This window comes from Chlamydotis macqueenii, chromosome 2, assembly GCF_036417535.1.
Source record: "Chlamydotis macqueenii isolate bChlMac1 chromosome 2, bChlMac1.mat, whole genome shotgun sequence".
Taxonomy (NCBI): domain Eukaryota; kingdom Metazoa; phylum Chordata; class Aves; order Otidiformes; family Otididae; genus Chlamydotis; species Chlamydotis macqueenii.
The window spans coordinates 138,522,600-138,594,688 of record NC_141557.1 but is presented as its reverse complement, the minus strand read 5'-3'; the positions used below and the strand labels follow the sequence as shown (position 1 = coordinate 138,594,688).

The 72,089-nt window shown below is 42.5% G+C and overlaps 1 protein-coding gene across 3 annotated transcripts; it reads right to left on the bottom strand.

Annotated features, from left to right (window-relative positions):
- Positions 1-53,950: 53,950 nt before the first annotated feature.
- PDP1 (pyruvate dehydrogenase phosphatase catalytic subunit 1) lies at positions 53,951-61,737 on the bottom strand. Of its 3 annotated transcripts, none has more exons than XM_086741018.1 (2): positions 61,612-61,737; positions 53,951-57,930 (listed from the first exon to the last, which is right to left on the bottom strand). In XM_086741018.1, the coding sequence occupies exon 2, from the start codon at positions 57,884-57,886 to the stop codon at positions 56,279-56,281; it is 1,608 nt and encodes a 535-aa protein (XP_086597144.1). In that variant the 5' UTR covers positions 57,887-57,930; positions 61,612-61,737; the 3' UTR covers positions 53,951-56,278. The 3 variants fall into 3 exon arrangements, with proteins under 3 accessions (XP_086597144.1, XP_086597145.1, XP_010121378.2); XM_086741019.1 differs by lacking the exon at positions 61,612-61,737 and adding an exon at positions 61,312-61,429; XM_010123076.2 differs by lacking the exon at positions 61,612-61,737 and adding an exon at positions 61,148-61,244.
- Positions 61,738-72,089: the final 10,352 nt, after the last annotated feature.

Sequence of the window (72,089 nt, the reverse complement as noted above, 5' to 3'; positions counted from 1 at the left end):
ACCCCACCAGAGGAGACACCTCGCTGCGGGCAATGGGAGGACCCCAGTGGGAGCAGGCAGGCTCTGGTCCTCAACAAGCACGGTATGTCTTGTTACACTGCAGGTTTGCTCTCCTGTTCCCTCAGCCACCTCGGAGGTCACTAATTTTGAGTAAGTCCTGATCTCTGACATTTAAAGGAGTTCTGCGTGCAAGCACTACTGATAACACAGGCCTGAGGAGGGTGCTGGCGTTTATGATTTAACTGCTCCTGCACCAGGTGAAGAGGATTTCTAGGAACAGCCAAGGTGACTGAGTATAAGCTCTGCACACAGGTATGTCAAGGAAAAGAGGTGTTGCACATAGTAAGTCTTGGTTTCCAGCGCTCTGAGTGCATCATTTATTCCACACCATCCCAAGACAGGTGAGTTCACAGCTCCAGCAGCACTGGTGCAGAGCCCGACATAGATTTATTGCTGTTACTTGAGTTTGTTAACAGAGCACTTAGGCACCAATGGAGGACGAGACCGTTCCAGTAAATGCAGTAGAAAAATCATCCACAGCACAGAGCCACGTGCGTCCCGAGGAGCCAAGTGAGGGAGGAGGGAGTGTGCCAGCCCTGTGCCCTCGTGTGACCGGTGAACCATCTTCAACTCCACATTAAAAACAAGTGCTTGTTTTAAAATGTCTGTTGCAGGAAAGTTAAACACAGCTCAACATCACTCAGAGCCCAGCTACCACTTGGCTTCAGGTTATGATGACATTAAGAGAGGGGTCAGAATTGGGGTGGGATGTCTCACCACCGTACCCAGCTCAGCCTGGTAAGCTGTCCCGTGAACTGCCCCAGCTCCAGCATGGGATGAACAGTGAGTGACTGCCCTGACAAGAGGGCTGCTCTCCAGTGCCAGCAAGGAGCAGCAAACTGTAAATCTCACTGAGTGAAAAGAGCAAACACTGTGATGTAGCTCCTCGCTGGAGCGTAAACGCTGCCCTCACAAACCTTTGTGGAACTGCTGCTGGTACAAGACCAGGGGCTGGGACTGCTGTGGAGATGACAAGCCTTGGCAGAAATATTTATGGATCTGTAGCTGCTTAAAAAAAAGCTGTTCAGAAATTGACGTGTGGATCTATCTAAAAAAATGTGAGCAGAAGAGTCTCTTATCCCTCAAATATTTTAAAATTAGCAGGTTCTATATTTAACAAAAGAAATCTTTAAAGCTTTGTAATATTTATTCCTCGTAATTTCAGTCTTTGATGTGGCATCTGTCCTTGAGTCCATTTTTTGAAGGTAAATCTAAGAAACATGTTTGAATAAAGGAAAACTTCATAAAACACCATATCATGCCAAGCAGTGTCACCACTCAAGGACCAATGTCATGCCACACACACTCCTCTGGGGCAGTGCTGTCTCTCCTCCAAGCACTCCAGGTACCATTCCAACCAGAGCTTTTGATTTCTGCAGGGCTCCCAGGGTCACATGCCCTGAAAGTGTCCCTGGTCTGTACCCCGGGGATGGTACAACCCAACTAGAGTGAGATCTTTGTCACCAATGGCCTCCTCCAAGAAGTGCTGGGAACCTGCTCTGTGGGAAGGGGCTCAGTAGTTTTCCTTAACCATTCTTGAGATGGGGAAGGAGGAAAAGTTGTTAGGACTTAAACGTGGCTACTTCAGAGGTAGTACTCCTCCAGCTCCTGATAGGCAATAAACATCACCCATGGAAGAGACAACATCAACCCCAGGGAGGCATAGATCAAGATGTTACAGACTGACAGGGAGCCCTCAGCAGAAAATGCTGGGCTTTAGTGTCTGAACCCAATTCCAAGTCTGAACCACGTGTGTCTGTCCCCATCACTTGCAATGACAGCACCAAGGTAAAGTCTGTGGGGTTTCTCTGCGATCAGAGCTGCTGCCACAGGAGTGTTCAGCAGAGGAGTGGCAAGAAGCCTGCTCTGCAAATCCTTCTCTTTAAACAAGTGTTTCTCTCCTTGTGTCAATGTTCATCACCGTTTATACTGCACTGGACGGCAACAGCAGCAAAGTCAGAAGTCTCTTTTGTTTATAATCTCTGCTGAGCAGACATTGCTGTGCATCATCAGATTGTTTCTGTTTTATAACACCTGCTCATTTCACTACAAAAATCCAGCCTTGAGTGGAGTAAATTAATTTGTCTTTTTCTTGTCCTCACATTCCTTTTGATATTTGGAATGTGATTTCAGAAATACTGATCTCTGCCTGGGGCTAGCTAACACCAGGCCATAGGCTGTGTCCGGCACAGCACTTTCTGGGCAGCAGCCACCATTTTGTAGATGGGCTTCTCTGAAACAGACCCCTCTTAGTTATCCAGTTCACATCCTGTCATCACTGACTTCTTGTTCCATTCTCTTGCAAAAGCAAAATAGTTCTGGAAAGTTTACTAAGCCCAATCTTGTCTAACGTCAAGTCTAAAGCTTGCCTGGCCTTTTCTTGTGAGTTCACCTGGGTACACCCTACCCAAACTACACTACAATCTTCATCGGCTCAGGCAGCTCAGCATCTGCCTTCAAATCAGGAGACGACTGCGTCTCAGTGTTCACAGTACAAAAATCTCAAGTGGATGCACTAAAATGAAAAGCATGTGTAGTTATCCATTGTATTGTCTAACCATTCCAACCCCAAAAAGAGCAAAGAAGCTCAGGACCACCAAGATCAACAGGGATCCTCCCCAGACTTCACAATGATGCTGAAACTGTACCCGTCCACCATGTGTGCAATATGTACAGTGGAAAGTATTCTCTGTAGGAGCTCCGAATAAAGGGAAACTGCAGCTGGGATAAACCAAATGAATATAAAATAGCTCATCCTCTGGTCTCAGTCTTCTAAGATACCACACTGCAATATCTACTGTCTTTCTAGTCTGCTTTTTTATTCATGGAACTTCTTGTATCAGCTGTGAAGTTCTTTGGCTCGGGGTAGCAGTAAGAAGTAATCCTCAACACGCAGCTGGTGGAAAAGTAACAGTGGTAATGATGGCCTGGCCAGAACCACAGTGTTGTAAAGCTAAACAGAACACAGCCAGTGGGACAGAAAACTTCACTGGTGCCCAAACACACATACTGATACTGGGACTAAGACTGTATTTGTGCCTCTGCTCTGAGCTCCCAGGGACTAACATGGATCACTGCGTGTGCTCCTGTGACGCTGGTGCATGCAGGTTATTGCAGTACATCTCCCTCCCATCCAGGCCTCCCTCTGACCCATCACCCAGGCATCATCATGAGTGATGACCTATCACCCAAGCAACAGCATGAAAGGGCAAAAAGGACCATGGTGAGCTACACTGCACCAGTTTTAGGGAAAACTCCTAACTGTCGGCGCAGCACTGAAGCTGGACACTTTGAGTACTGATTTCTGTGAGTGTAACACACACAGGAGAAGAAGTATCTTCCAGCTGCTTCCCCATCAACTGGAATGTCCTGTGTCATCTACCAGGTCTGGGCTTCTTTGGGACTGATGGAGAGAGCTTTCTGCTACCACAAGCTTCTGCAAGGCAGTTCAACTCCCTGGCCAGCCCGATGCCCTCTGTTCACAGGGCATATCAGAGTACAGAGGTTTGCTTGCTGTTCCTCAGCCAGAGCTGGGTCTCTACATTTTTCCATTAAAGAGGAAAAAATATTTTGAGTGTGGCTGAATTCTAACAGAGAAAACAAAACCCCAATAAAATGTTGTATGTAAAGACCTCTGTAAACAAAATGTGTTTTGAAGTTTAATTGTGGTTTTGCATGCACATACTAATGTCAGCCTTAATTTATTGTGCGTCGTTGCTTGAAAAAGCAGGGGAGAAGCATCTTCCTGCATGTTAGCTATTATTTTAAAAAGGAGACTCTTTTATAAGGCATTGAATCTCAGGTCATTGCAGGCCAGGAGAAGATAAACCCCTTCACCTGTGTGTCTCTATTTTTCTTCCTACCTCTGCAGGTCTATTTAAAGCAGGAGTTCCTGGCTCAGGCAGTGCCTAACTGTGTTTGTACAGTGCCTGTTGTGATGGGGGTGCTGCTGTACGTGTTTTATGATAACTTCTTTGATAACTCTATACATTTCAGAAGGAACAATCAAGGTTGCTGAAATAATCTTTATGATTCAGCCACTGCTTTATCATCATTAGCCAAAGTCACACCTACCCCTGCACCAGACTGTGGTGGAATAGGAAAAAGAAATTTTTTTCCCCTGGCTCTCCAGGACCATGGTGGGGCTGTAGGAAGCAGAGAGCTCCTCCTTTCCTTTGTCTCAGTCAGCAGAAGACATTCAGCTTGGGAAGTGGTGTGTCCTTCTGGATCCCACAACTGGGTGCCAGCACCCATCAGCTGGAAGACCTTTCACATTGTTTGAGGGGAAGTCTTGACCGTGCGTTGCAAGAAATCAAAAGCCAATCTAGCAATGTCAGACAACACAAGTCACCTTTGCCTCTCTCTAGAACTTCATACCACAGTGTGCCTCCAAGGAAAGAGCAGAAGGGCAGTCAGGTCAGCAAAAGACTTTGTCTTCCATCTCAGAGACTAACACACATCTCTGAAATACAAACCAGTTTATGCATTATCCCAAAGCCAAAAACTTTAGGAAAAATAAATCTCTAAATATATTGAGCTGTGCGGCCAGCTCGCTGCTGTTGAGGATTCTTTACTGGGCTTGTTCCATTCCCGTGTCCCACTGGGCTCCCTCGGCCCAGGTCATGCCTTGTCCCACAGTAGATCACACAGAGCTCCCTCATGCCTTGTGTCTGGGACGTGTCCCACCACTTCCGTTGGACCTGCCCAGCATGGGTCGTGCTAACGAAAGTGCTGCCTGTGGCCTTAGCCGCTGCAGTAACTCTTTTTGTGCTTTTCCCCATCTCAGTCTCTTTTTATTTAGCAACTACTTTCTCGGAGGCTGGTAGGGAAGCCCAGGCCAGCAGCCTTCTCTGGGCAGCTGCCCTCCTGCCTGCTGCCCTCAGTGCCTCCCCAGCCCCACTGGCACACCACCGCTCCCTTCCCTTTCACCTGGGGGACATGCTGTGGCTGAGGTGAAAAGTACGAGCAAACTCTTTGTTAATATTTTGGGAGTACATTACTGTACGTGTTTGTACATAAACTCTTGGAGACTCACCGAGTTAACTCATCGTCCTGATGAATACAACCACTTCTGGAACTATCACTTAGTTTCACAGATAAGATCACTATTTGCTAGTGAGTCTTCTTCTGATTTGTTTTTTGTTACTTGTTCTTATTCTGGATCAGTTTGTAATGTTGCTTTATTTTCCTTGTCAAGGGGTAAACACAGGCTACAAGCTCCAATTCTGTGTTTCCCAGCCTACAGCTCAGGGACACTGTCGTAAGTGATAACTCAACTCTGAGGCAGATCAGAAACCAAAGCTCCGGATTTTGAGATTGCTCAACCACACAGATTAGGCAGTGTGTTTTGGGAAGAGATCCCTTTTCTTAAGTCAGTAAATACCATCAAACATAAGTATTGAAAAAATACAAAAACGTGTGCCTGTGACCTCTGTGAACTGCAGCAAAGCACTATCTCCCATGGAGAGAAGAACCTCACAGGATCTCCACATCTACCTGAATGTGTGGGAAGTACAATAGCAAGAGGATTACTGAAAAAGCAGGCACCAGCAAGCACATTCTGCTTGATTTTGTGCTTTTGCCAATCAAACTGGTAAGTTCTTCAGTCATTTCTCATCTCTTCACATAGGGCAATAAGGAGACAATGGTTTCTCAGCCTAATCAGAAAATTTTGTCTAATAAAGCATGTAGCATGCTCTGTCTTCAAAGGAGAGGTTTTCCGTCATTCAGATCTCCTTGGCCATATAAAGGAAATATTTGCCAGTGTACACTGTAATACTGATTGGATGCTATCATCCAGCTGTTGTGATGTCTAACGCAAATCCATAGTTCTCACCACTATCAGTTACCCATCTCATTTAAAATGTTTGGCCACTCTAGACAGAACAGAAACCCAGCAGGAGGTATATCTTCTCAAATATAATGCTTTCAGGCTCTACTAACTAAGAGGTAAAGTCTGAAGTGCTGTGGGAAAGAGGCAGGAGCAGCCCTGAAATGCTGAGCTCTCCCTACTATATTAGGTAACATGGAAGTGGAGAAAGCTGTGCAGGATTACGAGTAGGATGAAGAATGGTATGTTTCTCTCTCGCCCTCTTCGCTAAATTTCTGTGTTGTACATATCTCAAGAAATTTATGGCTAAGTTTTAAATTCTGTTTGGAAAGTGATGGTTAGCTCAAGGCTGGTGACAAGATATAACACATCGGACTTCCACATCATTGCTTCTCTTACAGCTCAGGCTGATGTTGAACAGGTGTTGACCTCTGATCACTGCCCAGAGGAATTAGTGAACTGGGATGTGGCACCCTGAATCTAGTTTTTAGAAAACAGATGTCTACAGCTTGAAATCACTGCCCCCCTCAAAGCCAGCATACCTGAAGGAAGAGATGCCAAAAAATAAATGAAGATGGGGAATGAATTATCCTCTAACCCTTAGAAATTAATCTTGCTTCAAACAATTTACAGTACAGGTAAAGATGGATGTACCACAGCACCCAGATATGCCTGCAAAGAATCATGACTGGATCTTCTTGCTGTCAGCCTTATCCTTATCCTGTAATCTTCCTGAAATCAGCTTCTCATCAGCACCATAGCAGCTATGAGAAGTAGTGTGGTAGTATTTTAGTCATCATCATTTTCAGTAGTGATTTAACAGTTGATGTGGAGTTTGGGTTGGAAGAGACCTTTGAAGGTCATCTAGTCCAACCCCCCTGCAAGGAGCAAGGACATCTCCAACCAGATCAGGTTGCTCAGAGTCCTGTCCAGCCTGGCCTTGAATGTTTCCAAGGATGGGGCATCCACCACCTCTCTGGGCAACCTGTTCCAGTATCTCATGCCCTGTCATGTACATAGTCATTCATGTGTGCTGACATCCCAAAAGTGCTCAGGGATGACTAAACGGACAGAAGCATTGCTCTAGCAATCATAGGTTGGTTTCAGTTCCCTTAACACAAGCTTGATTGAGGTGAGTTCATATTTTCCTCCTTGTTGAGTTATACACACAATGCTGCTCAGATGCCTGCTGAATTACAATTACAAAGCCCCTTAAAATGTTATTCTCAACACAGACTCACAAACTAACATGAAAAGTCTTCTCTTTATCAGTCTCTCCTTCCTTCTGATGTTACCAAAACAAAGAGTATGCTACCCATATCTCTAGACTATGGCAGTGTTGCAATGGAAAAACACTGGGAGGAAACATAGATCGTCTATCTTCTCATACAGTAGGGCACTTTTCAAATGAATTATATTTTCCTGAGGCCCCTATGTTTGAAAAAATAATTATTTTTGCCTACATACAACATTTAAAATAAGTGGTAATATTCTCAAGAAAGCAACAGCACCAAAGCTTGCAAGTTGTGATTTTGAAATTATCATTTATCTTACTTGTCCCATTAATTGTGTTGTGTGGATCTCTCTAGCAAGACATTTAACTTCTAAACTTGTTCATACATTAGATATTTAAATAAAGCAACTTATTTAACATATATCAAGCTGTGATATAGTTATTTCATTAACACAATTTGTTTAATGGTATCATTTGTTGTTTCAATAGCAAATTAATAGCAAAACTACTAAAAGTATACACAGAATCCTCATTACAAAATGTCAGAACTGGCAGTAAACATCTAAGCAGTTGGATGAAGAAAATATTGCGATAGGGCAGGGTAATCCAAAATAGCTTTTTCCTAGATAAGAAGTGTTACGTCAAATTTTAGGAGATCATCGTGTGTTGTCTTGTTCACTGCTTTTATGTATTAAAGGACTTTTTCCAATGTGCTACACAATTGTCAAGTGTTTGAGGTTATTAAATTCTAATTTTAAGGGGCTATTGTGTACTGCAGATTTGGAGCTGGACTCAAAAGCATCTGGTTACAGTGGTAGCTTTTGTAAAGATCTTTTAGGTCAGTAACATTAACTTTCCAAAATACAGAATGCGAACAAAACAGGCAAGCACTCCAGAAGTGGCTTGGCTTTCACACAGTCCTAATAGGCAGAATTCCCTGTAATTCCATGAAATTTCCACTGTAGAAATGAAGACAATGAGAAGTTTGAGCGAAATGGGACCATGGGATGTGGAGCATCATAATTAGAGAGACAAAAACCTCTTGGCATTTGATCATGTCTTTCATCTACCTATGTTTTTCTAAAATGATGAAAAACACCAAGTAGTACGCAACATTTCATAGGCAGGTTATCTGAAATGCAAATACCTTTTTCTAGCAATCAGCACTGATTTTTAAATTCTACTTTCTTAGTTATAGCTCGATCTGCAAAAGTAGAACCAAATAATCACAGGTTACAGATATAACATTGAATTCTGTTAACACATTTCAGTAACAGGTTCAGTGGCTTTATAAATTCTTCTAACATCCATGAGTGACATTTTTTTAGCTAAAATTGTGTATTTGAGGAAAACGTTGTGAATAGTCAGCATATATCCAGCTGTGCATGAGTTATCAAGGATATATTATTATATATATATATTTTTAATATATATATAAAATATAATGAGGATATAATATATTATTATATGCTCCTGTATTAAGCATATTGTCACCAAAGCTATGCAGGTAGATATCTTTGACATTCTCTCCTGTTTTAATGCCCTTGAGTTTACAAACATTACATTAGCAATCTTTCCTGGATGTGCCTAAAGTTAAGTGTTGTCCAAGACTTAGAGTTTCTATGATCTAATGATAAAGGAGTCTACATTACCTTGCAAAAATATTGAGCGGTCTAAAAAACAGTAACACTTTCAAAATACTGAATTTTCTCAGAGCAAGAGCAAGCATGAATATAGCCTTTTTGTGAGTTATTTTTAGCACAAGTATTTTGTAACTGCTAGGCTTTAAAGGAAATTTCTGTTAGGAAAAAAAAAGGAATTTCCAAGGAGCAGACATTTGACCCATCCTCGTGTTTGTAAATATAAAGATTACCATAAAATGTTCTTGTTTATCAAACAATCACATCTTCCTGAGAGCTGTTTGACTTGCTTTTAATTCTGCAATGGCTCAGAGTTCACTAGCTTGGAAGCGTTTACTCCCATCTCTTCTGCTTTACAGAACCCAAGGAGCCAAATTGCGTCAGGCAGTGACAGAAACCTTCTCCAGACCTCCTCGCACAAATGACATCCATCTAGCTCCCTCACTTCTAACTCTTCATTTTCCACATTGTGTAGAGCTGTAACAGGGAATATGAAAACAAGAAACAATGTCAAATCCCCATCCCCAACCTTGCTGCCTGAAGAGGAATTTTTCCAAACCACCAGCCACACCTACTGCAGATTCACCTGGCCCTGGTAGGCCTGCACCCCTGTACCATCCACAGCGCCAGTCAATTAGTTTTGTTGGTAAAATCCTCAGGTGGCTACAGTGTCCCTGACCTGTGCTTCCATAAGGTGCACACCACAGCCGTGACCTACCTGGTGAGCTCCCCAATGCTGTTGGAAAAGCCACCCCCATCCTCCTTCCACCACACCATGCTCAAGTGGGTTCAACTGTATAAAAGCTCCTTCTTCTTTGTGCCTGTTTCTAGTCACCTGGAAGCCAGAATGTGTTGCCTATATGTAGTGGAAAACTAAAACTGTCCTCATTGTGCTCCATTTAAAGCCTGTGGAGAGCTTTGCTGCTGATTTGAATGCGGAAAGGATGGTGCCGCTTCTTTCTCCCTGAGCTGTAGCTGCGACTGCTGCACTGCTGCCCTTGAAGCCCCAGCACTAAGTCAAAGCCTTTAAATCAGAGGGCTCTGTGCACTAGCAGAGAAATGTCAATGGGCACTAAAGGAAACACTTCTGGGAAGTCACAAGGTCAAGGAAAATAAAAATAATACTGCAAAGGAAAGAGAAGATGTTGTCATGCTCCTGGGGTGGTTTTTGGTGCCAATTTATATTTAACCTACTTAAATAAACTGCAATGGCTGTTGTGTGAATGCAAAAATGGATTGAAAATTTCCATTTGATTAAATAAGGAGAAGAAATTACCCTGTGGCTAATCTGCACATTCACTGATCAACAACGAAATCTCAATGGAAACTAGTGACCTGCCACTGTCGGCACACAACCAATTTGAACCAAGCTCGAAGTGGGCAGTCATGCAAGCACCACTTTGGACGTTTATTTAACACTACTTTAAAGCACAGCTCTCTGTCCAACTCACACTATTTTTCACACTATTTTCCATATAGTGTTGGGTGAGACATGTTGGCTCTGGCTACAGGCGTAGATTAAACAGGACCAGGTTACGGCTGAAAGGTGACTACAACACTGTCGTACAGCTGGGCGGCTGCCACGTGCCCTGGGGCTTGGATGAGTGATCCTCCCAGGGGACCCCAGGCAGACTGGGATCAGGTGTGGCCAGCAGCCATTCCCATGGTCAGGAAACCTGGATGCTGGAGAAAAAAGGGGTTGGTAGTGTGCACACCAACCACTCTGGGCTAGTGGGCTCCAGTACGGGACAGCAGCCTGAGGAACGTGTTGTCTGGGCACAAACACTCACAACCACACTGCGAGACAAAGCCCAGCTCCCCCATGGCCTTCAGCACCATCTCAGCACCAGCCATGTGAGAAAGACTCCTTCCCACAGCCACCTCCTCCTGGCTGCCGTCCTCGTTCAAAACTGCTCATCTCTTTTTTTCTTGACCATGCAGCCAAGGAAACATGAAGCTGGCTGCACTTCAGTCAGCTTGGGAAGTCCCAGGGGCCTTCCGTGTCTACCGGTGGGACTCTCTCAGCACAAAAGATAAGCTTCAGCCTAAGCCCTTCCAAGCTAGAAGATTTCCTGACTTGCTGTCTTGCATATTGAGTTAAAAAGAGAGTTGAAAAAAAATCAGGTAACTGCAGGTTTAACATCTTGCTAAATTTTTCAACCCTTTTACAACTTCTTTCCCTAAACAGAGCATTGCCAGTGCTGGAGATAAAATTGCAGAAGAATTTGCAGTAGAATATTCTGCTCTCAGCTTCCCTTCAGGCAGAAACTGGACTGAGGGAGATGTAATTAACCCATACAAAGAATTTTAACATAAACAACAACAGCCAACCATCCTCCCACTGGTTGCTCAGAAACATAGTCCGTGAATTATCCTTTATTTCAAGATTCATTATCTAGCATGTGAAAAAAAAAGCTCAACACTGCTCGCTTAGTTTAGGAAAAAGTTGCTGTGGAGTTCTTGTTAGTTCTGTGTTTCCCGTAAATGTACAAATACTTTGCTTTCTCCTCCCAATATTTATTGGCTCTTTGAATTCCATTACTAAATTCAAAAGAAGGCATAAGAGCAAGGCTGCTCCAAGGTAAAATTTCCATGCCTTTTTGCAGGACCTGCATATTTTCCATGCTCTTAAATCTCTACATTTGCTTGGTAGAAACATAAAATCTTCTTTTGGGGTGTTTGGCTGAAGAGTTCTCTGAGGTCTCTCTCATGCAGTTCCCCGCCTGATTAGGAATTGTGATTAAAAAAATCTAACAATCTATTTTAATTCAGATTTTCTCACAGATCCTACTTTTTAAGTTTAATTATTTTGGTCATGTTTTTTTGGCCATTGCTTTTAGCAGCTTTGTAAACTCTCTGGACTATTTGAATCTCCTGACTTCTAAAATCACCTCCATCTCAGCTCCATCTCTGCACTTTTCTCTGCATTTTTTTTCTGCATTTACCATTTTCAGGTGCTCTTGCTTCTGACCCTACTTTTTATCATCAGCTGCTGACGGCAGTGCCATAACAGCTCTCTGTGCTCTGGTGTCTTCCAAAATAAAGCCTGGTTCAAGGCAAATGCTGGATGCTACAAAATCAGACCCGTAGCAGCCGTACATGCAACCAACACCCAAAGACCAAGGGAGGAAAAACAATCAGCCTTTTAAAAGTGTTTTCTTTGTAATACTATGTGTTAGGAGATGTTTGTTTGCAATGTTTTTGGTTGTTGTCCCTCTGCCTTTCCCTAGCTGGAGAAGAAATGAGTGACAAGCAGTGAGGGTACAAGGGAGAAGGGAGGAGAAGGCTTCTCTTCACTTCTCTCCTTCACTACCTCATCTGATTACTGCAGTTCACAAACACAATTTTAGGGGAAATCACTCTGCAGTTTGGAAAGCCTCAAATGTGTCTTGCTTTGTGAGTGCCACTAAAGCTGGCATTTTAGGTACATCATCTCCAGGAATCTTAGTGTGCGTTAGATTTCCCTGGACTTGCTTTTAATGCTGGATTGATTTCAGAAGAAATTAGAACGTTTTATTCTACATCAACAAGCTAAGACTGACATTTTAGTCATTGCAATTGCAAACATTGTTGCAAAAGAAAAATATCAAATAAGAAAATACATTTACAGATCCTATTTAGTAGCAAGGCTGCTCCTTAGCTGCTCTGGTGCTTTATTTAGCTTACAGAGGGTGGGCTCAAACCTCTCCTTTCCCCTATAATTTCCAGGGTTACTCAGAGTCCTGGGGTTTTTTATGTTCTTTCCCTTCCTCTGTTAAAGGTTTGTTGGTTTTGCCTTGGTTTGTTGGTTCACTCTTCAAATCCTTTCTTGTTTTTTGGAGCTTCTTCCCATCGCTGGCAGCTGGGGAGAGGGGGATTTCTCCCCTCACCCTGGGGGCTTCTCTGAATCTGCAGTTCCTTTTGATTTCTTAATTAACACATTTCTGCCGGCCCAAGAGGGTCACAAAGCTTTCAAAATCACCCTGATATTTTAGAAGTCATTAGACACTGGCAATATTTACATATTTTAAACTCACGCCTCCCGGTTTGCTGTTAGCTTTACAGCGCCCACATATGACAGCCTGGTAATAAGGATTGTAGGTAATAAGTCAGTCACAGCTGAGTCGGCTTTGAGAACATTTTTTTCTAAATTACCTTCTTCACCGTGGGAAAGACATTAAGCTACTTTGGGAGACTGGGTAATAACTCACAAATTGGCCTGTACATTGTCTGAAGAAGCTTTCAAGACAGAGTCAAGGCATATGAGGTAGGAACAGTCTGTCTACTCGGAAAAAAAGCAGAGCTCCGTTTACTAGCAGGTGAAGTGGGAATAGTTTAATGTCATGGAAAATGAGGCCCTGACGCTGTTGCATCACAGGAGTAAACTGCACCGTCGATATACTAATAAAAAAAAGGAACATTGGCTGTGAGTACAAGGAGCATGTTGACCTCATGGAGTGCAACTCAGCTTGGCTGGGAGAGCTCGAAGGAATGATTAATTAAAACAAGAGCGTTTTATTACACCTTTTCTAACCTCATCTGAGCAGACTGGGTGGGGAGCGGTGTGGATTTACATTTCTGGGAGGCACCCGTCCTTAGCAAGGATGGGCTCAGCCTCAGTTCTTGGTAGGTTTTGTGCTTTTTTCTCTCATGTCCCATGTTTTCTATGAGGTTTTGGTTACTGACATCATTTATTGTGCTTAGCACAACTCTTTGCCCTCTGAGGGAAGGGCGAAAAATGATCTGAGGCCTGCCTTCAGTGCTTAGGGCTACAGACCACTTGTATCTGACTGTTGGTGTTCAAAACACAGGGCAAAGCTAAACAGGCATCAAATGGACAAGCTCAGAAGAAAAAATTGAGGATGATACTGGTACTAGTGGAAAAGTAATAACTTGTGGTTTAAAGCCACTTGCTTGAGTAGTTTCCACGGGATTCAGGCTCCAAAGTATTACTGTTCTACTCAGAGCTATAAATCCACTTGTAAAATGACCTCAGGGCATTTTCAATGAGAAAAAATTACTGCCGATGGAATGGGTTTTTGGGAGGTGGCTGGACACAGAGACCCTCCCAGATGCAGGGGTCTGAATTGCCCCATCATTCTCTTTGGTGTTTTAAGTCACTGACATGTGGTAACGCAGTTGTCATATTAAGGACAACCTCAGGCAGCTGAACTTTGCTTTATGAGGGCTGAGATGCAATCCCTGTCCTGCTGGTAACATGTTAGGGTGTTAGGCTGGCTTGTGTCATGCCAATTACAGATATAACGAGCTACAATAATGTTACAACTCCAGAGGTAATAACTAAGATCACCAAAGAGAACGTCTTACAAGACTCACACATAAAAAGATGATGCTCCAAGCTGATGCTCCAAGCTTCAATTTAAAAAGCAAGGGCTGAGGTCTGTGAGGAAAAGCATTTCTGTGGAGTTACTCATGCACCTAACTTCAGCCATCCCCAGATTAGGGGCTGGCAAGACTCAGTTCTCAGAAACAAAATACTGAAAAAAATACAGAAGAGAAAGAGATATGAATATCATACTAATTTATGGCAAAATTAGAGATTTCTAGATCAGCATAGACATTTTTTGAGGACATGGTGTTTTCCCATAATCATGAGAGTAAAACATAAGAGACAGCAAAATCGATGCCAACAGCTCTGAAGTACCCACTGTAAAGGACTCCCACTGAAAATTGTTTAAACTCAGAGTAGGAGAAATAATGCCGCCATAAACTGTAAGAAGTGGGAGTTAAACAGCATTCGAGAAATACTGTGTAAAATACAGTGTCATGTCTTTTTTTTCAGTTATCTTCTGCTAGAACAAGCAAGGGAGGGTTTTGCAGTGAACCTGTGCCTGTGTGTCATGTCCCCAGCTGCCTCGCTTCCTCCCTTCCTCACTGGTATCTTTGGTGAAAAAATAATTTGATGGAGAAGTAGGAAGAAGTGGAAATTAAGAGGGAGACATGTATAGCAACAAGACAGCTCTATAAAAGGGAATTGCTTGGCAGCATTGGGAATAAATCAGAAAAAAACAAAGCCAGGATTTACTACCCTTGTCAGCTATTTTGGATGAATCAGATCCAAAACCAAAGCTGAGCTCTCGTATCTGGAAGAAAGAGCAGTACTTAGTCACGTACCCAGGGACAGTAATGCTTCAGACTGGGCTGGTAGTGTGCCTTGGCTACCACCTTTTTTTTTGCCATCAGCCCCCGTGCCAGGTCTTTATATACTAGATAAACATATTATCCTCAACTATTTGTTTTTCGGGGCCCATTCTGCAGGGCTGCTGACCCTGGCCGGCCACCCAGGTTCCTGTGGCAGCAGAGAGAACCACGCAGCTCTGCAGGCACTGCCTTCCCAAAATGCAAGGCTCATATGATTCACAGACCATTTACTGTGGCCTTGATAATCCCCAGTAAGTCACATTATTGGGATGGGGTTGTTTGCAGTGTGATACTCACCAACACATCATCCAGGTGGTTGACTTGAACACAAGCAGTCAGTAAGCACACCATCACGTTCAGCCTTCGTGCCACGCTGCAGAACGGCGATGTTTCCATTTAAATGCCAGGCAGGAAAGCACTGTGTTAAGCAGAGTACAGGATACAAGTCAATCTAGTTCAGTTCAATGTTCTTATTTGAAAGAGTTATTGTGGGCTATGCAGAAAGCAAAACAGCCTGCAGCTTTCAGTACTGTTCTCTTCCTAAATGATACTGAAAGATTTTATTGATGTAAGCTACTCCCTCCATTTAGGCTGAGCTCTGAATTGCTTCTGAACCCCAGTGAGGTGTCATGGTATGCAATATCATGACATTTCACAATTGTTCATGATTTGCGAAGACGGACTGCTTGAACCAAACAATGTGTGCCACTGCTGCTGCAAGCTGAAGTCTAGCTAGTGCTTTCTCTTTCTTTGCACACACGCCAAAGCCCCATTTCTAGTTTAATGTCTAGATTAAATTAAGCAATAAATCCACGCACCCATGTTAGGGAGCAAGAATATTTGCAAGATGAGGCAGTAAGGTAAGACTGGGAGCTAGTGCCAACCAGGTTACGAGGGATTTGCAACTCAGGGAAAGCCAGCTGACCGCCAGCGATCATGCACACTAGTTAGACATCAGCTGGCAGCTGCAATGGCACACAGTTAAGTTTCTTATGCAGGTAATATAGAATCAGAGAATAGTTAGGGTTGGAAGGGACCTTTAAAGGCCATTTAGTCCAACCCCCCTGCAAGGAGCAGGGACATCTCCAACCAGATCAGGTTGCTCAGAGCCCTGTCCAACCTGGCCTTGAATGTTTCCTGGGATGGGGCATCTACCACCTCTCTGGGCAACCTGTGCCACTGTTTCCCCACCCTCACTGTAAAATTTTTTTCCTCATACCAAGTCTGAATCTGCTTCCTTCTATTTTAAAACCATTACCCCTCATCCTATCACAACAGGCCCTGATAAAGAATTTCTCCCCACCTTTCTTGCAAGACTCCTTTAGGTATTAGAAGACCACTGTAAGATCTCCCTGGAGCCTTCCCCTTCTCCAGGCTGAACAGCCCCAACTCTCTCAGCTTGTCTTCATAGGAGAGGTGCTCCAGCCCTCTGATCATCCTCGTGGCCCCTCCTCTGGACCCTCTCCAAGTGGCCCATGGCCTTCTTATGTTGGGGGCTCCAGAGGTGGATGCAGTACTCCAGGTGGGGTCTTACAAGAGCGGAGCAGAGGGGCAACCCTCCCTCAACGTGCTGCCCATGCTCGTTTTGATGCAGCCCAGGATGCAATTGGCTTTCTGGGCTGCAAGTACACATTGCCAGCTCATGTTGAGCTTCTCATCCACCAGCACTCCCAAGTCCTTCTCCTCAGGGCTGCTGTCAATCCATTCTCTGCCCAGCCTGTATTTGTGCCTGGGATTGCCAAGCACATGTTATGTGCATGTATGTAGAGAGGCGGTCAACTTCAGAGGGCAACTGAGCATCAGAGCCTGCCCTAGGCATCCCAAATTACCCTTCGCAAGATTCATCTTTCTCTATCAACTACACAAAGGGGTTTGGTTTCCCCTAAGAAAAACAGCTCTTCTCTCCAGAGCCGTAGTTAGAAACTGAAACGGAGGCAATTTGATTGCCCCTAAAGAGAACAGAGGGATCAGCAGAACAGCAGAAACATACATTGACGTGCTGTGCCTGCTGCCAGGTCACCAGGGTAAAAGGAGACTTTTCAAGGTCAGAGACAGTTTATAGGTATTTTCTGGCTCCTCTGATTCAACTGAAGGGAAGTAGGATCAGGAGATGTTCCAGGCAAAAGGATAAAGGAATTGAGTAGAGCGTGGGTGAAAAAACTTGCCCCACTCCTGATTTATAGCTCCTGATCCTGGATTCGGTGGCTTGTTGTATGTGAAAGCACTATTTTTCAAATGTGCTTTGTCATGAAAAGGCTGTTACGGGCATCTGGGAGAAAAAAAACCCTGCAGAGAGCAGGATGCTGACTCCACTCCAAAGATGGTCACACAGTCCCTCAGGTGCACAAATGACCTTGCTCAAAACAGAGAGAGACAGTGGATGTGCGGCCGCTGGTGCTTGTTGCTTCCAGCTCCGCTGGAAGGAGGCTTCCAGCCTCCTGTTAACCACTGTTTTGGAACAGTTGCTTAGAAACCACAAAAGCCTGGCTTCAACTTCAGGCAAGTTAATTTGACATTAAAACTTGACAATACCAAATGTATTCCAGGGTTGAGACACAGTTGTGGATGAAAACCACAACACTGGTAGACATCAGTATTAAATCTAACTCGAATGAACAAACCTTTTGTCAGAGATCTGGTCAAGCCCCCCCTTTTCCTTCTCCTCAGGATCTGAAGGATAGTTGCAATTAACACCCACATGTGAAATTTCACATGTTCTCGGCTTGCTGGATCTGGCCTCAACTCCTTGATGGGGTCTCCAGGTGACACTTTACATTTGTCAGTCCTTGCAGTGATGAGGCCCTACGGTTTAAAGGCCATGGCTGCAGACCTAACAATGTCTCACCCCTAGCTCTTGCATGTTTTTTAGGAAGCCACCTGAGAATTATGGAATCATAGAATGCTTTGGGTTGGAAAGGACCTTCAAAAGTCATCTAGTCCAAACCCCTGCAAGGAGCAGGGACATCTCCAACCAGATCAGGTTGCTCAGAGCCCTGTCCAAGCTGGCCTTGAATGTTTCCAGGGATGGGGCATCCACCACCTCTCTGGGCAACCTGTTCCAGTGTTCTACCACCCTCACTGTAATTTTTTATTTTCCTCATACCAAGTCTGAATCTGCTTCCTTCTATTTTTTTTTCTAACCCATTACCTCTTGTCCTATTACAACAGGCCCTGCTAAAGAGTTTCTCCCCATCTTTCTCATAAGCCCCGTTTAGGTACTGGAAAGCTGCTCTAAGGTCTCCTTGGAGCCTCCTCTTCTCCAGGCTGAACAGCCCCAACTCTCTCAGCCTTGAGATGCAAGCTCTCTGGCTCATGGTTTATTTCTGCAAGGACTTATACTAATGAAGGCATCACTTTAGACAGACATCACTTCAGGACATTCTTTCTTAATTATCTAAGGAAAAAAAACCAACCAACAAACAAAAATGGAATTGAATGAGGAAGCTGCCCTCCCACTCTCTCTCCCATCCCATTTGGAGTCTGCTTCAGTCCAAGTTGCCAGAGTCCCTTGAATCAGCAGGTAGCAACCCTCTTGGCATCAAGCGGGTAAAAATGGCTGGAAAATCAAGAAGAAAACATTTCTTATGCTTTTGTAGCTTTCAGGGTTTTTTTTTTTTGACAAATGACCAATAATAAACAGTCATAGATCCCAATTATCCTGGATAAAAGGTCATTTATCTTTCACGCCTCTTTCCCTTGCATCCACAAACACGTATTCTTGTTTAGAAACTAATGGGACCTGGTTACTGCACTGTTTTGAGGTGCTTTTGTGACTGATAACTCAAAAACACTTCTGTGATTTTTCCCTTATCACTAATATATTGATGGCTGTGTAGGACTCTGCTGCAGCAACATTTCCTGCCGTAGCGTGCTGATTTAATAACTGTCTGGGCTAGCACATATGGCCTTTTGGGTCCCTATCAGAGTAGCCACGTAATGTCAGGCTATTCTTCCCATTAACTGGTTACATCCATGATCTGATACAGCCAGAAACACAGATTTGAGTGGATTTCATTTTCTGTGAGAGCATTCATTACACAGAAGTTCACTGGATCAAGTCTTCCAGTTCTTAATCAAATGTTATTCCCATGAAGAACAGTGGAAAAGAGTCTTAGATCAGTGAAAATCAGAGCACTCTTTCATTGCTTTCTTATTAATATATCTCTCTTAATTGGGAATGCGAGAGATTGTCTCTCTTATCCCAATAGCTGAAAAATGAGGCCCTTATTTCCCTTGGGAACCTTTTAAAATGGTGTAGCATGCCACTGAGAACAAATAACCTAAGAAAAGTGCTGTAGACAACATTTTAATGAGCTTTATCAGATGATGAAAAATACAAAGTTTCCCTGTGCAGTCATAGGGGGAACTATGAATCTTGATCTTGACAGCGGCTTTGCAAGAGATTGAAGGTAAAACTGAGAAAGAATAAGGTTTTTCAGTGTCAGCTTTCACTCTTGAAAACCAGAGTCTCTCTCTTATTTGGTGTGTATAAAACTGTCTATGTCTACAGCTATTTCTGATGCCGTTCCTTGTAATACCTGATTCTATAAGAAGTTGTCGTTTTGAGCCATATTGACAGACTGAAGCAGCAAATGTATCACAAATGGGGTATTTATTTTTGCTGCCAAATACTCCATAAGAAAATAACTTTTAATGAAACCTTGTCCAAAAAGGTCTCCTAAAAAAAATGTTTTACAGAAAAAAAAAAAAATCCCTTAGCTATTTAAACAAAAAGGCATGCTCTCTTTTAGGCATATTCAATTACCTTAACCAAAGGTATAAAGGACCAAAAGGGAGGTCTTAAGCTGAAATTGAGAGTATTGAGATCGCTAAGCAAAGGGCAGATCATTACATGAGCTGGAAGAAGTGTGGGTTGGATCTCAGCAGGCTGCCTTACAGCTCTTCACATTTCTAGAGAGTCACTGGGTCCAAGGAGACATCTCCCCCCGGCTGCCAAGCCTTCCCCTCCGTGTTCATGCTTGCCCAGTTCTACTGTCCACTGGTTTTTCTACCTACCTCCAGTGTCATTGTGAAACATTGTGCAATTTATGAACTCCGGAGAAACATTTAGGAGAAAAATCAGGTGAAGAAAATTGATGAAGTCTTTTGGGTTAATTATCCTCACATGCAAAAACCAAAAGCCAGTTGTTTTTTATAGATGAAAAACATACAGAAATGAAAATGTGATTTAGCGCCATTTTATGTCCACCGCACACAAGGTGTGTCTCTTAGCCTGACTCTGCCGCTCTTATAATGAGAAAAAACACAAAGTAGTTACTGTAAAAATAAGATAAATTACCTTAAATGGACAGCAGATTTCCTTGCTGGTAATTCCTAAGTGGAATAAAGCCAGGTGGTGCTGACAGTCCTGTGATGTTGGGAAGGGAAGGGAAGGGAAGGGAAGGGAAGGGAAGGGAAGGGAAGGGAAGGGAAGGGAAGGGAAGGGAAGGGAAGGGGGGGGAAGGGGGGGGGAAGGGAAGGGGGGGGAAGGGGGGGAAGGGAAGGGGGGGAAGGGGGGGGAAGGGAAGGGAAGGGAAGGGAAGGGAAGGGAAGGGAAGGGAAGGGAAGGGAAGGGAAGGGAAGGGAAGGGAAGGGAAGGGAAGGGAAGGGAAGGGAAGGGAAGGGAAGGGAAGGGAAGGGAAGGGAAGGGAAGGGAAGGGAAGGGAAGGGAAGGGAAGGGAAGGGAAGGGAAGGGGGGGAAGGGGGGGGAAGGGAAGGGGGGGAAGGGGGGGGAAGGGGGGGGAAGGGAAGGGAAGGGAAGGGAAGGGAAGGGAAGGGAAGGGAAGGGAAGGGAAGGGAAGGGAAGGGAAGGGAAGGGAAGGGAAGGGAAGGGAAGGATATTTTAAGAGGAAATTCTATAACTGCAATTTTCAGAAGTATATTAAACAAGCAATACATATTTTACATATATTATACCGCTTCAGCCAAATCTTCTTCTAAAAGAGTATGCTAAGGTGCCCTCAGTAAGGTATCAAAAATCAATATGCTATAATGGAAAATAAACCGAAGTTCTAATTCCTTATCTAACATGAGAACAATTAACATCAGGTAAGGATAAAATAAGCAGACCATTTATAAGTTACTGTAAGAAGATTTGGAAAGAAAAACTCATTGTTTATTAATTAGTAATAGTAAAGTCCTCGTCTGTCAGGATACCTGCTGACAGATTTATTTCTGAGTGCAACTGGGAGGATATATTTTTAGAAAAGGGTAGTATATTTTTCTTATAATATGAAAGTTCAGCAGGAAGAAATAACTCAGTCTTGCAAAAAAAATTCCTAGGGCAGTGCTGTAGTTTTATGAGCACTAGATTTTACCAAGATTAGTGTTCAGCAAAAGTTAAAAAAAAGAGGTTTGCTTTTTAAAGAAAGGAATTGCTTAAAAAAAAAAATTGCTATTCTATTAACATTCCTGCAGCAAACTAGCAAAACAGGAGGTCTAGAGGCATACTGGGAGAGGGATATTTTGTTCCCAGAGGCGAAAAGGTTTTTAGTATCATCCAGATATTTGCATTCTTCTGTGACATTAAGATCTCTTATCTAAAATGCGTTTCGGTTTTGTGTGATACATAGCACGTCCAAACTCAAACTTTTCATCCAAAAATGCCTTTTTATAGGGAAGACATGAGATCATGGCCCATGGAGGTGCACTGGGGCTGACTGGCTGGTAGCTCCATGGTAAAGCTAGAGAGAGACTGTGTCTCACCAGCAGCCCATTGTCTAGTCTATCACAGCATTCGTGATGAGTAGAAGTAGCTGGAGAAATCTGGTGAGAATATGGCTGCCCTCACCCAACCAGGGAATTAAATTCAAAATTTGATAGTCAAATATCTCATCCTTAAATTTAACAAAGAGAACTAATCCAGTTCATAGTAAACAAATAAAACGTGGTTTGGAATTGGTCTCTCACCTCCAAAAAATTATTGAGAATATTAGGGTGTTGAGTAAACAGATTTCTTAAAAAAAGAAGTAGATGGCCACCATGGAAAATGTTCATGCCGTTAAACAACAACAAAAACACATTTTGACCATAAATATTTTCTATTTTGAAATATTGTTATAATATTCCATTAGTTGAAGGAGTTGAAATTCAGCTGTTTTCCATCCAGGCTCCTCTGTGGTCTGGACTTCCTCACCACAGGACATCACCCTGAATGCACCAGAGAGCTCAGTGATGGGAGAGGTCACTGAGATGGGATGCAGTGAGAGACTGCCCATGGGAGGAATGGGATGGGGAAGCACAGATCCTGCTCTCATGGGTGTAAGCAGAGGCAATTCAGAATTTATGATAGAACTGAAAATATTTTGATTGTTTAGTAAAGTTTTTGAAAAGGGGTATCTCACCCCTTCCTTTCTCCAGGGTCACACAAACACTTTCTGACCTTTGCCCTGTGCACAGTTTATGAGCTGCAGGCTACACTGCAACCCATGACAAAGTGTCACAGCACAATGCCTCGGTCATCCTACTTTTGACAGAAAGGAAAACAAAATTATAGCAAAACCTGATATGTATTTGACACCACTAAGGCTTGGATACTCAGGAGGAACTTGTGATCCAGTAAGCCCGCCAAGATCTCCATCTCTTTAACACCCTTGGCTGATACAGCCTCCAAGCAGAATTGCTTTGCTGGAATAGCAGGCGGTGAGAGACCAGACAGCCTTTGGGACTTTGGGGCAGGCTGGAGGAGCGCATCTGGAAAAGCATGATAACAAACCTCCAACTTCTCTAACGGTCTGCATCCTGAAACAGAGCTGAGAGTGTGGTCCAGAAGACAGGCAAGCTGCGAGACTTGGGATATCGTAACCTTGTGTTGCTGTTTGCAACAACAGTTACACCTGTTGTAAGACGCTTTGAAAACAAGAAATAATCATGAATAAGTGTTATGTCCTTACAGTGTTGGATGCTTATTTTTTATTTCAGACAGGCAGAGACCAGGTGGAGGCAGCTGGGATTAGCAGTGGCATTACAATGTTCTTCATGTTTATGCTATAAATGAATTTTTCAAACTGAGCATTAACAAGAGGAATCGTGCTTTAATCCTAAAAACAAAGAACAAAAGTGTGTTTTGAATGTTTCTATATTTTCAGGTAACAAACATTTTTATTGAAATGAAGACATTAAACTGGGAGGGAGAAGAGGCCCAAGTTTAGAGCTAGATATAGCTAAGTATCGCATAATCCTCCTGTACATCACTTAGGCACTGCAATGTATCTCTTACTTATCTGTAACATAAATCCTATGAACCTAAAGCAATCCTAAAATAAATTTACTTCTCAGGATAATGCCAAGTATATTTTATAGGTTATAGCTTGCATGGCTTTAGTTACTACCCAGTGGAAAATCCTATGGAATTGAAATAACATCTTTGCCTTTAAAAAAAATGCACTCAGGCTCTAGCAAAAACGTCAATGTATCTGCTCAAAGACATGAGACATCCAATTGCACTAAGGTCACCGATGTTGCAGAAAAGCTTACTTATTCCTGTTCCCTTTCCCTTCATCTCCTCATTACCCATCTTCTTCTGTGTCAAATTTTGACCTTCAAGCAGTGAATCTGTGTTTCAGCTCTTTGACAGCATATTTTCTCCTTGTGTAGAGCCCATGGTTACCTGAGATTTCTGCTCAGTTTCTGAAATTCAAAAGGCCATATGTGTTTGAGAAAAGCCAATTCAAATACAGTATTTTGTTCAGTTTGATTCAGAAGCTGCAAATTTACTACAGATTATATCAATACTCCTAAAAACCTTTTTAAAACTTTTTTTTTTTGCAAAAAATACTCACCAAATGTCCTACTTTATACTGCTTGGCTATGGATGGATAAGCTCCTTACCTTATTTGTCCTGACTATGGAAATGTTCACATTTATCACAACCAAATTGTAGCAGAAGTAAGGGTGAGGGAGAGGAACAGGTTGTTTGCTGAAGGGAGTGCTGGTTGCACTTAGTTGTTGGAAAGGCAGAAACAAAAAAGGAGAAGGAAAGAATGGAGCAGAAGCAGAATAAAATTAAGGGAAATAAATAAAAGAAAAGAGAAGGAAAAGAACCATCCCCAGTGCTGCAGCTCTATAACCTGGCCTAAGCATCAGCCTTCGGAGTGAGTGGCATTATTCATCCCTACTGAGAGCTGGGAGGATGATAAAACAATAGGAAAATAACAAGCAGACACTCGTCAGAGAAATTTTTTCCATTTGTAGTGAGGTTAGAAACAAATAATCAAAACATGATCCAGTGCAACTTTTGCTTTTTCCACAAAGCTCTCCCTGCCAAAAGGATGTCACAGGGATCTGGTAAAGCTGCCGGCTTGCAGCAGCCAGCGGGCTGCCGTGACGGCTCCCACCAGAGACCTGTGCTGTGAGCACGCAGGGGCTGCAGCGTGCGCCTTCTCCTGGGCTCTCTGTTGCTCCCCATCTCTGCCATGAAGCCATTTCCTGTCTGTTGCAAGACCTTGAGGTCCCCAGACCTTGGAGCCGGGCTGTGTTCAGTCCTGCACTGACCCAGTGAGAGTCAGCCTGCCCACAGCAACTCCCTTAACACCGCCATTAAAGAACTTTACAAGGGTTACAGACTCTTAAGCTAGCATGAGTACAGACCCAGGGAAAAGAGAAAATGCCTACATGCCGTTCCCTGCTCCCTGGAGCACAGCAGCTGCCCTATCTACCTGCTGCAATCTCCATGTCCTCCTGAATGGAGAGGGCGTGTTCCGAACAGACTGGAGTTATCCCTGTGGCTTTGGAGTAACCACCAGATTAAAGAACAAATCTGTTTTTTGGCAAGAAAACATAGAGAAAGTAACCTTTAAAACCACAGGATTTACATTGTAAAAATCACTTGTATATCCCACAAGACAAACACCTCAGAGCAAAGGCACGATCCTGCTTGCGGAGCAAAAACTAGAGCAGCCCACAGCTTAGCTCTAGGCATCTTACAGGCTGCAGGGTCCATCATGCTTCGTTGTGTAGGAGGCAAAATTTTCCAAAAGGCATAAACTGGGAAGTCTCAATCTGGAGGTGATCATATAGTAGATCAGGGTATCTAACCATGAGAAGAACACAGCTATGGCTTAGGTTGTGGAAAGCAACCACTCCATGACAGTGGTGCTTAGACACCACAACGTACAAAACTGCAGCCCTGATCCTGCAGTGCATTAAATGTAATCTGACTGTTCCCAGGTCATGGATTTCCACAATTTGGTTGCACTCTCAGAGGTAAGTAGAGAGAAAAGTTACAAGGTCTCTATCAGAGACTGACGACATCTTCATCAGCAACAGTATGGTGAAAAAGACAATTATCACAATAGAAAGTATATCTTGAAGTTGAATTCTTGTCTTAAGAGGTGAGTTTAACATTAACGCTTTCTGGCTATTTAAGCTAGGAAAGCTCAGGTGCTCAAAAGCTGTTGCAAATGAAATTAAACAATTGCAAAAGTGGTTCAGTCAATGTCCTATTTCAAATCAGACAAGCAGGCTTGCAATGTTTTGTTGCTCAATTACTAATCTAGAAAAAAAGCAAAGATCATCCTTCAAAAAGTACATGTGCATACAATGCATTTATCTTTATACAGTTACCCATGGAATACTCTGAAGTATGAAATTACTATGAATAATCTTCATATTTGCAGCTCTTGTAGTCTTATTAATGGCTGTATTGAACACAAATACATACAAGTAGCTTTTAGAAGATGTTCCCATTAGGGAATAGGAAAAAAAAAGTAGGTTGGTTTGATTGATTGCTCTTGTCATTGCACTTTAAGACATGGAACTGAGCTTACTTAACAACTTTGATAAGCAAGATTTCACATTGAAAGTTCTTCTCCTTCATAACTGGTATGAAGTCAGAGAGACCACAAAGATGTTAACAAAAATAAGCAACATAATCCACACAACATTTGTTCTTTCCTGGTCTCCTGCAGGAGAGCATGGTATGTCTCCAGTCTAGGAGTTCCTGTAAATCAAATGATCCTTGTAACTCTGAACAATTCTTTTGCTTAAATTGTTGTCAATGTGATCTGCAAGGTGTAGGATGGAAAGCAGGAATGTAGCTGTACTGTCTTTGTACTGCACTCCAAATTGGGAGAGAATGGAAAAATTAAGAGCAGACTGGAAAAATAAAATCCCTGTTTCTAAACAATGAGAGCTGTGAGATATCCACTGTTTTCATTAATATGTTTTTCCATGTTAAAATAAGCCTATTTGTTTTAAGGTGTATTTTTAGAAGGCATTAACTTATTCTGCATTTTACTACGCCTCTAATTTTAATTGATGCACTCCTGTGGCTATAGGCAGAGAGAAGCAGCCATTTAGAGGGGGTTTTGTGCTGAAGGGTGTTGGGTAGGAGACCAGCCCACTTCCCACATGGACCTCCGAGCCGTGGCAGGGCTGGAGACAGGCTGTGCATGGGTGTCTCCAGCTGCTCTGTCCTGGCGCCACAGACTGCTTCTTTCCCGGAAATCTGTACATTAAAGCCTGAGCTTTCATTGAGCATGAATAGCCCCCAGCTATAGATTGAGAGAATATCTTGACTTTGTGAAATGTCACACATTTGTTGCCTCAACAATTTGCACCAACAGATGGAAAATGTGGGAAATCTTCCTAACCTAATGAGCCCCGTCTTATTTCTTGTCCAGGGAAGCTGGCTATTTCCTCACAGAGAGGACTGAGGGTATAAAAGACCATCTTTTTCCATCTTCAGAATTACTGAACTCCCATGAGGCCTCAGGATGTTTTCATAATTATTTCCAGTTTCTAAAATTTCTTGTAAATAGAGACTCCTCAGCCCCACCGATATGAATAGACTAAACAGGGCTTGAACACTGACACACAACTGGCACACATCTGTTCCCTTGGCCCAGCTTGTTTGCCTGGCACGATTTTGGCCCTGACCATCAGGTCACCTCATAGGCAATACCTGGATACCTTTAGGGTCTATCCCCGGGATAACGCGCATGGATAACACCGCTCCGCTCAATGGGGACAGTCGAGTTGCAAGGGATTTGGCTGTGCCTGTCATGATGTGCAGCCTGCCTGGGGATTTTGTTTACCAGCCCAGAAAGAGCCCATTGAGCCCAGTGTGGTGGTCAATGACTAAATTATCTTTTACGGCCTTTGATATTTCAGTTTCAAATGTCCAGCACCAAGGTTGAGTATTTTTACAGCAAGTAATGAAGGGTAGATGTTGCACATCCTGGGCTGCCCAGGAAAGCAAGGGAGGCTGCTTGAGGGTGCAAGGGCTGCCAGGATCCTGTCAGGGGGCTACGGAAGGGCAGGTAGCCAAACTGGATGAGCATCATCCTTCCCAGCTACTGGGAGGGCTCTCAGGAGGGAGGAGAGACCTCCAGAACCACCTGCACACTCTGTTTCAGGGGGAACTTGTTCCTCCAAAAGAGGAGTTAGAGGTGAACTCTAACTGGTGCTGTGTGGGCAGCCACGAAACAAGGATGTAGATGTGAACTGCAGAGCTAAGCGGTTTGAAGTGTAGATGCCATCCTACAGTGGAAAAGGCTGACTGATATTCGTAATATTATTTAATGAACTGAATACAATATTAAATGAAAATGCTGAATTCATACTGATTAATTGAATGAAGTCTATAAAACTGCCTACTTACACAGCCTCCCACAAGCTCTTTCCCACATCTTCATTTAAAGAGAAGAAAAGCCTCATTATCCTTGTGTGGCAGGCACCTAGCATTAGATAAAAATGTCTGTGTGACACGAACATCTTTTGATTACACTATAATAACTAGGCAAAAGATCTAGAGAGAGCCAGATGATTGGGTAAATGAGTTCCACGGAAAAGGGAAGCAATCTGAAAACAAAGAAACTAGGAAAAAACTGAGAAGCTAAGGCAAATCCGTTCTGCACAAAGCTGACCATCTGGAACACGTTACTGAAGAGGAGATGTGGGATCACATAGATTGTTTCTGGAAAAGGAGGGGCTTGAGGGGCATGGAAAAAAAACCCAACATGGTTGAATTAAGAGTCAGTCACAAACTCTTGAGCCAGATGGCTTTTTCTCTTCTTATAATGATGTGTGTTCTCATCTTTCTATATCTCTGCTAATCGCTTTAACACAGGAGAAGTACGTGGAGCAAGATGTTAAGGAGGAAGCAGAGGGATCAGCGTAAGATGAAAAGAACTTTACTTCGATTGTATGCCCTTTTTGTACTATAAACTGAAATTCAAAACAGGGATGTGTCTCTTATGCAACAGTACATCTGTTGCTGTTCTGAAGTCTTTGGGCACAGAAACTCTTTCCAGACAGTCCAGAGCAATCATTTGGGTGTTTTGACAAGTTTCCAGCTGTAAGCCATATATTTGCTTTATAGCAATTTTTAGGTTAGTTCCTAGAATTTAAAACATATTCAATCTGCTTTTGTTTTACAATCTGTAAACACTTTTAGAGCTCTATTCTTTATTTAATGATAGATAGGCAAAACACAGCTGTTCTCCAGTGGCCTGTATTTGCAGCGTAACCTTATTCTTTCCTACATGCACTGTTCAGAGTTTCAAATATCCTAGAAGAACATGGGCCAAAACGTCAGCAGGCCAAAAGTGCTCTGAAGTAAACAGAAAAGGTGAATAATTTTTAATTTATATCTCCAAGATGGTGACGCAGATGGCCTCTTGCAGTACCTGAGGCCGGAGAGGATGGTTTGGGTACGGCTGGTACAGGAACAGGTTTCTATGGCTCAGCAGAAGATACTCAAGGTCGTGTGAAGGTTACAAACAAAATAGGCATGTCAACACAAAGCCTGTTGGACAACCGCACGTAGTGTCTCAGAAAGGCCAATTAACACAGGTCAAGAGTTGCATTAACGCAATTATAACCGCTCCTGGTAGCTAAGGCAGCTCATTCGGGGCTGGTGTCTCAGCATGGCACTGCCCCACGTCACATAATCCCACTGTGAGAAGGGGATTGCCAAGGAGAGCAAGAGCCCTGGGCAGCACAGTGATGGTACGGAAAGCATCAGTGCGATTGCCCAGCTGAAGTTAAGTTTTGCTGCCTGCACAGCCATATCAGAGGGCCAGATCGGTACCTCTGTTTAGTGATGCCCTCTGCTATGCCCTTCCCACCAGCAATAAAAAAGCCAGTTTCTACTTTTACTTTAGTTTATACTTCAAATACTGTGATAAAATGATCTCCCAGTCCTAAGGAATGCAGTGTGCCATTATAATGAACACCCCAGGCCCCCACAATTAGGCTGGCACCCAAGCTACATTAGAAATGCTTCTCCTTTTAGAGAAACTACGTTGACAAACTGTAACTCTCCTCTGTGTATGTGCCCGGCTCACGTTCCCTTCTGTAAACACTGCACATTCACACATCAACCCCACGCTCCAGTGGGATAAGAAAGAGCAATGAGTTCAAATTCACCTTCTCACAGGTCTGTGCAAACACAGTGAATTCTTTGCTTAGTGCCAGGTCATTCTTCAAGGAAAATAATTTGTTTCCAGAAAGTCTTCCCCCCTTAATTACAAAGCTTTAAGACGGGAAATCCTGTCAGCAGTGGGCTTGACAAGCATTTCTTTTTTATATAGTCACATTAATAACTCGATCCTTCTCAGAAACTGCTTGGCTGTTCAAAACAAGCTGCCCACGTGCATAGGAACAGCTCTGCAGATGCTGGCCAGGACTTTTCCCTCCTTCTCAGGAATCCTGAATTCCTGCTCCCAGACCTGAATCAGCTGGCTCAGCCTTTTGTGGACTTCAGTTAGGAAAGAAATTGCCAAATAGACCATTTCAGGTCCTTCTCCTTCTGCTGTCAACTTTCCATTCCCTTTTGACGCCTTCCAGCTGACTGCTCCTTTGGGACATACAGTGCTGGGAATAGCCACCCCGTTAGCTCTTTTGCAGCTGGAAAACTACCTGAGACAGGGTTACCAGAGCAGTACCGGATGGAGGGGGCGGGGGGCTGAGTAGCAGGAAACTGAGAGCACCAAGCCTTTCTAAAAATTGTTTTAATTGTTGCTGTTGCTGTTGTTGTCATTATGGTGGACCAAGAACACTGATGTGTAAACACAGAACACAAAATGGTCACTTCCCCCAGAGGCTTGCCCTGTAAATGTAAGTATTCAGCATAAATGGAGTCTGAACAGGAGATGATAAGTAGGGAAACAGTCACTCACGGGAGATGTTGTGAGCGAGGATCTAATTTATACTGGAAGAGAAAGCAAGGGGACTTCACAAGAGAGTGCTACATGGTGACACAATGGCGGCATTGTGGACAGTGTAAGAGTGAATTTGTTAAAAGACAGAGAGATGATTTTGCAAGAATATTTTGGTGCTAGAAGCAAAAGACTTGTAACCTTCTTGATCCCAGCTGTGCTCTGGGAAAAAAAAAAGAACTATTTACATTTTTCGCAAATAAACAGGGCTGCATCAAAGAAAATACTGGACCTACCACCGGTTCCTTCTCCTAACCTCCAAGACCCCAGATTTTAGCTCAACAGGGTGACCTTATTCCTCCAAATAATCCTAGAAAAACTGAAGTGAAGAATGACATTATATCAAAACATGTCCTATTAAGTTATAAGAACTGTTGGCATTATTAGGCTGCTCAAGGCAAGCTGGGATTTGTAAAATAGCTTCCCACAGGCACTGATCCAAGGCCTGTGAAAGTTAATGGGAGTCCTTCCTCTGATTTCAGTGGGATTAGGAGGAGGCCTCCCACCCATCCCACCAGGACCGACAACAAGTTTAAAGGATCCACCCTGCGCAGATGGTCAACTTGCACCATGGAGGAGGTTCCTTCAGAAGCTCCCTTCAAAGGCCTGGAGAAAAGGGCTGATGTAAACATGGGAGGCCACCTACTGAAATTCAAAATCTCAGAAGATAAAGTTTTTTATGCATCTCACAGGATATTTCTAGCACTCCAAGAGTTAAAGAGTCTCTATAAATATGAAACTCACTTTGACTCCTTGACAAAGGGCTCACCCTTGCAGAAAAAAAGCCAGAAACTAAAGAAGCTGCCACTCACTGCACTTTTTTTCTGCATGTTGCATTCAAGACACTCGCACTGATATAAAGTGACCTCTTGCACGTCTCCTCCTCCTCCTCCCTGCAGAATACCCCTCCATCGCATGGAAATTTTTGCAAATTCTGGCACTGTCTGCACTCTAGCAAGTCATCCTGGCAAAAACAATCAGGCAGAATTAATGAGAGGAGTCAGCTTGCAGAACAGTACAGTGTATCAGCCGCAACCAAGGAAGAAGAGCCATGCAGATAGCCCTGCATACAAGATTCATTGCGAAAATTAAAACTGATCCACTGGTGAAGTGGTTTACAGTGAAGTGTTTATCTTTTACCATGGTAATAGTCCAATTTGTAAATGAACTGGGAGAAGATACAACGATCATGGTAGCAAAGGATTATTCTAGAGCAGAGGCCTCAGTGCAAAGAACAAGAGCTTGAAGCAGAAAGAGACAGGACTCTGCTCCGTTCTCTGGAATTGCAATATTTTCTTATGGAATATGCTTAGGAAAAGTGCATAAATTCTGTAAATTCTAGAAATTCTCTTAAAGAAGATCAAGAAAAGCCATGCACTACTGCCTTGGGTTGGCAATAAAACACTCCCTAAGTATTGGAGCAAAAGATAATCTGGCAGCTTACTCCACTGCATGGGGCAATGACTGTACCAGGGAACACAGTAAAGGCAGTCTGTCCTTTCTAAAAAGTTCCAACTCACTTACACCAACATACACGTTTTTGTTTTAATGCAAAGCATCAGTGTATGTCATGTGTGTAACCACTTTAGGAATGTGGATAGAAGAAATTTTGATTTAAGAACTCATGTTGGGCAATGGCTGATGACATTCCTCTGGACGTGACTCGGGGTTGTTGCTTCCCTTTTAGCAACTGTGCATGGGAAGTGTCAGTCTTCTTCCAGTACGAACTTTCACGGCAGGGGAAGAGTCCTCTCTGTCTTTTATTTGTCTAAATCCCTGAGTCACACCTGAGTAAGAAATCTGAAAGAGAGATACCAGATATTTCACTTCAGTTGTTCACTTACTTACCTACTAGCTAGAAAATTGCCATGCCTGAATGAGAGCCATGTGTTTGTTTGTTTGCTTGTTTGTTTGTTTTACTAAGTAACAAAGTCAACTTTGCTTTCTGAGGAGTATATTTGTAAATTGCTAATTATCTTTTCCTTGAGTACACCAGCTAAAGTTTGCATGGAAAAACAGACAAAAGGGCACCATTAAAATGGTTCCCAAGAACGTTTCAAATGATTCACAGGGGTCTTTTCCTAATTAAAATTGAATGCAAAACCAAATATGCTTGCAATTTGCTAGGATAATACTGGGTATTTATGAATTTCATCAACTTGGCCCGTATGTGAAAAAATGAAGCACATGCAGTTGAAGTTTAAGATTCTAATCATGTAGTGTAAGTTGCTTGAATTGAATTAACTTTGTAAAGAAGGATACAAGCATTTCATCTTACAAACCCTTACTTATAGTAGCTTGATAACTCATTGGAAAAAATCTATTTGAGAATTTTACCATCTATTTGAGAATTCAGCCCTAAGTCGTAATGCTGCTTTGGGTCCCACTCTGCCTGCTCTCAGTGCTGCTATACACACCTTCAAATTCATGCAAGCAAAAGAATCAGAAAGAGTTATTTGTTTTTAACATAATGCATTCTTCTTTCTGTTAGAACATGAGGATGCACTAACTGGAGGCTACCAAAAAGCTAGAGGTGGGTGATGGGCCATGAGGATGGCTGGAGAAACTGAGTTATCTCAACCCTGGCACAAACCCACTGACTTCACTTGGCTTAACCCAGTAAGACGCTTAGAACTGCTGTAGACTGGATCTACAACCAACAAACCATTTAAAATAGAAAAAAAATATTAAAAAAATAAAACACATACAAATACTAACATAAACACCCAAACCCCTTGGAAATCAGTAAGGAATTCAGGCAATATTGAACTGAGTAGAATACAAGATTCTCTGTTATAAATTGGATTATACATCACATGGGATGGGGTCAGGGGGTCAGGCTTCTCCGAGTAGGGGGTTTCTCGATATTTCTTTGGAGATGTCTGACCCCAGCCCATGAAGTGTATGGACATCTAATATTTTATTAATAAAAATCAAGGCAGAGTAAGGAGGCTGCAGTTCCAGGGATCTGAGGGGAATAATTCAGGGCTGCCGTAGGTTCTTGCACCCCTGTGAGTCTCAAAGCCAGGGATCCTTCAGAGAAAAGGTACCTACATCACTTCTTTCAAAGAATGGAGCAAGATTCACTGTTTTCTTTTGAAGTGGTACCTGCTTTTTACCTGTTTGACTTGTGACGAGTTCTCCTTTGGGAAGCAAGAGAACAGAGCTCAAAACACCCACCAGCTCCCAGGAAGCTGCAATAACTGCCAAAGCAGGTGAGGGGAGGAGAGATGGGGACACAAGCCCTCATGTCAAATCTGCATCCCATTTCAGGGTCTGATGAGAGAGATGTAGTACTTCAGAGAGAAAGGGACTGAGAAGACTCAGAGAAAACCTTATGGTTTTGGTAAGGGCATTCAACAACGGTGAGGGAACACTGTGGCTCCCTCTTGTGAGATTTTGACTGTTGTTCATATTAAGCAGTCAGAGATAAATGGCAGAAAGAGCCCAGCAGTGGTGCAAAGAAGGCGGCAGCCATGATGGCACTTTGTGCTGTCAAGTCCTTTGCCGCAAACGTATGTACTCTGCGTCTTCTGGATTGGGTGCCTCAGTGAACTTGGCACCACTCTGGCTAATTCCCCTAATCTGACCTGGCTGTGAGGGAAGCCTGTGAGGACCTGCTGTCCTGGGCTAAGAATATATGGGCAGCCAGCGTAAGAGCTCAAGGGAAATGTCTAGGAAAGCTAAGTACTAAATTAACTTCTGGACTAGATACCTCTAGTCTGTCTAAATTAATTTATGAATATAGCCCTCAAGGACAAATCTTGCTCCAATTTCAAGGAGCGACAACCCTCCCCTGCCCTCCAGCAAGCTGTGGAAAAGACAGTATCACTTGTCCAGCCCTGGCTGAGGAAACAGCTGGGCTATAATGGTGCACGGCATTATGAATCTCCATGTGATAACACAGGTGAGGAGGCACTAGTGAGCACAAGGCCACCGACTTAAAAACCTGACAGAGAGCTCTGCACTGTTCCTGCTGCAAGCCCATCAACACCAGCCTAGCAGCCTGCCCTGGCTTCCTGGGAATCCCGTCCCTCTTCCTGGAAGATGCAGACTGGTGCAGAGCTAGTATCTAACTTCACCCCAGTAAAAAGGCTGCAGTAGGCACAGCCAGCACCCATAACTCACCAGTAAGGAGAGCTGGGGCCTTAGAGCAGAGGCCTGACAAATCTGAAGAACCAAACATCCCACAAACATTTTACACAGTTCTCTTAGGAGTAAGATGAATGAAAGAACAAACTACACATGGCAGATGTTAATTGCTCTGCACAGGCTCGACTCCACAAAGGTAGTCAGGATTGGTGATGCTATTAGATGTCAATTTTTAGGTACTCATGGTCTAAAAAGGACCTGTCACTGTTCTCTTTTGTATAGTAGCTATTACAGAAACTCAGGAATTTACTCAATTCTTTTTGCAATTCAAACCTTAATCTATGGCTTCCAGTGCCAACAGCGGAATAAAGCAACTGCACAGGCATTCTGTTATTCAAATTGTCACAGCAACCTGCAGCCCTTTGTGTCCTTACACAAACAACCCTGTCTATCACCAGGAAACAAGGGCCTATACTTATATGAGAAGAAGTAACTGTCAGATTGTCAGTAAACAGGACTAGTTGTCACTTTTTTATCCGCTTGGACTGAAATCAGTGCTCCAAATAATACGTGATACTACAAAGTCCACAGTCAGATCTAGGTTCCCTTTGATATCTGTATAAATAACTCCACCACGGGGGCTGCTGCTACTTTGATCCGCTGCCACTGCAGGAGAAACTTAGTACTTAGCTTTCACTGCGTTGAAAAGACTCAAAACTTCTTTCCTCTGCTCGCACGGCTTCCCAAACGACTGCACCAAAGCAACCACAGCTGATTTTCTGCCTTCGCAGGCTGCCTCACCTGAGTCGGAGCCTGCCCGGAGCGCAGCCGGAGCCCGGCCGCTCGCCGAGCAGATGCTGCCCTCTGTCTGGCTTCTCGTTTCCCGATCCCAGCCGAGCTCTGGTATGGGAAAGGGAAATCCCTCACAGTTTTTGCCTCTAGTGGTGAAGGACAGGAAAAAAACAACAACAACAAAAAAGTTATTTCCCTGGGAAAATAATTTTCATAGCCACTTTGAGTAAACAGTTGTCCAAATTGCTCAGCATCATTTAAAAGGGAGAGGAAGGACCTAAATCCACATCTCCACTACAGTGACTTTATGATAGCTTATTCATTTTTCGCATCTGCTATTTTGAATTACAAGGTCTCCAAATTCCATAGCATCCGGTAATACTCACTGCTTGTTGGAGAAAACTGTTCCCAAGATAAATGAGCTGCAATTAACTTCCTTTGCTGCTTTGCTCCTTCCAGCTGTAAAAATCAACACCCCAAATCCAGCTGGTTTCCTCCCAGGGACCGCTAAACTTCCAAAAGGAATGAGGCCTCTTCTTCAAAAATTCCAACCGAAGTCAATCCTAAATGATCTAGACAGACCTTGGACAATGAGGAATGCTTGTCTATGATGTGTTTTAGTTTTTCTACATAAAATAAAATAATTTCCTATAAAACCCCATTCTGTATTGCTGAACTCTGGCAGAGGTGTCAGGGCACTCCAGAGGAAAGCTTCCCAACATGACACCTGCTCCTGTGTTTAGCTAGAAGAATTTCTAGGGAGTGCAGTGATCATCTCCACAGCAATCAAAGCTACTTTGAGCATCCTGATGAAATACATATTCTAAGCAGGTGTTACAACCCTTATCTTTTTAAGATGTTTATTCAAGGATGCTAGCAGTACCTTGTAGTGTTTTTGGATATTTTCACTTTAAAAACTGAGGAAGGGCTACTGTTTGCAGTGTAGGGCTCAGGTCACATCAATAGCTATCCGTAGCATCGAGTACTTACGCTGCAGTGGTAACCAGGGGCTCCTCTGTGGATCCAAGCCCCATTTTATTAAGCAATGCCCAAACTCTGACCCAGAGTAGTTTCTTCAGTAAAATTCTGTGGGCAGTAACAACATTAGCCAATGCTGAATAAGCATGCAGCATAATTGGAATGCTTCCTGCAATGGACAGGATGATTCCCAACGGGCCGGAGCACCTCTTCTATGAGGACAGGCTGAGAGAGTTGGGGCTGTTCAGCCTGGAGAAGAGAAAGCTCTGGGGAGACCTTCTAGTGGCCTTCCAGTACCTAAAGGGGGCTTGTAGGAAAGATGGGGAAAAACTTTTTAGCAGTGCGTGTTGTGATAGGACAAGGGGTAATGGTTTAAAAACTAAAAGAGGGTAGATTCAGACTAGATATAAGGAAGAAATATTTTATAGTGAGGGTGGTGGAACGGTGGAACAGTGGAACAGTTTGCCCAGAGAGGTGGCGGATGCCCCATCCCTGGAAACATTCAAGACCAGCTTGGACGGGGCTCTGAGCAACCTGATCTGGTTGGAGATGTCCCTGCTCCTTGCAGGGGGGTTGGACTAGATGATCTTTAAAGGTCCTTTCCAACCCAAATCATTCTATGATTCTATGACTGGGGAGATTTGACATGCATTTCTGGAGCAGGGGAGGGAACTAAGGGTGTGATAATGGAGGTCAAAATGGCAATGATCTAACCATGCAGCCAAAAGGTTAAAAATGGGAAAGTATCCGGAAAGATCTATCTCCCCCAGCAAATACCTGCACCAAAGCATCATCTTGTGGCTCAGAAGTGCTGGTGTCACTTTGCCACTGGAGGACAAGAATGCTCTCAAACTTATTTTCCCCACTGCACTGACAAAACAAGCATCATCCCAGAGGAACTGAAAGAAGCTAACTTCTATGTAAAATTATATAGGCATATAAAGACACCTTAATGATTTTAAAAGTGTAGGAAAACATTTTATTTAGAGACATGGGGTAAAACCCTGACAGGCATTTTGTCACTGCCTTCACCAATGAGTCAAGATTTGATCAGCTGTCTTCAGCTGAAGATGTATAATTATCCCATTTTACAAGATAGGCATTCTGGATTATTTATCCAAATTCATGCAACAAATGGTCAATTAGAGGCAAGCTGATAATTATTTCCTATTCCACAAAAAAAAAAAAAAATGTTGACATTTCTAAATAATCATGTCCATCCAAAATAGGAACAAAAGTCAGAATCTCAAGTATGTTTAAACACTGAGAGCCTGCAAAAGAATTACTTTAGATTGGACCTATAATTTCTTCCTTTTTCTGATAAAAATACCTGTTTTCATTTGGCTTTAATTTACTGAAACTTAATTTAAATTTTAAATTAAGGCTTTTTTAAAAACCTCACTCAGAAGGGTTGAAATAGGATATATGAACTTTAAGGTATTTTTAAAAAGGTTTTAAATTTCTAAAAATTGTCCTTTTCCAATACACGGTTTGAGAAATTAGCACTTTCCAGTGGAAAATTATTATGCTGGTCAACTTCTGAGCAGGTCTACCACCATTACATCCTGCTTTTCATCATGAGGTGTTAGCAGTAGGCTTGAAGTTAATGGCTTTGCTGATGGTTTTATCCTGTTTCAATAATGAACCCAGGTAAAATCTCTGCCAAAATGGTAGGCAGGCAACTGAGCAGTTTGTTTTCAAGTAGGTAGTTTTTTCCAATACTTGCTAGTGACCAGGTCGGGCTCTTACTGTGCCATTGTTGACAGGAGAGATGAATTACCCGCTGCACCTCACTGCTCATGCACTGTTGACCCAGGCAGACACAGTGACCACCATGTGCATGCTTGGACATGCCCATTCAGTTTCATTTCAATATAAGAAAGAATTTTTTTACAGTGAGAACAATTTGCTGGAACAGCCTCCCCAGGGATGTGGTAGAGTCCCCATCACTGGAAGTTTTCAAGATGCGATTGGATAGGGTGATAGACAATCTCAGCTAGGCTCCCTTTCCCATTAAATGTTGGACAGATGATCATTCAAGGTCCCTTCCAACCTGAGCTGTTCTATGATTCTGTGATTTATATGCCCATGTGCCCATTTGGATATGGATAGTAAGTCCAGCATGTTCCAGAAAATGATGGGTTCCCCATTTTCTTAGCACCTTGCTATGAAATAGCTCTTCACACAGGAGTAAAGAATATTTTTTTCCAGGGCTTTGGGTGATCAGGTAAGTCCTAGGAGAAATCTGCAGAAACCGAGGGTGAGAGCTTTACTGATCGCAGTGGACATGGTCTACCAGTTTGTCCTCCTCAGCACAGCTTTCAGACCCTGACAGAGTATATAAGGAGAGCACTGGGAAAAATATTTAAACCCCGGAGTACCCCAGGGTCATGGAGAGTCTACTTAGTAGCCTGCATGGTGCTGGGACCCCGCAGGGCAGCAGCTCTGAATTGACGGGGACATGCGAGAGAAGACCAGGCCTGACTCTTTACAACCAGTGGTGACAGATTCTGCGGGAAGGATGGACCCAATTCACTAAAATGTGAATTAATATAAATTAATAAAATTCAGTACAATACAAGGCTTTAGATACCACCAAATACTCACAGAAACAGGTCAACGCACTGGGATAGGCCAATCCTTGCATTAGCTTTTTAACATTTTAACACTACTATCATAAATCTGCTGGAAACAAGTGACCCTTCAAACAAATCATAGTAAGATGTTTGTGCTTATTAATTAATGAAGGTGTGGTCACTAATAGCATCTGCAGAACATCCACTTCAGTGACAATTAACAACACCCAAGTGTTAAAATAACACCCGGGCCACGCTGGTGAACTCACTTCTCTTACTCAGGGCTTGAGCCAAGCCACGGCACACTAAGGAAGGCTGACAGCAGGTTAGGTGGACAGATGTGTACTGCAATATAACACCCTTTTAAAATGTACAGCCAAAAACAGAAGGAAAAATTATTGAGAGGACTGCTCCCTTTATGAACACTAATTTAAAATTATTAAGGCTATGTCACAACAAAAGATGTGAATATATGAATGCTTCACACAAGTGCTTTGTTTTGGGTATAAAAATGGCCTATTTGAAACAAATTTCCTAATCCAAAGCTTGCAGTTTTCGTTTTTGCATATGTTCAATCCTTCTCCTGCCCTTCTTTGTCACAGCTTATGTTATTCTTTTCTTCATTTTATTTTTGTCCTTTGGAACTGTTTTCACTATAAAGAAAGAAAATAGTTTTGGAAATTGACACCTGCCCATCCTAGCTGCTAGCTGATACGCTGATCAGGACTTCCCTACTATAAATGAAAGATTAATTTAGAATTTGTTTTGAACTTTTAATGTGCCGAGAAGGATGGAAGAACTAATGGGAACTACCAGAGCTGCCAGCCCCTGTGAGACCTGCGGCCTGCCTAAGCTGCTAGGAGGACGAAAATGAGAACAAAATTAACCTGTCACCTGTAAAAACACAAGCTTTGGTCCTAGCAAAAATGGCAATATTTACACTCAATATTGAGTCACGAGCTTTCCAGTAATTCCCTCCAGTAAGATGTTTTTAAACAACTAAGAGTCCATCTTTTTAAGAGCATTCATCTATTTAAATAAAGAGAGCACAGGCCAGTTGATGTCAGGAGGGACTTGAGAAGGACATGGCTGCTCAGTGTGTGCCATGTAAGGAAAAAATTTTCTGGGCCCAAAATACTGTATTTGCTGCTCTGTGAAATGGAAATGTTTGGGAATTCTAGTTGAAACCAAGGAAAATGCCTGGAGACAAACCTCCATCTATTTTAACACTCTTTGATGTCAGCTGAAAAGCAAGGGCTGAGCAATCTCAAGCTATAAAGCTGAGCTGAACTGGGAGAGAGACATTCTTGACACATGAGTCACTCAGCTTGTGCCAGCCAGGGCACATCCACACTCAAGCCTGCCAGCTGGGTAAGCTTTTCCAGATAGCCCCTGCCAGTAGCTGGGCCAAACGCTACAACAGATGTAAGGAATAACAAGCAGAAATGCCGATCAGCCGCTGCTTTCAAGCAGTCACGTGGAGTCGATTCAAACGTCGCAGACACTTTTTAAAAATTTAAAGCAGAATTCAAATGCTACCACACAGCTCCCTTGTGACTTCTGTAGCTCGGCCCCCTCCTTCCAGGAGCCAAAGACCTGAAGGGCCTTTGGGCACCACACAGACAAATGCATTTTTTTTTGTTTCAGAGAATGATGATGTGCATTTTATCACCAGCAAGAGCCTGAATTTAGACTACACCTCTGCTGAGAAGGTACACAGATAGGGCAGCAGTAACCCCAGCAAAGGGAACAAAGCACTTCCTACACGGTATCTCTCTGGCCCTACATTTAGCACCTAGTATACGTCGAAGGAAAAGCCATGGTACTTCTAAAACCATGGTTATTGTTGATACGTGGGGTTTTTTTTAGAAATGTAAACACTGGCAAAATTAAGGTTTAGAAAAATTCAAGATGGGCTGGCTTACTTCCCAATTTGTGAACTCACATATAATTCAGAGGATTTGAGATTTTTTTCAGTCTTGAAATAATTGAATCTACCAGGCTACAATCATCTTATCTGTCAGAGCCAGGCTCTGTTGTTGGATGAACAAGCTGGAACCTGCCAAATAAAACCTGTAAAGCATCCAACCCCCTAGGAACTCGATTCTCTGCCGGTATTCTGGCAGCCAGTAGAGCATACTATCAGTAAATTAAACAAATTATTTGGCCTCCTTACAGGTGAACCTGATTCCCATAAGGGACCCAGAGGAAGGCTGACTTTTATTGACCATATTTAGCAACACAATAATTTTTAGGTAGCTCGGGTCAGAAGTCCATTTAGTGCAAAACACTAGGATAACCATCAGTATCTGGCATACTAGAGAACTGAAAGTGCCTCTGACCAGCTGCAGCCATCTCAATAAATTCACTTTCCAGAGTCAGCCTCTCTCACAGGGGAGCAGAATTTCTTTCCAGGCTGAGATCTGGGTTACAGACTGTGCTGTTCGCCTGAGCAGCTCTGACTGAATTTAGTGCTATCTGTTCTGTTATTTTCAGGACAATTATGGAATTAACATCTCATAGATGTCAAGATCAAGCTCTCATAAAACATAGGACTAATCATGGAGACAAAACTTCAACTGAAAAAAAAAGAACACCTATGCGTGCCTTGTCACAAAGTGCCTGTTCATCCTGCCCAACAGAGATGGGCAGGTTGGTCATAACTTCACATCTTTCCATTCAAATATCAATATTTATCTCCTAAGTCAGAACTGTCAGCTCACATACTTTCCAATTCTTTATCCTGTTAGTTCTTTTCAAACTGGTCAGACTAATTTATTTTTCCTTTAAGGAACAGTATGCGTATTGAATTTTGTAAGATGACTTTCTGCTAGTGTTTCAGGAAGAGAAATTTGCATCAGTTACAATACAATTATATTAGCTTTGCAGGAAATGCGTATTTGGATTATTGACTGAGCCAGGAATATAATTGCCAATAAATCCTTACATCATATCTATATATTTAATACGCCATTCTTCCCCTATTCCATCATTCTCTATCTTCTATACCACCTCCACAGCAAATACCATAAGCTTTAGAGAAAGGTACAAGAAACCCACAGTATGCAGTCAAAAAACAACTTGCCACTGAAACATCTTGCTCCCTAGTGTGCTCAAAATAGCTTTTACCTTAGACGCATGGAGGTCATTCCAATTTCCAAAAGCATTTATAAAATCCTACAAGTACTTCAGCTGTTTATGCCCTCATTATCTCTGTGACAATGACTTAGAGACAAAGAAAATAACTGATTAATTCTTTCTTGATGAGAAAATCAACAGGTTGATTACAAGAAAATCTTTCACTTACAATTCTAACTTTTATTTCCTTTCACAGCTGTTGAATGTTCTCCTCTCTCATTAAAAACAGCAGTCAAATTGTCTCATTTACTTAAAGACTTGTACAGAAAAAGCTTCCCCTATCTGCGTAGGTTTTTTTCTGCACCAGTAGCAGTCATATCACTTAGCTAGGTTTTTTAATTATTATATTCATAGCATATTTCTATTGTTGTTATAACTTTAATCTCCATCAAAAATCAAGACTAGCTATTTGTAATTAGGAAAATCGCACAACAGCAGTGATCATCATCATGTCCCAAGGACATATTCAGATAAATCCCCATGGGAGATTAAGCTGCTCTGCTTGCTCTGAGGCTTCAGTGCTCAGTAAGGTAAAGCTATGGGATGGAGAAAGGGACAGGAGAAGTCACTGGACCATGCTCCTGCTGCCAAGCAAGCTCATAGCAGCTCACAAATGTACACGCAAATCCACGGTGCATGGAGCTTTTGGGCCAGGCTTTGCACTTCTGGCTGCCCACGTTCACAGGTCCAGATGCATCTCTGGTCACAGCCGTACTTAGAAAGACACACACTTCTCAGAAATATCATTGCTTGTGTCTGTCTGGGTTAAAATCTGAATGAGAGCAAAGCAGAGGACTGCGTGAGCTATTCACTGTACTGGATCTTGTCTAGTCACCTGCATATCCCTTCCATAGAGGACAAATCCCTGGACTACACCTTTGCTAGAGAATAAAGACAAAGGATAAGGACATGCTTTTTCTTCTCCTTCTCCTCCTCCTATCTTAAAAGTGAAAAGAAAACAGTACTAAACTGAAATGAAGTTGAAAAACTGTCTTTTTGCCCTCTTTGGCACATGACTCTGAATGTTACGCTGGCTACTTGCCAAAGCTGGGAGCCACACAAACACCCCAGGACCAGAACCATCCTCTGCTGCTTTTCCTCCCCAGGGAATCTACATGTTAGATCCAAAAGAAAGCAGTATTTCCTAAAGGCATCATAAAAAAATCCAGTTAATATAAAGGACGGGGAGATTTTTTTTTCATAATTTCTATAAAGAACATGTCAGTTTCCTTTCCAAGAGTGTTGGCCTTTCACAAATACTCAATTTTAAATAATTAAAAAAACCAACATCCAAAAGGTTTCTAATGAGAAAATCTACATTTCTATTTCAGGTGGACCTAATTTTGTTTTGACTTTTCATAATTGTGTGGAGAACAGATGTTTTATGATTGGAAATAAATATAAGAAGATAGAATATCAAAGATAAACTGCATGTAAGAAGTATCTATAAAATTCTAATAAGGTAAAAAATTGAATTTTTCAGACTTGAATGGACAGAGTTGCCACTTCAGAAGGATCCTTAATTTCAGCATAATATTCAGATATTATATTTTGAGGGTTGAAAACACATCACACTATTTCAGCTTTACTGAAAGAAAAATATTTGACTGCAAAATCACTGTGAAATAAAACTGTGGGCAGACTGGGTCACCGCCATTTTGCATTGATTCAGGACACAGAGAACTGATTCCTCTCAGGGTTCTTCCTGCTGCACGGAGCAGCTTCTCCAGCTAACACAAAATTCATTCAAAATTAATTGGAGGGTGGTGGGCTAACATGCTCGTATGAGCCATTGCGCCTTGCAATCATTGAAATTTAGGCTGCTGCTTATTTTTTAGCATCATAGGTGTGAATAAAAGGCTTCTTGGTCTCCTCAGGAGAGCATCTCCCTTTGCATTGTCTTGGTTTGGCTCTTTACAGAAACACCTGCAGAGCACACAACCATCGACTGCTTCTTGGGCTTGCACATGAGCCTCAGGTGTGAATTGGGTGCTGACACACGCCTGAAACGCTTTTTGCATATTAATTGCTAATGATTTGCGGTTTCTAAACCCAGGCAACCCGCACAGACCAGCCCATGCCTGCCCAGCGATGCGCTACAAACATCACCCACGAGGAGGAGCCCAATTTACAAATAATTCATTTTGAAAAAAGACGCTGCTCCTGGTTAGCCCATACCCAGGCTAAACAGATCAGTGAATAATCACTGCTTGATAAAAGTAAAAGCATTTCTTTCAGCCAAACTGCCATTAGGAAGAAGATTCACCAGTTAGGGGATGTTTGCCTAATTACATTATCCCATCTTTTCCCAATTACACGGAGAACAGACGTTTTGTGGCTGGAAACAAACCCAAAGAGAGGGAACATCAAAGTCCAGGACAAGAGCCTATAAAATCAAATAAAACCACCTAACTAATCAAACAGGCCAGTCACCTTGTTATTGTAGCCTGGTTTGGCTTTTTCCTAAACTCAATTAGGTATCATGCCAGACACGCATTTCACCCTGACAGGAAGGTGAGATTAAGCAAAATTGGTTCCCTGGGGAGTACTGGATGATGCTGAAAGAGAACAGCAAAGGTTAGCAGAAAAAATAAAGTTAGCAGGTAAAATAAAGTTACTATATGAATGCATAACAGCAGTTTGCATTTTGAAATTACTGTGCTAATTTCAGTACAACCCACAAATCTTAGTTTGACCTGGCAGTGTCTTTGTAAACAGCTTCATGACTACTTTATGGCTATAAAAACTTGTAGAGGAGTAGGAGAACTGACATAGTGAGAAAGAAAGGCAAGCGTGCAAAGTGCGTGCTCAGTTGTGACTTCTCTGGCTTGATTTCCAGATGTGCTGAGATGTGCAGATGAGCTGTTTGAAGCCCAAAGGGTGCATGTCCACCCTGAGCCTCTAGGAAATTGTAATCCAAAACCCGAGGTGTGCAAATTAAGTAGCCATGTTTCAAAACTTGATCTTGGGCAAGTTGCCTATGGTTGGGTAAGCATGCTTGGCAGAATAAGAAACAAAATCGGTAGTCAAAGACAAGTAAAATGCTGCCAGATGCTTCACGAGAACAAGTAAGGATTTCTCTTGAATTCACTTGAGCCACGATTACAGTCAAGATTTCTTTCATGTAAGTGGGCGTTAGTGAAATTCTTAGCTGACTCACTCTCTCTAAAAGCAGCATGTTTTTTCCTTCCTGTTTATACATTTATTTCACACACCCAGGCTTCTCTCTTTTTATCTGTCTGTTGCTACCCTGATTACTTCCCTGTTTTCTTAGTTTGCTGGCCACTCTGCAAAATAAAATTACCTGAGCTGTTGATTAAGACTTTAAGAAAGAATCTCATGGCTGTGTTTTTTTTGTTCTTTAGCTCTTTGCATTATACAGAAACAAGTACCTTCACAAAAGCCAAGATTGTTTTAATAAAGTTGATTTAATGCTGAAGTTTTACATTCTAACAAACCTCTGCCCCACCATGATAGCAGTTGGTAGGTGAAGCCAGAAGGGCACAAGCAATCTAGGGGTTACTGGAGTGCATGGATGAGAAATTCCTAATGAGGAAGATCAAGTTAGGGAATACTTAAAAAAAAAGGGGACATACTGAAGTCCATGGGGCCTCATAGGATGCATCCATGCCTCCTGAGAGTGCTGGCTGATGTCACTGTGAGGCCACTTTCCATTATCCTTGAAAGGTTACGGTGATCAGGGAAGGTTCCTGAACAATAGAAGAGTGAATGTTACTCCTGTCTTCAAGAATCGCAAGTAGGAAGACACAGGGAACTACAGGCTGGTCAGCCTTATCTCTGTCCCTTGGAGGGTGACAGAGCAAGTATTCCTAGAGACCAGCTCCAAACATCTAAAGGACAAGGTGACTGGGAGCAGCCAGCATGGACTTTGTAAACACGTAACCATGTATAACAGCATAGCCATTGGACCAATGGACCATAAGCTTTGCACTGACTTTGCCAGACCTCAGGGCTGAGGCTTGTCAGGTTTGCTCTGTCCAAACTTCTCTTGACCTGCCTGAAGCTTTGTTTCATTTGGTTTAGCTGCGACAGCAATTTCTCTAACTGACCAAGGGTGTTGAGCAGGAGAGTTGGAGTAGATGATCCCTAAAGGTCCCTGCCAACCTCAACCATTCAGCAATTCTGTGGAAATAATGTGATGAAATTTACCCAGAATTTGCCTAACATTTAAAAACTGCACACTCCATTTTTAAAATAATTTGACTTCTTAAGAAAATTTCAAACCACAATTTCCTCCTTATTCTGGCCTTCTCTTTTTGACTCAGGTGACTAATCATGAAGGAATGAATAGTAAAGAGCTGATGGAAAGTGTTTGAGAGGAGTTTACAGATCCAGAATGTTTTATTCAAATTCTTAAGTGACAAAATACTAGTTTAACTTGACTGAAATTTTAAGAAAAAAGAAAACTAGCAACTAAAGAATTTGTTCTTCACTGCTTCTCTGACAAGTAATCCAGAAAATTCATTTGTGCTTGCAAATGGAACTGAGCATATGAAAATGAATACACATTTTGAATCCAAGATGCCTTTTGCAACCATTGTAACTTAGTTTCCTCCTGCAAATGTATCTGGAGAGACATGTGTCTTGGATAGCTCTACTGTTTTTTAAAATCAGGAGTAGATCAAAACTAATATCAACTTGATCAAACATTTTCTCTCTCATTATTAATCACTAGGTTTTTTTCTTTTTACTCCTCTTACAAGAAAACTTTGGGCTTACAGTGAAAAAGATTTTTTTTTGTTGTTGTTTGGGTTTGTTTGTTTGTTTTTTCAGCTGGAACTGGATACTTTCCTTCACATTTTACAAACTTTCATCCAGACTACTAATGTTTTTATTGTCACGGTATGTATGGGATTGCCCATTAAATTATTATGCCTAAGAGCTGAGTTGAGTATTTTATTTTCTTTGAGTTTTGCATTCCAGTCCTGCTTGACTGTCAGGTCCAGCTGTATTACTGTCCCTGATAATCTAACATTCTAGAATGTAATTTTTTGTTTAGTGCAGCTAATAGTTGAACAATTCACTATTGCAAAGTGCAAATATATGTTGGAGTTATGTTCCTGGCAGGCTCTGCCCAAACAGTCCCATCATCAATATGGGCTTATTCACTGTTCTACCAAACTCACACCAGTGAAATACTTTGGGAACTAAATTTATCTCAGAGGAAGTGTCTGAAACTAAACACCCCTGAAAGCCATCTTATGATCAAAATTTTAGTCCTTTGCCTACGAAGATGTAGCCACCAGGCATCACGTGAAAGTTCCAGTTTTGCAAATAACTCTGTCACCTGATTATTTACTCCCCTCTTGGTAGTAGGTGACCCAGTTGACTCTGATGAACTGGCAGGATGTCCAAGTGTCCTGAGGATGTTTTGTTTAAGGAATGCACATGCACATGCTTGCAGCACGTTCTTCTCTTTGGGTGAGGGTGATTTAAGACAAAATGAACTCTCTGTACTTTGTCTTCAGGATAGCAGTGTTCACCTGAGGCAGGGAGAACTAGAAAAACTCGTTGAACAAGGGAACACCACACTGATTAGTATTCATTTGGGCAGGAACTGGTGGAATGCATGAGAGCAAAACTCCTGGTTTTGCATTTTAACAACCATGAAAAGGTCAGCACATAGCTGCTTTTCACTGCATCATAAGCCAAACATAACTTCTCATTGTTTACAAGCATAGCCTCAGGGCCCAAAAATCTCTGAAAAAAACATACAGCCATCAATCAAGTTAGACAACTTTGATAAAAAAAGAAAGTGAAGTGACAAAAGGATAAACAAATGGGAATAGAGAAAAATAACCCTCACCAGGCTGTGATACAAAGAAAAAGACATGATGGATTATTGACTGTGTGTTATCCTTGACAATGCATTAAAGCAGCTAAATCAATTCTCCTGCGCCACTTCTGTGCTTCCTTCTTTTGGATGGGTGCTCCTCAGCTCTGATTTTCACTTTTCCTCTACTTAATCTTTATGATCCTTTTTTCTTCCCTCCTCACTCAGAGCTCGCTTTCTCTCTTCTGTACTGAGGTGCCATGGCAATGTAAAAATCAGAAAAGTATTATTCTGTCATGTGCACAGTCCTTGGTTTTTAAAATTCCCTGCACCCATACATTTGTCCCGATGAATCATGTCTTTGTTTTCCTGTTTGCACAAAAATGGTAAAGTAAACCTCATTAAAACACCAAAACAGCAGCACCTGTACTCTGTTCAGCTTGCTTTTTCTTTAAAGCAGCAGCTTCACCTTAGACATTCAGCTATTCTCATCTCATATGCAGTCTGTTGGGTTTTTTTTTTTGAGCACTGCCATGCCACCAACAATAACTGCTACAAGATCTTTCTTTGCATAGCTGTCTCTGCCATCACTATAGTTTATTGTGCTGCCTTTTGCATGTGCTTTGTGACACACATGTCAGTTCTTTCACATGTACAATTTTAACTTTAAAGACACATTATTACATGTTCCCCCCCCTTATATTCTCCTTTTTTTTTAGGATTTACATTCATTGTACTTCTATCTACTATTCAAAAACTACACATTCTGTTGCTTTTCTGAACCTGCCTCCTAACTACTCATTACCATTTCAGTCATTGCCTCACAGATCATGTGCTTTTTCCAGATCTTCATTAGCTAGACAGATCTTATGTTCTATATATATATTTTTATTTCTTTTTCTTTTTTAAGTTACCTGCTGCACTGAGAGCTTCCAAGCACCCTTCCTGCTGGTACCCTGGGAACGCTTGATCTCATATCAAAGGGACTTTCATGATTCCCTGACTTCAGAACTGAGCTTTTAATCTCACTGCTGTGACGTGGTTCAAAGGCTCCTGTGAGCTGCTGCATTGGTAAATAGGGCACGTACCACTCCAGCAATTCTATTTTAATACAGGTTATCAGACACAGAAGGCACTAAAATTGTCTGAGTTGGCATCTTTTACCAAATTCAATAATGATATATTTAAACTGTCATAGCTCAGGCAATTTTAATTCACAAAATTTTGTTTGTTACAGTGGCTTTAAAAATGCAGTAATATCAGCTCAAATGCTTGCCAGCTACCAACCTGGAGGGGTTTTGTTATTTTGGAGGCTTAATCTTATATTACTTTCTCTCCTACTTGTACTTTTCAGTGAATTCTTACAATAGTTCCTTACATACACTTGACAAAGTACCAGGAGTAGTCAGTAATGTTCCTCAGCTGTAAGAAGTGAAATCTTACATATTGATTCTATAGACCCTAGATTCTTTTCACCTACTTGATGATTTGCCACGAAGTTACAGAAACATGGCCCAAAATTTTTAAAATGTAAAAAAAAAAAATTTAAAAAATTAAAAAAGAAAAAACAAAAAAACACACAACCCCCCACCCCCCCCAAAAAAAAAAAACAAATCAAACCAAAAAAAAAAACCACCCCACACCAAACAAGAAACCAAAGACTGGCACGTGTCCATCAAACACCTACACCACTTTTTTTTATGCTTATTTATCTTTTCGACATTGAGCTAGACAGCTTCTCAGAGCAGTGCTGAGCAATGAATGGTATCTCAGTGTCCACATCTAGATAAGTTTCAGATCAGATTCTAGATCTGATCTAGATCAGATTCACCAACTCCGTTTGGCAGAAGTCTGCCTTCTATTGCTACAGCAACATCCTGCAAAGCTGCCTCCTAGAAGGCTCTTCCTTCTGTAACTATAAGTTAGAGGTTTCTCCTTAATTACTAATGTTCCAGGTTTTTTACAAGATGAACTATTTTGATACAAAGGCATTTTCTCCACAATTTAGGAATTTGTTTCTTTTCCAGATAAAGGAGAACTATGTAAAATCCTGGATCATCTTGTCCATAGATCTGTTCTACGATGAGCTTTGTAGTAGAATGAAAAAGAACATAGATTCTTCTGACCAGCTGTGTTGTGAGCTTTGTAGATTCCTACTCATTCAAGCTAGAAGGAATGCTGAACACTGTTGCAAGGGGAAGCTTCAAAAATTATGCCAAGGAAACCATACATTGCCCACTTAGAACTGTTGAACACTGGCAGGGCTCTAACAGTCAAAATAAAGGGAGTCCTTGGGGTAATAGCAACATGTCATAGCTCATGACAGCCATATCCTACACACTGCCTGTGTAGGTCAACACAAAAGAGGACACTGGGCTTTCAGATGCACTTCCATTTACCTTAAGGATCAAATGGCAAAAACAAGCACTTAGAATAGGGCTATTTGCAGGTACATTAGGTACAACACTGAATTGAAAATCTAGATACACTCATTGTGCAGAAGTGACAGATGCAAAAACCGCAGGACCACTGGATCCTTGAAGACTCAGGAAAGTATGGATAAGATTTGCCTCTAGAAAACACCTAGAGTAGTCAGGCACTGGAACAGGCTACCAAAGGCAGTGGTGGAGTCACCATTCCTGGAGGTGTCCAAAGAACATGTAGATGTGGCACTTCAGGACATGGTTTAGTAGGCATGATGGTTGGACTTGAAGATCTTGGAGGCCTTTTCCAACCTTAAAGATCCTATGATTCTAAATGGAGCTGCCTATATGTGAACAAGATGACTAAGCTTTTATTACACTCAGTGGAGTTTTATGTAGGTGTGGAGTGGGCTGAATAGCTACCGAGACTCCACCACCTGCAGTAGAAGCTTCAACATTTAGTATACACACACATGCACAGAAGTATCCAAGTTGAGGTGTCTTAAGATAAAGCTGGTAGAGGTATCTGCCCACAACAGACAGTGACGATGTATACACAAGCAAACACTGAGTTTTGAGGGACATTTGAACTACTTCCAGAGTAGCATAGTGCTAGAGCTGTACTAATGTAGCATGCTGTACAGATTAATACACCTTCCTTCTGAGCATGAGTAATTAATAAATCCCTGTCAAGCACAGCTTTGCTACAGCTAGGTCTTCTGTACAGCAGCCAGTCTTTGTTAAAGAGATGAAGATTCACCTTTTCCCCTTCTAGAAGCGGCTGCTATTAGGGAAGCACCATTCACTCCTCTCCCAGCTGCCTAAAACTGGGAACACTAGCTGATTTCCATTAGCCAGCTGTTGAGCCACCACAGTGGGCAAGGAGGTACTAAGGACAGGCAACAGGGAAGATCTACAGAATTAATGATTATAGGCTTGCAACAATTCTGACAAGAGACAAAAGTCATAGCGAGCTGACTCATTTCATTAAGACACAAAGCTTTTGAATGAAACTAGGCTTAATGCACAGGGTGCCTTCCTGTTAACATCAATGATTTCCCTGTTTTTCATTAGGCATTTCCCCTGTCTTTCATCATGTGACGTGACAGTTAGACATACCTAACTGGATTAATTTTGCAATGAAGATGGGAGGCAATACATCAAATCCTACCCTTAAGTACAGACACAGGATATTAAAATGGAACAGTTTGTTCACAATGCTACATAGAAATAGTTTAGCATTTGCAAGTTTTATTAAATAGGATTTGCTAGCTGGGAAATCTTATCCTTGATTGATAGACTTTCTATTATTTTTCTATTTAAAGAAAGATCTACCATGATGACAGCAAACAGCCTGCTGCATAAAACATCCCTTGTGATCTGCAAGACTAATTAGTTCCTTGTTCAGACTAGGAACCCTACAAACTGATATACACTTGCTTCGTTTTTCACTCTTCTCCTTCCCATCCCTCAACACAGAATGAAATGAAAGAATACTGGGAGAACCATCTCAAAATAATCAGAAGTCTAGGGCCACCCTGCACACTTGTACTGTGTGGTTCTGATTTTTTGAGGGAAGTAGCTTTTCAGTCTACTCCTTTTATTTGTGAAGATCCTCTCCAAAAATCTCATTTCCTGTTAATTGCCACAAGCACGATAAAGCACCTGGCTATCATGGTATACCGAACAGTGCCTGTATTTTCTTACGTTGTTTTATGTAATCCTGGGAAGTTTCATGACTGATTAGGTGAGTTATTTGCAATAAATGCAGTTTCAGAAGACTTGCACACAAGTAAAGTGTACCTATGTGTTTCCTTCACTGCAAGAGTATTCGATAATAGAACATTTATATTGCCTTTAACTTTAAACTACAAATTGTAATTAACACTATATTTTAGAAGAGTAAACTAAAAGAAATAACTAATAAAAATTTGGTAAATCAGGTTAACACTAAACTGAAAAATATCCTAGCAATAAGTTTACATAAATTGTATTTGACAACACACTCTTGACAAAGGGACAATACCTACTTGTTTGCACAGCAATTAAGTCTGCTGTAGCTGCTGAATAAATAATTTAACCCAGAACATACTGGCAAGCCTTTTTCCTGCACAGATACTTCAGTGCTGGGAAAGATATTAATACACACTGCATTCACAGTCAAATAAAAGCAAAACAAGAAGGGGAAAGATCCTGAAACTAAAGGCACCTGGCAAAGGAGGGCTTTCAAATAAAAATAGGGAAGACGTACAAAATAGGTAACCTCGCATGAGAAACCATGAATGCATTCTAATCCCTACCTCATGTTTTAAACACAGGACCAAACACACCACAATGAACTATTTGTTAACACCTCTAAGCCTCTGAACATAAAAAAGCATCTGCCAAAACAGTGCTCAAGGAATGCTATTACACTTAAAGCACCTCTCAGCAGGATACAGATGATGATCTCTGGAGACGGACACTTTGGACTTCCTCATTAAGTCACACCTAGCTTCTTCATTGTACACACAGCAAGATAACAACATCAAGCTGCAGTGCACCATTTGGCAGGCAAAAAAAAGCTACTTCTCTTCCTACCTACAGGATCTGCTTCATGAAATGAATGACAGGGTATTTTGTCCAGATCTTCCAACTCCACAGATTGTTTGTTTTTACACTACTGAACAATAACCAGGAGCTGCACCAGTTTCTTACAAAGGATCAAACATATCAACTAAAAGATGTCAACTCCCTTGGCACCCCAAAATGCCTTCTGCTAGCACTGTTCTTGGACTGCTGTGCAGCAGCACTGGTGATGGTGTTCAGCAGTCTATGCCACCAGTGGTCACTGGTGCAAATCAGATGACATGTATTTATTAGCAGTCACAAACCCAGATGGACTGTCTGCATCGAGGAGCTTAGGACACCACAGATGGTTAGAACCAGGAGCCTGAACCATCCATCTATGCCAGGTAATCTCATTACAAATACGCCGCCCCACTGAGGAAGAACAGGGCAGCCTAGCCATTCTGCAGAGCACTTCTCAGAAACAGTTGCCAGACATCCTTTCACTCCAGAATTGCTCTAAGTACAGGGACGTGAGTTTACAATTTAATTATAAACCACATTTCACAAGGATACTATGCTCCTAGCTGCACGTGTCCCGTTTTAAGAGTCTGCTACATGCAAAACTCTGCCCTGCAATGAGGAAACGAGTGGAAAGGGAAAATATTTTAATAAGTTCTGTACTCACCAAGTCATGTACACAGAAGGCAAATGGAGGATATGGGAGTTAGCACAACAGTAGTTGTTAAATACTATCAAAAGCAAATATCATGCACATACTATTTTGAACACAAAGGAATAGAGTTAACAGAGGCTTAAGTTGGAGGCACAGACCAAGAGAAGATCTCCCACTCCTCTCTTACCTAGTATTACTGTTAAACACTTCTGTTGACATATTCATCTAGAACAGTTTTAAAGATGAACTTTAAGGCTTGTGTAGACTGTCAAGATTCAGTCATCCTTCTGGGTTGAGCCATATCTCTGCAGCTGTACTGTTTCAATCACAGCATCCTCCTTTCATATAAGGCAGCTGCACTTTCTGCAATGCAACAAGTTTGGCAGACAACACAAACAGAACATGTACTCCACCTGTGGCAGAAGAGCTGTTTTTAAGTAATTTACCATTATGTCTTTTTAATCTGCACATAGTTTAGATTATTTGTCTATGAAATGTTGTATTGCTATATATGGGGTACAGCTTAACAACCTCAAATTATGGTGCTTTATCTGCAGCACTGCCCCTGAAGGTAATCACGAGATGCTGGAAACTAAGACATGCAGAGCAATAATGAAAAAGCTGTGAGCTCTGCTGCCAGGGGGCGGCAGCACCAGCATGCCTCATGCAGGGTTCAAACCTCAGTGGCATTTAGGAGCTCTGAAGTCCAATTCTCAGTCTGTTTCCATTTATACTTTTCTTTGTCTAGCCATCTGGTCTATTCATAACAGGGACTATGCAACAGAACACATTATTGAAATACAAATAATTCATAAGCTTCAGCCCTAGGAGAAACTATCATATTCTGTATCAATCCAGTACACATGGATTTCTGCATAATTGATCGTTTTATTGGAATTTGTTAAAATATGTTTGTTCAGATCAGCAGTTCAGCAGACAGTTATGCTGCTTCTGTTCACTGCATACATATTGAGCAAGTCTCCAAGCAATACATAAATATTATTTTGTCTGACTCCATACATATATATCTTTACTACAAAAAAGCAGCTTTTCCTCAATAAGAGTTGTATCCATGAGACCAATGTTCATTTCTAGCTATGACTTGTACCAAATTCATATCAATAATCTTGGGTTAAATATGTCAATACATTTAATAGAGCTTTAACAGTAAAAAAGTAAGAAAGTTAAATACTGCAACAGCTTAGATACATACTGTATTTGAATGACAGAACATGACAGTCACTAAAACAACCTACAGAAGCAATGTCAACAGCCAGTACTTCTCTAAGCATTTTAAAGTTCCCCTTTCCCCTTTTCCCTTCAAATAAAGGAGAGTTGTGCACATCTTGAATGAGAACTTAGGTATCATTAACCTTACAGCAACATTGATCCTGATATTTAAGGCTGGGTAAAGAAACAGACATATTAAAGCTGCAGGCCACTAAGTACACAGAGCATTTGTGAGTAAGCAGCCAGTGTTTACTATAGCACAGGTTCATTGTTCAAACTAAGTGCACCCTATGTCACAGTAGTATTAATTGGCAATATTTGTATTTAGTGGAAAAGGTCACATTACTCAACCAAAATAAGCTAGGTTTTAAAAGTGTTGACTTAATTTGCTGTGATGAAGGCTAGGGAGGTATTTTAACCGAAAAAACACCTTGGTAAAGTGAAATGAGCTGACCTATCACTGCTCTCTAGAACACAGGAATCAAGCCACATGTGTCCTCTCACTCATCAAGGGCTGGTATTTCAGCCAGCATTTGAGTTTTTAACCTAGAAGCAAGTTAAGTCTGTATACAATGCAACACACCTAAAATGGATGCAACAATGACCGATAAATTAGTTGTCAGTTCCTACTTTTTACAGTTACAAGTCCAATAACTTTAGGCACACAAGTTATAGCCAATCTTTTAAGTTCAAATTCAACCGCTACAAGCCAGAGACTCATTTCAGAGATCACCCTGTGACAGTATTCTGAACTGTGAGAACATGCATACACCAGCTGTCCAGAAACACAGAGCTGCTAATAAAGAAGTTGCTAGGAGAAGCCATTAAACATACACATGCATGCCAGTTAGTTTCCCAACTAAAACACTATTTACAAGCCATACTTTTTTTGTCATTTGTAGTTTTTAACCCAACTTACAGATATGAGTTCAAGTGCAAGACACCCAATATGTGCCCATTTGAAATAGCCAAAGTGAAAATGAGTGCAAATTACAAAGCCACAGAGATGTTAGCAATGATTCCCTGATCTTTTCAGGTAAAAGTTTATTTACCAGACAAGTAACATCAGACAGGGGTGAAGTCCATGAAGGACATGACCGTTTAGGAAAGCTAACACAGTCTTGGCCAACAACGCAGACTTTTTGAAAAGTCTTAAAATTTCTTCATACTGCAAACTGAAGTCCTCCACAAAGTTATCTGTTATCTTACTGCATGTTATAATGTATTATTGCCCTACAAGTTATGCAGAAACCCACAGCCAAGAAATTATTAATGCACAAGAAGTTTAAAAGTTACCATGCATAAGATATGATTAAGCTGTAACAATTTCAGGTATTGATTATGGCTTAGAACTGCATTGAAAATCAACACTTAGACAAATATCCTTAAGTGAATAACATTGTCTACATGAAAGTGAGACAACTTTGTTACACTGCAGACTTACTTGGTTAAAGTGACCTTCTGCTTAAAAGAAACAGTTGACAACATATTCATAAATAACCATATCTACTTTGCAAGAATTAGCCCTGTAAGAATTCAGCAACACTCCTTTTTACTTATTTTCTTTAAGATAATGTGTAGATATTTACAAATATTTATAAACAGACTTTGTTTCTTGAACAGCCAGATCTTTGACAGTTAATTCTTCAGACTCCTTCTCTCCTTCATCCAAGTCTGCCAAATTCAAGACATTGTTCTAGCAGCATTCATGAAATCAACAGTGCAAAGTTATTACAAAAACCCTTTTCCAAGCTGTGACATCCTCTTCAAGTTTGTATTAGGTCAATAGCACTTCCCATGTGCTTAGAGCTCTGGGGGAAGGCAGGAACAATAGATATGCTGAATCTAGCAAACAACCAATTTGTTTGCTGAGGGGTTTTAGGTTTTATTGTTGGGTGGTCATTTTTTATTTGCTGCTCGTACTGGCCATTGTTATAACTTTGGTAACAAGTTCACTATGTTAAATTCACAGCTCCTCATTTTGACATGCACCTATAACATGCGAGTTGAACTGCACCACGATAATTGTAATGTCATCTCTATACATTCGAGCCAGCTCTTCTGGAAGACTAAGCATCTTGGACAGTCGCTCGTGATCCACAGTGCCAAACTCATTGTTACCCACTGCATGGCGTATCAGGTGAGTTGCTGCATTCTGATCTTCAAACACAGAAGAGATTCTTGCTCTCCTTTCTGCTAAGAGACCGTGCATCTGTCCCAAAGTTACCTTATAGCCACCAACAGCTATGGGCTGCTGATGGTGAACACCAGTGAGGTACTCCCCTACAATTCTAGCCACATCTTGCCTGTGCATTGTCTCCCACAGTCCATCTGTGGCCAAAACCAGAAACTTATCCTGCGGCCGTAATTTGTGGTGTATGACTTCTGGCTCAGCTGTGAGGTATGGGGGAGTGTGATAGTTTGGAGGAATAAACTTTGTATATTCATTGTCATTCAGCTGATCTGGGCCTGACTCTATTACTCTCTTCTGTAGTTCAATACTCCATTTAAACTTCACATCCCCAAAAGCTCTGAAAGGCATCAGGAGACCTAAGAGACGATCTTGTTTCACAAGATTTTTCTCTTCAGACTTCGGATGCTCCATTTTCACACGTTCCACTTCATGTTTGTTTTGTGCATTGTGGTCATAGGACAGAGTAACCGCAGACCAAGATCCGTCTTCTTCCTGCACCCCAAGCATTGCCCTACTGTCACCTGTGTTTGCAATGTGCAAGTCGACACCATCCACGTGGGCCACACAGGCAGTTGCACCAGAAAATGCTACTCGCAGTACTAGGTAGTTGAGAAAAGAATTTGGATCTCCTACTTGAGCTTCCAAAGAAATATCATTATCAAGCCTCTTAAAAGCATTAATTAAAGCTTCTTTCACATCAGTAGTCTCTCCACTGTTGAGATCAATGAGCTCCTGCCAGTAAGTTCTTAGACTATTGAAGTAAAGCTTGGAAGCTTCTTTGCTAAAATAATCATTGGGATGCTTGTGCCACTGTAAAATGGGCAACAGAGCTCTGCCACTTTCCACAGCATTTTCTATTTCAAGTAAAGTCTCATGAGGTAACAAAGAGACAGCAATGTAGTAAAACAGTCTTTCACTGACAGCTTGAGCGCAAGCACAACCTGCATGGCCATCAAACACACCCAGAAGCATCCCTCTTGTCTGTAAGCAAGTGGCAGCACTCCTCCGGTCTTCTATTGGAGCATTAGCAGGCAACTGATTGCTATCGAAGCCAAGGACAGAACTTACATTTTTACCATCAAATTCTGGGACTTTGAAGCTGTATTCATTTGCCTTCAGAATGCTGTTGACTTGTGGAGGAGTGAGGTAAAATCTCTGTGGTGTAGAAGCATAATCCCTTGCGTGAATAAAATGATTAAAGTTCTCCTTTGGCCTATAAAGCGTTGCAAATTTCTTCTGAGGTGCATATCTGAAGTGACCATGAGCAAAATGAGACGATAAACAACACAGATGTTTATGGTGGCAGTAACACACAGTACTGCATATTCTGCTAATCTCACAGTTACGAATCAATGGAAACAGATGAGCTGGTGCTGGCATGGCATCAGACAACAATGGTAGCCTGGAGCTTCGGACTGGAATTGCTGAAAGACAAGAGAAAAACTATGCTTAAGGGAGACAGCTAACAGATTTTTCCCAGAACTCTGTGGTAAGACATTTACACCTCCTAACAAAGTTGTTTATTGTATGAAGTTCATAGCTTCACAGGTCTTAAGAAAAGGCATTAAGAGGTTCTTGTTTATAGACATTACATTGGGCTATAACAAAAAAAAGCTATACCATACTTAAGTACTTTAGCTCTTATATCCACATCCAGCAGACAGAAAGTGAAAATATCATCGAGACAGACAATGCAGCTTCAGACAGAACTCTAAGACAACAGTTAGCATGAAGTACTCTCCAGTAATGCCACCTTCTACAAAACTTATGGAGATTTGCTTTACTGCTGATTTTCCAGCCAACAGAGCCTGATGTGGCACACAGGGAGGAAAACTGTTTCCATAAGGCTGAAGAGACAAAGCATTTAACAGTAAGATTCAAGAAACAACTGTGAGACAACATACAACTAGGTTTAAGATGAAGATGGTTTAGACAACAAAAGCAAGCAGTAGGTCACAGACAGCAGATATTCTCTAGGAAATCACAAGTCAGTAGCAGGTTTTGTTTCTTCTCCCCTCTTTCATGTGCAAAGCTTCAAACTTTGACACCATGGTGTACATATCCAAAATAGCCACAGCAGTCTATGCAGTAGTTTTCTAGCTTATCAGATAAAAATAGAAGTAGAAAGCAGATGCATCTCTCCTACCAGCAGTTCACCTACCTCAGTAAATTTTACTATTATAGATAGCTTTAAAAAGCTACTCAATTGAAGGACTACATGCAAGCTGTGTTTGTTTGCATGACTAGAATAGAGCCCTGCACTACAGTCTAAAGCAGTTCAGTGTTAACAACCTATTCAGTTTAGAATCAAAAAAAAAATAATAGTACTACTTTTTGCCACATCTAAAAAGCTTTCCTAATTTGTTATTCCTCTGAAAAAAAAAGATTATCCTAACACACTGTTCCTTGTCCCCACTTACATACCCAGTCACAACATTAGTGTAATTGCCTCTTAAACACCTTATTCACTATGTCTCATTACCAGGAAGTCTTTTACAATGTTGGACTTGAGAAAACAGCTCCATAGCAGGGGAAAAAGTTGAATTGTGGCCTTGTGTGAAGTGTACACAGTTAAGGGCAATTCAGTTCTCTTTCCGTCTTTTACAATCAAGTTTCATCATAAAAGCTGCTTCTTAGAAAAGAGTATATGAATTTTCAAAAGCTTATCGCAGTCGTAAGCACTAAGTCTGTAAGCATCACTGTATCTCAGACTTCATTGTTCTACTGAAAAACTGGGTACTGCTGTATCACGTAAGGTGCTTCAGTTACCAAACTGACTATTTTTTTTTAGCCAAGCAGGCACACCAGTATCTCAGATGAAACACAGCCCCTATAAAATATGCAGTAAGCCCCAACATTCAGTCTAAAGGATTATGCAACACAGAAGGAATCATGTTCTGCCATCACTCTGTTCTGAAAGCTTTCCATAGATTCTGCCACAGGATTTTGATCACCCAGATAAGATGTGTCTGAAAATATATGAAGTTTCACCCCATTCTGTCTTGCAAGTCACACTCTTCCCTCTGAACTTGCTTGTTCTCCTTAAGTAACCAGGAGTGGAGCCTGTTTCTTTATTACAAAATACAAAGCAGTGAAAACAAAGTAGAATTCATGTTTCTACCACTCCACTGGCTTCCTAACATCACATCTTAATTCCTTGTGACTGTCAGTCTTGACTTACACTGACAAAAATTCTTATCCATTAACCTCTCCCAGGTCTCCCGCTGACAGCTATGAAGACTGAACTGGTCAGTTTTCTGTTGTTCAGCTACCAGGAAGAACTCTGGTTGTAGTCCTCTGGACTACAGCCAGCTGTACACACTCAGCAACAGTGTACTGGCTTGAATTTCCAAACGCATACTAAATTCATGTTAGCAATTTGCTTCCCAGAAAGTCTATTTCTCCAGCCCAGGCTTCACATGCATACAGTATGACAGAAGTAAACTGCAGCTCCAAATATAGATTTTAAAATCTATTCACTGCCTTCCAATTATAAGGGAGCTATTTTAGTAACAGTTATGTATATTTCTTCACATGATATTTAGAAGTAAAAATTTTGCTTAGAGAATGGGAACCTCAAGGTTCTACAGAGGTGCCTGGTCTACAGCAGAACCTCAGATGCAGCACTGGTCTCCCACTAGACTCCAGCTGAATCAAGTTCTCCTGACTGCTAAGCATTTGTGTTCAGTGCTGACCCATATGCAGTGCCACAACAACTGTTCCGACAGTTTTGCTGTTGATCCATGATGAAGCAAAAATACAAATGTAATGCTGTTAGAGTGGCTCTGCAGTGCCACCAGAGGCTACTTTGATGATTTTTAATCATTAGTTTATCAAATATTACAGGAAATCCAATATTGGAAGTATTAAGAGGTTACCCTCAAATTTTCCACAACCTGTATCATTTACAGTAGATCCCCATCAGCTCAATCCTAGCTGATTAAGTAAAAAAGAAATTTCAAGTTTGCCAATGTGAAGTGAAATTATCTTAAGTCTCTCTCATAGATACCCAGAACATAGATGTCTCAAATATAACCAGACACTCCAACTAGTCCTTAAATAATTACTTTAAGATCCCAAGTTCATTATGGTTGATCAAGAGATGGCAGAGAATGAAAAAAGATTAAGTTGAAGTTTCACAATCCAGTCAAGATTTGTGAAGAGATTAGAATCAAGCCAATATTTAATATCTGTCCAAGCCCAGAACAGGGTACAAAAACTACTTTTCAGGCTACAAATATAATATGGCCAATAATGAATCAGATAGTAAATTTATAGGTTTTATAGTACTACACTGATAAAGTGGAAAAATATTAACCCATGTTTTCATAAAGGCTTGTTATAACGGTACTATTAAGGCCAACTGATGCTGCACAGACAGGTTCCTCCAAAACACCTGCCCTTAACCATGCACAGACACCCATGGCTTCAAATAAAAACACCCAGGTGCCTTTCAGACACTTGACAGACCTGAACGAACTGGCCTGCTGGAGAGGACGGGGAGGAGGAACAAAAACCATTCAACACAAGCAGAACCGTTAGTCCTTCCCTCTGGCCAGGTCTCAGCCCTCGGACGCAGCCCAGCCTGGCTGTCCCTTCCCCGGGTCCCATCCGACCCCCGAGCTCCAGCGAGATACATACCGATCCGCCGGGGCCCAGGACACACACACATTCTCCTGTCACAACAAGAAGCCGCCAACATCCACAAAGCAGAAGCCCGGGGGAGAAGCAAGGCAGAGAGTTTGTTAGAGAAGACGGAGAGCTCCGACACGGAGGAGGGGACGACAGAGAGGAGACACGCATACACGCACGCAGCCCGTCTGCGGGCGATCGGAGCCGCCGCCCGTCCGCCCGGCGATGGGAGCGAGCCAGCTCCGCAGCAGCACGTCCGGAGCGGCGAGCGAGCAGCCCGGCAGCCCGCGCCGGCCGGGCACCGAGCCCCCCGCCGGCCCCGCTCTCCTTTCCGCCGGCGGCGGGGAGGGCAGGGCCCGCCCGCCAGCGCTGGAGACCGCTACCCCCTCAGGCGCCCCGCGTCCCCGACATGGCCGCCCCTCCCCAGCCTTCCGCCCGCCTCCGGCACGATCCCCTCCGCCCCGGGCACAGACCTGGCCCCTTCCCGGACAGCTCAGCCCGGGCCCCCGGGCGGAGGAAAGGAGCGGCTCGAAGGACCGAGCGGCCCGAGACGCTCACGCGCGCCCACCACCACTAACCGCAACCGCCGCACACCCGCAGCCACCGCGCCGCGCGGCGCCTTATAAACGGCCGGGGCCCGCGGCGCGCCGCCCATTGGCTGCCGGGGAAGGCAAGGCGGGCACGTGACACGGAGGCGCGGCGGCGGGCGAGGGAGCGGAGCAGCAGCAGCAGCAGCGGCAGCGGCAGGGGGGCGGGCAGGGGAAGAAGGGAGTTGGTGCGTGTGCGCGCGCGCATTGCGGGGGGCGGGAACGCGGTGGCGTGGCGGGGCAGGCGCCTCCTCACTCCCCCAGGCCACCATGTAGTCATCCCTCAGCAGGGGGAACGGGCCCAAGCTGCCCGTCCGTGAGGGGCACCGTCGCACCCCTGAGAAAGGGCGAGTGAGCCGCGGCGCAGCGGGAGCGGGCTGTCCTGCCTCCTCCTCCTCCTCCTCCTCCTCCTCCTCCTTCTCCTCCTCCTCTTCCTCTTCCTTCCTCACCCCGGCGCTGAGGCAGAGGCGAGGGCCGCCCTGCCTGCGGGTGGCAGCTCCTCCCGCGGCGCTGCCCGGGCCTCACGGGTGGTTACTGGTGATTTGCAGAGAAAACCCGGCCAAGCGCCGTCCCCGGCCTCCTGCTCCGTGTCGAGGCGCAGAGGGCAGAGCCGCGCTGCCGCCTCCCGCCGTCCTGCGGGCCGGGCCGTGCTACTGCCAGCCTTTCAGCAATCCTCCCCCCGCCCTACTTTGGTCAAGAGTCCAAGTCATGTAGCTTCTGTCTGTTAAGGAGATGGGAAAATGTCTAAAAACTTCTGCAGGGAGTATTGACCTTTACTCGGAATTCATTTCAAAGGGGGTGGGGGTGTCCCATTGAAGTGTTCGTGAAGTGCCTTCGACAGTCACAACGCCCATTGAATCTGCAACTCTGCAAGAGACCACTGAAGCCTGTGCTGCAGCATTTGGTTTTTCTGTTTTTCATTTGCTCCCTGGTGTTTTGTGTTCTGCTGCTGCTGCCAGCGAGGAATGGTTTAAGGGCAGTGGCTACCAAGAAGGAGCAGTCCTTCCCCAGAAGGGCAGTGCCTGCCGTTTCTACCAGCGCCACAGAGATACTTTGATCCAGCTTTGTTCTTCATGTTAATTTTTGAATATGGGAAGTATTTAAATTTGACAGTCTTTTGATTTCCTTGATCATCTCTGTCTCTATTTATAGATGCATGTGCTCTCATGCCTTTCTATTTTCAGGGTGGCCAGGATGCCCACTTTGCTGTGCGTTGCTGGCAGCAGATGTTCGGCTAGCTTATGTAATGTAGTTGCCATTAGCATTCCTTTAACAGCTGTAACAAAACATAGATTTTGAGTATACTTGCATCTTTATTGTTTTTACAGGTGTATACTGAAACCGGTAGAGGAGACAAATGAAAATCTGCTCTTGATGCCCAGAAGGCTCAAGGGGTCTACTTGGGATATAAGAGAGCAGAAAGTACTGCCCTGTGACCCTCCACATGAGAACTAACTAGAAAGATAAAATGTTGCCATCCTTAAACATACAAGTCTTCCACAGTAGCAATTGAAAGCCCAAAGTATTAAAATGTTCATTTATTGGTGTTCTGAGTGACTTTGTGACATTTATTTGTTTATCCAGAACGGTACACCATCATCTTCTCTTTGAGGCTTATTTTAGATAAAATAAAAAAAAAATACATCTGACACACCATTAAAGACTTCATTTAAACGGCATGGAAGATGAATAATTTAAATTCCTTTTTAACGGTAGCACATGGTTAGAAATTGTCAGAGTGTGCTGTAACAACAACCATTTACATAATTTTCTACTTGCAGCAAGAGTGACTGTAAATCACCCAAGTTTAGAAATGTTCTTGAAGACTACGTGAGATGGCACAATTAAGGCATCCTCTTAGCCCATCAGAAGGTAAAAGGCTGTGGGAAGACAGACCTGTGCCTGGGTGTATTTGACTGACAGTTTTATGAGCAGATATACAGAAATGGATCGGGATGAAGCCACCACTGTTTGCCTCCTATTTCTCATTGGAAATACCAAGTTTGCAGAGTGGATTCATGTTTGACTTCTGAAGAGAATGTTGCTGTCTAGAGTTGCCTATTAAGAAAAAAAATCCACTAAATAATTAGCATTTAGCACTTTTAGTCTTCAGAACGTCTTGTGCCTGTTAGTTCAATTCCCCATAACATGCTGTGAAATTGAAAAGTTAGTGTTACAGCTCCTTGTTTATCTATTTTGTTCATCCCTTTCTTTTCTTGATTTAAGGCCAGGAGAGGAGCTGCTTTTAGTGCCAGTATTGGAAGCTGTGGCTCCCTGTCTCACAGTATCCTGTTGATACCACATATCTTTCTGAAGAAAAGATAGAATTTGAATTTTAAGATACTGAGTGAAAAGAGAATTTGTCCTTAACAGCTGCATATAAATCCCACAAATGAAAGACAAAATACTAAAACTTGGCTGACATTTTGGTCCTCAAGCTGATGTGAGTTTGCTGTTGTGCCAGAAGTTGGATGTTGCAATCTGACTGGAAAGTTAGGTTTTCCTTTTCTTCATCTGGCTGCTGCCAAGGCCTTTTTGTGCACTTTGAGCAACAATCCATTTTTGCTGAATAAAGAATAAAAATTATTTTAGTGAATAAAACCATGTTTTTTTCCATATTTAACATTTTACATCAAGTATTGATGGAAAGGCAATTACTTGTAGTTGCTTCAAGGTGTGTGAAGTCTCTCTGTGTTCCTGACGGAAGGATTATCACCTGAGTGTAACAAAAGACATCAATTCTTGTCGACTGTGCCTGGTGCTGACAGTGGGCAACTCTGCATTGCAGAACCGATAGGCAGCTATGCATTATCACTGCAGCTCAAGTGCTGCAGTAGTTACCCTGAAGCTTTCTGCACACATTTCCAGAGAAGCTCCATTCCAGATCCATTTTCATTTTAAATCAGGTGTTTGTAATAACTTTCTAGTTTAAATAAGTTCTTGTGCCTAGTGTATAAATATTTTATTGATTTGGTTTTACTGGAAGCCAGTTCAGGAACACAGGATAATGCTGCAATTGATTTTATATCTCCTGACTGCTTATCGTTTTTATGATACCTTTGCACACAGTGTTTCAGAAATGCCATTTTGCTCCTGTGCCTACTGAAAAGAGCAGTCACATGCAAAACCCGTCGCAAAATTGTGTGCACAGATCAAACACTTCCACCTGGCATGCTGCCATACCAACATGGAGCAGACAAAAAAAAAATAATAGAAGAGTCATACAAGTTTTAAGAGTGGAAAAAAAAGCCTAACAAAGGGGAAAATAAAGGAGAAAAACATGCCATGTACTGAATAAACACGAAGAATAGCACAAGACTAAGCTATTTTCTCTTCTTTTCCTGAAAGCGTTATAGAAGCAATTACAGCAATTTAAGTCTGCTGTTCCACAGAGCAGTAATTTATTTTTAGCAGAAATCAGGAGCATTACATGGCAAAAATAAATGTGTCAGTAGAGCTCAAAGCAGACAGAGTACCTGCAAACAGCAGTGGCCTGTGATCTTCAGTCTGCTCCAAAGGCAGGTTTTGGTTGTACGTCGATGTGTTCTGCTGCCCTTTCAGGGAGTGTTTGCTCTGGGTGGTGCGTTTGTCCTCCTTTGACACAGCCAGGTTCTTGGATACAGTGAATGTTTCAGGAGTTTTAGAATAAGCCCTGCAAAAGGCAATTTTTGAAAAAACTTTAAAGTGTCAACCTTGGAGTAAGCCAGCAGCGCTGAGCCATACGACTCATCTCTCCCCTGGCCTTTCTAAAAGGGAGGCCAATGAAGAATTACAGAGACAATTGCTTTCATTTTGCCATCACTGTGGGACCCAGCGATAGTTTGATTTATTTTGTCCCCTCGGAGGCCCTTTGTATCTTCAATCTCAGTTCCTTTCTGAAATGAAGCACTCGGTCTGGCTTCATTCAGGAGTTGGGATACAGCTTCCTAGAATCGTAGAGTAACTGAGGTCGGCCGGTACCTCTGGAGGTCATACAGCCCAACTCCCTGCTCAAAGCACGGCTAACTTCAAAGCTCGGTCAAGTTGTTCAGGGACTTGGCCAGTCCCGCTTCGGATGTCTCTGAGGACTGAGATGCCCTAGCCTGCCTGGGCCCAGTTCCAGTGCTTCACCACTTGCATTGTGAAGACTTTTTCCTTGTAGTAATCAGAATTTTCCTTGCTCAGCTTGTATCTGGTGGCTCTTGCCCCTCGGGACTTCTTTGCACTATCCTGTTATGTTCCTCAGATCTCGTTAGCAGAGAACTAAATGTACTTTTTGCATTTGGTAGGAGTTGTGCACTAGCTTGCGCCCATCACCTGGGTTGGTCTTTCAGGGTTTGGTATCCAGTTGGAGAAATACGGCATTCTAACAGCTTCATGAAGTAAAGGAAATTCTGTAGTAAAATGTTATTGGAAAATACTTTTTTTGACAAGCCTCGAGAACGATACTTATGACATTATCAGTGTCAGTGCTATGAGGAGTTTCAGGATATCAGGAGGCTGGCTCCAACAATTTTCTTGGCTCTGAAGGGGCTGATCTCTTTTCCAGCTGTAGTTCATCGTGTGCATTTTTTGAATTTATTTGTTACAGTCATTTTAAAAAGTAACTACATTTGCAGTTATGGTGGCTGCCATGCAAAAGATTCAGTAGGCTCCAAGGGAAGTCGAGGAGATTAAAGCTGGGAGGGGAGAGGAATCTGCCTGCATTTTTCCAGAAAGAGAATAGCTTGCGCTTTGCAACAGACAACATTGTATTTGCCTAATACTGCTGGAGCAATGATATCCCAGTTTCATTTTATCATATGTGATACTTGTGAAATTAAGGTTTGTTTGGAGATTGCTAAATGGATGCAGCCTTCCGTCTTTACTTGAGATCACTGGAGTCAAGAGGTGGAAAGCCAACAGATGGTCAGTAGAAACAGCTGGCTGATCTGAGTTGAGATCTTGCTAGGCAAATGTGAATGTTAAAGAATAATAATTTCTCCAGCAATGAGGAAAAGCAACCGGTGCCAATGATTAGGAGTACTGGTATTATCTTCTTAGCATGGAGGTGTACTTTGGAGTGGAAAGTAGGTATGGAAGATAAAATTAGAAATTTGGATTTAGAACTAAGAGCAGACTCTGAATCATTCTCTTAGATGTCTTGGGGCCTGGGGTTAAATCAGGTCCCATTTCCACTTGTAACAAGGAAGTTTAGAAAGAATACTAGACAAAAGTGACCTCTTTCTCACTCCTATTCACTTTCCTGCAGTCTACTCTTGCCTAAATGCTGGGAAAATAAGACCTAGCTGTATCCTTTGGGGTTTGAAATTTGTGTTTGATGTAAAAATATAAGCATAAGCGTTTTTTTTTTTCTGTAGAAGAAAGATGAGTTAGATTATTCTTTTCCTCAATTAATAATTATCTCAAGTGAACCCATCTACAAAAATATTTACTGTTTGCTTTATACTGTGTGTTTAGTTTATATTCTTAAACAACAAACCAAAAATGTATCCTCTTGCCTTCAGTCTGGTTTGTCTGCCCATCCCTATGCAGTGTGCTTCTCAAAACAAGGAGAATACTTTCCCAGTGGCTTGGAAAGGAGTTAGCTTGGATCTAGCCACAGAAAAATAACTGAGAGTGTAGTGTAACTGATATAGCAATTTAAAAAGATCTGAAGTCTTAGGGCTAGATCCGGTAAGTTATTTTGTTGTTCCAGGTAGGTGCCCTAAGCAGAAGGTTGCAGAGTCCCAGTTGCTGCTTCCGAGCCAAGGAGTGATGGATTCGTGTGAGCCAGGGACCAGCCTTCACTGCGGGGCAAAGGATTGCCCTCACCTCAGCTGCCCCACAGCTGGACAGTAACAGTACTCGCCTGGAAAAGCAGCCAGCGTGGACTGAAGGTGAAAATCATACCGGTGTTTTCCGATTACAGAGACTAAGCTTTAGCTACTAGGCTGTTGCACAGTAAGATAGGAACAAGCCGAAGGAGTAACATTATGTCTTACAAGAGACATTGGAGCTTTGTTTAAGGTGTTCGGGAACTGGAGGTAGACACCTCCCTCTGAGAGATCCTGTCAATCTCAGCAGAAGAAAGCTGTGTTTTCCTGTGCCAGGCTTTTAATTAATTTAACTGTGACCATTTCCAGCAGGACTGTTTTGGGAGTGCCCTTCTTGTCTTGGGGAGGTTTTCAGAAGGTCATTTAGGGATCCCAACTCTCGTTTTGCCCTGGACTGGCACCTGAGAGCCTTCCTTGGTTTTGGATTCCAGCCCAAGGCTGGATCTAGCTTGCAAGTCTGAATAACCTGCGTATTCAGTTGCACAGATCAATGACGCCCCAGTGCTGCAGGCTGGGGACATGGTGGGAGATCACAAATTTCCCCAGAGATGGGCTATGTCTCTGAGGAACCTCCAGAAAGATCTGGGAGCATTGGGAAGGCATTCAGTAAGCACAAGGTGACTGCTACCCTGCTTCTTGTCAGGAGCTCACAGCATATGTTTCCTGTAGATTATTTTGGGCTTGCAAGTTAGCAGTCCAGGCACCTTACTCTTTCCCCAGGGTCATTTTACTCAATGTGTTTCAAATGTCCTGGATCATGTCTGGATTGCAAGCTAAGTGTTTTAGCATAGTATTTTGAGAGGAAAGATTATTTCTTCTACTAGCATTGGGACTAAACACGGGGGCTAAATACTGGCCACATCAGCCTGTTTCTTTAAAACTTCTTCAAACTTTGGATGCATCTCTGCAGCCCTCAGCTTCGTGTAACTGCAGAGGTCTATTCAGTTTGGCTGGATGTTGTATAATCAGTCTTTTATTTTCCTTTTGCTTGTGATCATGTTATGTAGGCTGCCTTCTTAAATTTCAGCAACCCTAAGGCAGCCTGAGTCATGTGTATGAGGCTCTTTTTTGCACTGTTGTGTAAGGTAGTGAGCTGCAAAGGTCATGGGAATGAGTTATTTAAAAACTGAAACATGCTGGGCTCTATCCAGCTTGGAATAGATGAGCTCAGAGAGGCATTTACGTTTTAAGTTACAGCTTTGGTTATCAAGGGCTGGTTGCCTTCAAGTCAGTATTTCTGTTTCCTTAGCAAACTGCAGTAGCACACAATATTGCTATTTCTTTTATATGTGTTGCTGATCTAATCATGCATTCATACATGACATGATGAATAAAATACTTACTTTTCAAGCCTCAGAAAACAAACACATTCACAAATACTGCCATCGTAGGCACAGTCTTCATGCTCATTCGTTTTCAGTGCCTACAGCAATTAATTTCCCTTACCGTTTGTTCTCAATGGAAAGCATTAGATTCGTGGTCAAAGTGCGTACTGGAGTGCTTTGTTCCACCCAGTGGACAACCAGGCTGCGATGTGTCACTACGCTCTTGTGTAACCTGGCTCAGTCATAGCAGTGCCATTCAGGTGCAAGGCACAAGAACAGATAACTGGAGGTCCCTAGGGCTGGTCCCTGTGTTTTGATTCACTCTGTCACCTGTCTGGTTTAAGCCACCCATCTGTACTCTCATTTTAGGAAGCTCTTTCTTGCTTCCTCCTTCATGTCCCTTCCCAGGCCCTCCAAGCCACCATCCATGCAGGAGTCCATCCAGCCGTACTTCAAAGGGGAAGTGCTCTGAACTGCCCCAAAAGCACTTTTAAACGTGGATCATTTCACAGGGCAGTTCAGGGCAGTGCTCCGCAGGCTGCTCAGATATGGCAGAGAGGGCATGCAGCAGTCTCTGGCAGAAGAGAGGGGCATCGCAGTGGGGCCTGGGGAGCAGGAGGGAACACAGAGTCGTACCCTGGGAGTGATTTTTGTTCTCTCCATCAGCCCATGCAGCTATCCCTACATCATTTTGGCCATTTGCAAAATCCCACATGTGCAATTGTAATTTACTTCCATTTCCATGTAGCAAAATGTAGTCAGCCTGTGATCACATCAACTCTTGTTGAAAATAGTAAGAGGAAGTTGTAGGGTGGAAAAAAAATAGATTAAATTGGTTCAGCATGAGGAAGCAGTTAAATTATTCTGAGTACTGAAAACCAAAACAGTACAATCTCTCTCACAAAATATTGCACCAGTATCACAAAATTAAGTAATAGCGTGTCCCATGCAGGCTGGTAATACATTGTGCTGGTGAATTACACAGACAGAAAGTGGTTTAAGCTGTGGAGTCACACATGTGCATGTAAGAGAGGAAAAAAAACCATTAAAAATGAAGGCTAGAAATGCAAAGGGCACGGTAAAATGAGTTCAGGGACGTGGCACTGAAAAGACAGAGAACACGGGGCAAAGGGCTTCCTGGAAAAGGCTTGAATGTGAGCACAGGGGGGCTTTTGCTGTTTGCCTGCCTGCTTTTTGCTGTGTTCAAAAAACAAGAACTTTGTACATATCTCTTCAAAGAAAATAATTTTGTATAGAATAACACATGAGTCTATTGCAGTATACCCTGTACCAGCATCATGACTCGAGGTCATTCCTGGGGTCAAACAGGAGTGGCTATGAAGGAGAGCTGGTATAAAGGGAGAGCAGGAGCTATGAAGCTGTAAGGGTTTAAAGACATTAGCAAAAAAAATCCCAGTGATTTTCCTAGATTCAAGTCTTTCTGTTTTATATTGGCACGTATCAGTGGGTAAAATAGGTAAGATTCAAAGGTGTGTGTGGTTTTTTTTTACGTGTTAATAATAAAGAGATGCCTTACCCAGAGTCAAAAAGCAATGGCTTGGGTTAGTCTGGAAACCACTGCTGGAATCTGCCATCGCCTGGAAATTGACAACAAGCTCGCTGTCCTCCAGAGGAGAGCTATAAAACCAAGCAAGAGAAATCTGCAAAGAGAAAGTCTATTCAGTTCTCTAATGCTGCTCTTATCCTCTTGAACTATCTTAGGTCGAGCAACTGGAAGACAGCATGTTCTGCAGGCAGGCAGCTCCTGGCAGGCAGTCAGTACAGCTGCGAATACGACACACCGTGCCAAGCGTGAGTCTGTAATTTCTACTACTCTCCAATTGTCAGCTTTTCAAGGGTACCATTTAGTCATTTCCTGGGAGGACAAAGGGTGCCCGTCAGAGCTGATGATGCTCTCCTTGCACGCGCGTTGCCGTGTGGGAGGTGGCTGTAACACGCACTTGGAAAATCAGCACGACTGATTCAAAATGACAGCAATGGTGTTGGTGCAGGAATGTGCTTCCAGGCAGTTCTCAGAGCCTCAGCACCCTTTGTCAAACAAGGAGGAATTTTTTTCTGCCTTGCTTTCCTCAGCTGTCTAAATAAGAGAGCAAAAGCGCCTCAGGAGAAATGAGAAGTGTGTTAGTTTTCATTAACTTTTAATTTGAAGACTGCATAACTGAATGAAACCACTGTAGTAATCTGGAAAGGATATCTGAAAGCCCTGTTGAATCAGAGATCATTCCTCCACTCTCTCTGAAAAGTACATATAAAGCAGGTGCTTTGGTCAGAGGCACAGTGTCCCCACCAGTGCTAGCAGAGTCTTCTCTGACTTGAGCAGTGGGAGCAGCTTGAGAAAGTCATTTCAGGCTGCTGCAACATTCCCAGGGCTGTAGTAAAGGTCAGTGTGTGGTGTCCTTCAGCCGTGTGGAGTTTTGATTAGCAATCTGTGCCGTCGACAGCTCTGAACTGCTTCCAGATGGCAATGTATTAGGGCAGAAGAAGTGCACTCCCTGTGCGCAGCTCGTGCTCAGAGACGTGGGACTGGCTGCAGGCTGTTCAGGCTGTAGCGCTTCCTGCAGCGAGGCTCACACCCAAACATTCCAGTCCTGTCAAGAGATAAAAGTTTAAAAATGTTGTTTTGCTGCCAGGCCTTCAGAAAAAAAAAAAAAAAAAAAAAAAAAAAAAGGAGGCTAAGTTTCAATGACACATCTACACACCTTTTAAATATCTCCCGGGGTGGTGACTCCACCACTTCCCTGGGCAGCTTGTTCCAGTGCCTGACCACTCTTTCAGTAAAGAAATTTTTCCTAATATCCAATCTAAACCTCCCCTGATGCAACTTGAGCCCATTTCCTCTTGTCCTCAGATTAGGTTAAGGGTTTGTCAAGTATAGCAATGGTGCGGTTGCTTCCATAGAGTGCATTGGTATAGTGAATGTCAAAATAAATGCAGGATCTGGAGCATTCTTCAACTTTTGGTCACCAATAAAGAGCAAGTGAAAGCTCATTCACTAACTGCCTCAAACCAGGCAGCTACATCAAATACATAAAGAGGAAGGATTTGGTTTTAGTGTTTGAAAATTATTATTTTTCTTCTTTTTTTCTTTATCCTCTGTCAGCTACAGGCACTTTCTGCAGCAGAAGAACAGAGATAAATGCTGTATGAAGCAGAGCTGAATGACAGGCTTGTGCCACGTGCCAGGGAGCAGCCAGCAAGTGAAGCACCTCTCTGCTAGCCCGGA

Coding starts and splice junctions, on each gene's coding strand:
- PDP1 (XM_010123076.2), bottom strand. CDS start 61,208: ATGTTGGCGGCTTCTTGTTGTGACAGGAGAATGTGTGTGTGTCCTGGG. Junction 57,931..61,147: donor TCCTGGGCCCCGGCGGATCG/GTATGTATCTCG, acceptor CTTGTCTTTCAG/CAATTCCAGTCCGAAGCTCC.